The sequence below is a fragment of the Nelumbo nucifera genome, chromosome 3, assembly GCF_055504915.1.
Source record: "Nelumbo nucifera cultivar China Antique chromosome 3, China Antique-T2T, whole genome shotgun sequence".
Classification (NCBI taxonomy): Eukaryota; Viridiplantae; Streptophyta; class Magnoliopsida; order Proteales; family Nelumbonaceae; genus Nelumbo; species Nelumbo nucifera.
Genome location: NC_142651.1, coordinates 91,991,833 through 92,063,921, shown reverse-complemented (window position 1 = coordinate 92,063,921; position 72,089 = coordinate 91,991,833). Strand labels below are relative to the sequence as shown.

Below are 72,089 nucleotides of genomic sequence, written 5' to 3'. Positions count from 1 at the left end.
TGCAAGAAAATAAGGATAGGAGAGGGTTATTTGTATGGGATTGATGTGATCTCTACTTATATGTGACAAGTCAAGGTAGGGAATTCTTTTTGAATGCAAAATTTACACTGTTAATAAGTGCAAATGAAACAAAAAAGTCCAAATTTTATATCAAGTAAGCGTACAAATTATAGTTACAAACAAACAAATGCAAAACTGAATGATTGCAAAATTGGTATATGTTCGTTCAATTTTGCACTGCAACCAAATGCAGCCTTTCAGCAAGTGAATCGTCAAATGGTTGAATGGAAAGACTGTGGTACCCATGACCATGAAACCTAGTGCTGAAAACCATCAGCTACAAAATTGGCATGAATTTCTTCCTTACAAAATATGAACACTTCAATTCTTCTACCTTTGAATTTATCATGGTTTACTATTATTGCAATGTAATTGTTTATATGAATAATTTTCATGATATGAGGATGGAATATAATCTTCTATCATATTTTTTATTTCCTCTATTCTCTCTCCTTTTATTTTCAGCTATTTTGTAAGCAAATATAATCATAAACATTCAAAGCAGCAGCATGGAAATTCTAGATCCACACCCACTATATACTGATAGTCCATAGATTTATTTATCTATGTACATGAGTCAAAGTAGTCACATACTGATACATTAGGTGTAATTGATGATCACATGTTATCTTGTTGTTGTTTTAGTAAGTTGTTGGGCTCAATTCATCAGGGCATTCTCCTGTGGGAATGCCTAGGGACAGTGATGGTGAGAACACCATTGGAGACATCTGTGTGAATGTCATCCCCCTTAGCATCCTCTGCAAGTGGGATTTGCTTCCAGAACTGCCCATACGACCAATGCACCTCTCCTTTTTCCTTGTCATATTTTTTCTCCTCACCTTTGATTCTTAGAATATGTTTTTCAACTTCTACTTTGACGTCCTCTTTTTTCATACCTGAGATGAAGAGAAATAAATAAATAAATAACAAAGATTATAAGCAAATCATGGACCCAAGTTGTGCAGAATAAGAAACAGAGTGGATTAGCTTTGTTAGACGATAAAACTCTATTCAAAGACCTCACCTAATAGTCTTAAGTTTTTAGGATGAATGAATTCTTGACATGATATTAGAATCTATTTGAGAATCTATTTGACCAAGTTGTCTAGTGTTCAATCCTTGTCATCCCTAATTAGGGCTTTAACTTGGGTCAGGTTAGGTTGGGTTAAGGCCAACCCTAGTTCAACCTTAAATTCTAAAACCCCAAACCGACCTTCAACCCAAACTATCCAACTCTAACCCTAATCCTAACTAAATTCCTTCAACCCTAACCCAACCCAAAGCCAACTTTGAGTTGAACTGAACTTGGGTTGGGCCCAACCCAACCTTCTTCCCATCCCTTTGAATCTAGTAAAACTTCTTAACCTTAGATCTTAACTCAATTTTCATTACATATATTAATCCTATATTTTTGTTTGTTGACGCTTTTTATTGGTTCTAAAGTATAAAAAAAAAATGTTTGAAATAAGTATAATTTATTATGATGACTTATAATGAATCTTTTATGGACAACAAACTATGAGTGGCAAATAATAGAAAGGAAATAAATAAAGAATAAAATATTAAAAACATAAAATATATTATCAAGGTTTTAGTATTTCCAATTAGAATTAAGTGAATTGATTATCTTAAATGAAATAATATACTATAGAGTCAGATTTGAGTTGAGTCAGATTGCTGAGGGGTCAACCCTAACTCAACCCAAAATAAAATTAGGTTCATAATTTTCAACCCTAACCCCTAACCCGAGCATCAACCCGAATTAGGGTTGAGTTCGAACTAATCTGACCCAAGTTGTAGCTTTATCCCCAATATAATCAACTTGACCACGAGGCTGAGTGGATTGACTTATTACTATCTCTATCGAGTGCATTAATATATCAACCCCAATACTTAACATGATATAACAAGCCAAGCCCATGTGTTCATGAGAAAAATACTTAGATCCGTTTGGTTCATAGTTGAAATTAGAATGAGAATGAAAACCTTCAAAATCAAAATCAGAATGGTCTATTCATACATGAATTAAAATAGAAATTAAAATCAGTTAAAATAGGATTTCATTCCCAAGGAGGGGAGTGAATGGCCATTCCCTCAAACGGAGAAATGCCATTCCATCACCTTGAATGAGAATGTGATTTTAATGGCCCATTCGGATTCCAAATTCAAACCCCTATTCCAGGATAATGGTGAAACCGGCCCAAGCTGTAGCTGTACAAACTGCAAATTGGGCCACAGTGACACTTGTGAAAGTAGCATTAAACTCTTCAACCCATCTATAATTTAATGACCCACGTACCCGATCCAATCACTTTTTTAACTCATCTAAACCCACCCACCCATGTTTGGGTTAAAAACCCATTATTGTCGAGTTAATTAGGCGTGTGGAGGGGTTGGGTTATGTTATCATGTTATGTGTACCAATCGAGTGTCCTCCAAATTTCCAATATTCTTTCTTCCATCTCACATCTCTATGCCCCATTTCTCTATCATTGCAATCTTTTCTCTCTCCTATTCCCGTCAATTTGTGCTGTGTGTCTGTCTACTGGTAAGTACTTGAGTTAGGTTGGTTTCATATATCCATGCTGTCCATATGGATCATTGATGCTTGTGGGTGGTTAATACTTAGTAGGTGGGCTGGTTTTGGATTTTACGTCCAAAACAGTCCAATCCACCGAATTGTCAGAGTCAGACTCATCTGTGAAGCGTGGTTTAAGAGCCAGCCCTAAACCTCTAGCTAACGTGGGCCTGATCTGAACTCAGATGGGAATACCTACCGCTACCAGTTTTTACTTTTCAGAAGTGATCAGAACTATTGTGATCAACAGAGATAGAGTTGCTTACCAGGAATTTGTAGAGTATAAATATAGGCGTTGGAAGTCTCTTTGCATTGAACTAGGATCTCAGTTTCCGTTGCTTGATTCATGTAAATGTTCCCCATATCCCCATTGCCGTATTGAGGCTTATACGGATACATGAACGCCTCCCACGGATTTCCTCCGCCCGGAAAAAGAGATGCCGCCGGGACTAGGAGAGCAACCCCCACCACCGCCATACACATCCACAACACCACCTTCATCTCTCCGGCCGGTCAACCGAAACACAAGATACTGATACTTCGACGAACAAAACTAGAAACAGAGAGGATGAAAGCAAGAGCTTAATTCGAATTCAAGTGACTGAATTTGGTTGGTGATGGGCTAGATGCTTATTTATATAACGCAGGAGTCAGGAGAGGTGCTCTTAAAGGCGGTGAAACTAAGGGCGCACTAACTTCAGTGGATTCTTTGTTTTCGGTAGTGGCGTTAACGTGGCACCCCGTGATTGGGTATTAGCTTGATCGTAGCTTGGCTACTTCTTTTTGTGCTGTTGATTTTGACTTCGATACGCCAGAAGTCCGAGAATCGATGTGCCACGTTGACTTCGTTCCCCCAAGTGGCGACCTACCCACTCTTATCCGCCACGTTGGCGACTCTTGTCGTTGAGGCCAGTTTTGGGTGCGTCACGTGGAGGTCAGTTAATGGTGCACACTTGGCAAATCGAGCAGGTTGGACTGGCTTTATGATCAACTCAGGCTCGATCCTAAAATTTGTTGAAGTTCCTGAATTTGAATTTGTTTCACACGATGTTTTCTGGAAATTGAACTTTCTCTTAGTTGTATGTTTATCCTCTATTTTTGTATCAAACCAAATGCAATTTCACGGAAAAGCTCAATACAAATGGATGACCTGATCCGGTGCGTACTTATCTTCAAAAAGCCAACACAGTTACAGCTCAAAGCTTAACCCCTTAACGAATGGTTGAATTGAATGACTTATTGCTTTGTCTTTTGATAAATGAATGGTTATATAATGAAATGTTTTGGCTTAACACATTCTTATGAGTAAGACTTTACAATGGGCGTAAGAGATGATACTCTTTTTATTTTGGGAAAATCTATGATGCAGAAGAGATATGGTTTGAAAAGAGTTTGATCAATCAAAATCCACCCATGAATTTTGATAAATAACACCTTATTCGCTATTATTTTTATGATTTCAATTTATTGGTCAGTTGTTTTTCAGATATCATATCTGTTTCATATCATAATCAAACCCTTTTATTTTTTGATTTTTTGATACTAGAAAGGTAGAATAAGAGAGAATGTCCTTGATCTGCAATGTAAGAGACAATATTCTTAGTAGGACATGAAATTTTAGGGTTTCATATGTGTGGATTTGCTGATCTGCATAATGAAGGAGATCGAGACTGCAATTTTCATAAGAGCAAAAGACAAAAGGAAAAATCTACTCCTGAATCGCTTGAAAAGAGTGGCTGGGATCGGAGTCAACGAACAAAGCATCGCCGATAATGAAAATCTCCTATGAATCAAGGTCGAAAGATGAGACCCGATTGGATTCTTTACCAATCTCCGGTGCTTTGCTTCAGTATGCCTTTGTCTCCCTTGACATGTCAGTGGTCCTGAGTTCCCTCACTTTTTGCTTGTGTGTTACCATCTTTGTCAAAGGCCTTCGGTATGCCTTTGACTCTTTTCTACCTCTTAGGTTGTGTTTGGTTTGAAGGAAAATGTAGGCAAAGGTATTTGTAAAGGTTTCCCTACCTTTTCCTTCCTTTCCCTACATTTTCCTTCAAACCAAATATAGCCTAAGGTTATGTTTGGTTTGAAGGAAAAGGTAGGGAAACCTATAAAAGATTTGTAAAGGTTTCCTTACATTTTCCCTCCTTTCCCTACTTTTTCCTTCAAACCAAACATAGCCTTAGTGTGTAAGTTTTCCTTTCCTTTTGCTTGTGTGTTACCATCTTCTTCATTTCCTGCCTCTTGCCTTGTTTTGTGTACTTGGCTTCTTTTGTTCTAATCCTCCTCTCTGTACCCCTCTTGCATTTCTCCCCTTTTCATAAGTTCTTGTTCTCTTCTTCCCTCTCCAGTTGTTTTTTTTTTTAGTTTTTCCATTGCCTCTCCCTTTGCTCCTTCTCCTTCTATATCCGCCTTCCCCCTTCTTATATATCTCCCCCCTTTATCCAATGGAGAAAGGATTAAATGGCATTTTGGAAGAAGACCCCAACCTGGAGTCTTGTAAAAAAATCCCTTTGCTTTGTAAGGTTTTAAGCTCAAAAAAGATATATCATACGAGGCTTAAGAACATTATCGTGCAAACTTGGGACCCAAATAAGCCTTTCAAGATCATTGATCCTCCGGATGATGGGTTTCTTATCCTGTTTAAGAAAGTTGGGGACAAAGAGGCCTTCATCAGGAAAGGACCGTGGTCTCACCATGATGCAAAAGTACGAGGGGGAATTTGGGACCCATGAGATCGCTCTAAACAGATGCAAGATATGGGGTGCAAATCCACAGGCTACCACTAACTCAACGGAAGGAATCAATGGCTTGTAAGCTTGAATTGACAATCGGCGAAGTCATTAAGGTGCGATCTAATTAGAACTCCCAAGGAAGGCAAAACTTCATGCGGGTGAGAGTTCAGATTGATATTGATAAGCCAATTAAAAATGGTCACCAACTAATCTAGAAAAACCTTGATTTTCTTTGGATTGAATTCTGCTATGAAAGATATGGAAGAAATCAATATCTTTGGATTGAAATCAATATTTTCTTTGGATTGAATTCTTCTCTACTTTGGGCCCATTGATATCTCAAATGCAAGAAATCTCTTTTCATTTTCAAATCAAGTGCCAAGGCCACTATCAATATCTTTGTGCTGACGGTCAAGGACCACTTAACCGATGGGCTTGAGCCCAGTCAAAACACCAAAGGTTTTTATAATAAAAAAAGATAAAAGGCCCATGGAGCTAGACTATGAGACCCCAAGCCCCTGTGAAATACTGAAAGGAGATGATAGTTCTTAGTCACCATGCTGCAATGTAAACCCAAGCCTCCAAGAGAAAATCAAGAAACTTTGATGAAGGATGTCGGGAAGAGTGTTCTCCTTTTGGTTTATGATAATACATCGGATGCCTAAGTTAGCAACTAAGGTTGCCGGGAATAATGAATCTGGTTTGTTGGAATTGCCAGGGGTTGGGTCGACCCATTAGTGTTTCTTTGTGAGACTAAAGTTAGCTCTCAGAGACTACAAAGGCTTCTGTAGACTAAGGTTGTATTTGTTTGCTGTGTAAACCTCATCGATGTAAAACTTCATTGATGGAGTTTCACACCTAAGGCTGCATTTGGAAACGATGCAAATAAGTGTGAAATATGTAGAGTATAAAATGGTTCATATAAATTGCATAATTGGGTTAGTTTTACACTGACAAATTTACTTTCTTACCAAACAAACTTTAAAGGCTTTTATAATATGTTTGTCGTAGAACCCATTGGCATTGCTAGAGGTCTGATTATAGCTTAGGAGAATGGAATATTAGTTCAGATCATTTCTTCTTCCCAAAGAATCATTGATGCAATCATTATTTTATCAAGCTTGAATTGATACTTGGAGATGCACCTTTTTGTATGGTGACCTAGAGTGAATGAATAGAATGATGGTGTGGGATTCATTTTTGAAAATCTCTTAGAATATCAATCACCCCTCGATCATTTGTGGTGATTTCAATGCCATATCTAGCCCATCTAAAAATGATGGTGGAGACATATCTTACTCTTGTAAAATGAGAGATTTCAACAATTTAAATAATGAATGTGCCTTGGTGGATATTGGAGCAGCCAGATCCCCTTTCACTTGGTTAAACTGTCGTAGTTCTGGCCATCTAGCTAAAGAACAAATAGATAAAATGATAGCCTCAATCCAGTGGCGTCAAAAGCACCTAGAAGCCTTTGTCTTTAATGAAAACGCTTATGGTTTTGACCATGGGCCCATTATCTTGCATACCTTTCCCAAGGTGTGGCAGGGATATCACCCTTTTCATTTTCAAACCATGTGGTTAGATCACCCCAACTGTGAAAGTTTGGTATTAGATGTTTGAAACAACTATCTAGAAGACATGTCTTAGTACAGGACAATCAGCCTCACTAGTGTGGCCTATTGATTGTTTGCTAAATGCTTGGTGAACAGATTGAAAGAGTTTCTCCCCCAGATGAAGTGCACCTTCAACATCAACTCCGACAAGTTCCTAGGTTTCATGGTCACATAGAGGGGGATCGGATCAAATCCAAAAAAGATACAGGTAATCTTGGACACGTAGTCGTTGTAGACGCGTAAAGAAGTGTAGTGCCTTATAGGACGAGTGGCAGCACTAAGAAGATTCATGTCGAAGTCCATGGATTATTGCTTGCCATTCTTCAAGGTGCTCAAAAAGGTGAAGGACTTCTAGTGGACCAAGGAGTATGAACAATCCTTCTAGGAGATGAAGCGATATCTGAGCTCACTACCCCTACTAACGAAGCCAAACCCTAGTGGTCAACTTCTGCTTTACTTGTCTGCCAGGAATGATGTGGTCAGTTTGGTTCTAGTAAAGGAGGAGAGCCAAACTCAAAGGACAATCTACTACACTAGCAAGGTCCTCATGGTCACAAAGACGCGGTACTTGAATGTCGAAAAGATCACCTTGGTCCTTGTCACCTCGACAAGGAAGCTCAGGCCTTACTTTTAGGCACACATCGTCTGGGTACTGGCCGACTAGCCATTGAAGCAAGTGTTGTAGATGCCATATACGCTAGGGAAGTTGATCAGGTGGAGCATGGAACTAAGTGAGTTTGGCATCGACTATGCACCTCGGCCCGCTATCAAAGCTTAGGCCTTGGTTGACTTCTTGGCCGAATGCACATTTTCAGTTTAGGACCCAGCCAAGGAACCCCTAGCTTGGACCCTCCGTTTAGATGGTTTGTCCAATCGACAAGGGAGTGGTGCCAGTTTCATACTCCTCAGACTAGATGACACTATTATTGAGTACATCATGAGGTTTGAGTTCAAAGCATCGAACAACGAATCAGAATACAAGGCCTTGATAGTCGGACTTTGATTTGCATTGTATGTTGGAGTAAAGCGAGTGGAAGCCTTTGGCGACTCCTAGCTCGTGGTCAACTAGGTTACTAGATAGTTCAAGGCACGGGAACCCACCATGGTGAGCTATTTCGCTATATAGTAGATGTCCGGAGCCGAGAATGTTCGAGTCGGTGCCTTGTCAAAGCTAGTAAGCTCACTACGGACCGACCGCGGGACTACAGTCAAGATGGATACCTTAGCACAACCCAACATCTCAGAAGCAAATCTAATGATCCTCCTAATGTAACAAGAGACATCGTGGATGGGCCCGATCACGTAGTGCCTACTAGACGATAAATTGCCCAAAGACCACATTGAAGAGAAAAGGTTCGCCCACAGATTAGCCTGGTGCTATCTCATTCGGGGTCAGCTCTACCACAGATCATACACTCTCCCCTACCTGAAGTGTCTTCCCCCAAGTCAGGCTAACTATGTTCTTAGGGAAATACACAAAGGTATTTGCGGAGACCACCCCGATGCATGGACCCTAGAGCACAAGGCACTTTGACAAAGTTACTTTTGACCCACCACGAAGAAGGATGCAACCCATCTCGTCTAGCAGTGTGACCGTTTCCAAAGACACTCCAACTTGCACCACCAGGCACCAGCTGATAGCCCCTCTTAAGCCGATTCCTAGCCTGTGGCCCTTTGCTTAGTGGGGTATGGACATCCTTAGGGCCTTTCCTACCATGGCTGGCCAAGAAATTCCTCCTCGTTGTAGTAGACTACTTCACCAAATGGATCGAGGCCGAGCACTGACACGCATAATGATACATAATGTTTAGGGCTTCCTCTAGAGGAACGTCATCTGCCATTTCAGCATCCCCAAGGTGCTCATCACAGACAATGGCTCCCAATTCATCGATTGAAAGTTCAAGGTCTTTTACACCGATCTCGTGATAAACCATCACACAACGACATTTCACCAATCCCAAAGCAATGGATAAGTAGAGGTGACTAACCAAATCAGATTGGGTCCCTTACACTCTGAATGGAGCTCTACAATGATGAGACGAATAACAAAGATCTAGGAGGCAATCTATATTTGGTGGAAGAAGCAAGAGACCGAGCACATGTTAGGATGGTGGCACTACAATAGAAGATGACTAAGTACTATGATGTCAAGGTTCATCATAGGGAGTTCAAGACAGGCGACCTCATCCTCTGCAAAGTTATTGTGCTCGAGCCCAGAAAGGGTAGCTTGGTCTAAATTGGGAAGGCCAATGCAAAGTGACTTGGGTACTCAGATCGAAGACAGTCGACTAGGCTGATGATTGAGCACATCGACTGCAGTTGACACACGATTAGCATGAAAGAAAAAGGAACAAAGGAAAACAGAAAGAAGTTGAGCTTATTTCCATGATCTTATGGATGGCTGAACTCTCCAAGAAGCTGTTGGTGTGGTTACCGGCCTCCTTCCTAATACCAAGGAGCATCACGCCTCGGGCAAGCTGCTCTGCCACCCCTGTGGTCTTGAGGGTGTCGTCCGGTTGGACCAACCACTATGGCACATAGACGTCAGCCATTTTTCCGCCCTCGGCCGAAATGTTCACCGAAGCATCTCCCCTCTATGACGAAGATTACTCGAGCTGAGGAGTGGCCTCCTTAGAATCAACCACCACTACCTCCTCCATCAACCTCAGCCTCTTCACTTGTCAAGGTGTGTTGTCTATTGAATAGTGCTTGGGTCCGTAGCCACAATGACGAACCCAAGGCCCTTGCCACCTGGGCCTTCCTCATGGCCGTGGCCTGCACGCATCAAACTTTGTCCTTAGTACCAACTATATTGGAATCTACCCAAATCATCACGTCAGTTAAAACTAATCAAAGTAAAACAGAAAGAGGCTCACTGGATTAAGATTGGTCGGTTGGTAACACATTAACCCAGCAAGGGTTAACATCCGGGACGATGTGTACCCACACTCTCCTCCATATGACAACCACCTCCTCCGATAGATTAGCCTGGGAAAGCCCTTATCCTTAGTCCTTGGTGTGGATAGGGTATGGGGGAGCAACCAACCTCTTTGGTGCTTAACAAAGAAGAAGCCCTTTTTCTAGTGGTAGAGGGAGCCCTGATGAACACCTTGGTGTTCAGCCTACCTGACAAGTAATAGTAACCTTGCTTGTGCTTATTCAGGTGGAGGAAGTACCTAAACATTGGAGGGTAATCCCGATTTGTTTGAGAGTGCAGTAGCATAGCAGTTCGACCAAGTACCAAAATGAGTTTGACATTAAATGAATGGGCTGGACTTGATACCACCTCAATACAACCACTACCCTGGGATCTATAGGGAACCTAAGGTCAGAAGCTAGGCCGAAGTGGTCCTCTCACCTATCCCCGAATATCTCAACTTGAAGTCTTCCAGTATGTGATACACTTCCTAGATTCGGGCCATATCAGCCGAAGAAAGGCTACATGGAGCTGAGGCGAACCACTCCCTGAATCTCCTCTCAAGGGTTTTCCCTTTCGACTACACATCAACTTCGGCAGCCTCGTTAGCCCCGACCTCCTGAGCATCAACTCCCTGAATCACTGTATTGCTTCCTTCATCAACTTCGACCGTGTTGGCATCGGTCTCTAGTGTCCTAACCTCGATTTCTTCTCGCCGAGGACTACCCTTCTTCTCACTCGCCCGTGGTGTACCTAGTAAAAAGAGAAGAAAGGGAAGACATGTGGAAGAAATATTATTGAGGAAAAAAGGAGCTTGGGACATTTGAAACACCAAGCAAGGAAACAACATGAGATTTCAGTCGAACTCCAACGCGTAGACACTCTGCAAATGACAAAGCGAAATGGCTCACCTACCCCCTTTTATAAAGGCAGCCAACGGTCCAAATCAAACCAAATCAACGACACCGATTTAGCACCGTACTTCACAAGCATGTAACCTTGGGAATATGAAACGATGCATCTGTTAACCTGTAACAGAGATGGTATGAGCGTTGAGTCACCCGATCTGCCCAATGAACCAATCTAACCCTGGACCGACAGTTCAAAGAAACTAGAGTTCCTCAATCGAGGACCTTAGAGTTCTTCCACCCAACCATGGCTGAGCATCACACTCCTTATCTTTGGAACTGGGGGAGTGGTGTTCGGGTGGTATTCGAGCTGGCTGAGGAAGCCACATGGCGGATTCCGTGGCCGCTCTCTTTGGACCACATCAGTGTCATCGTCTGGAACTGCACGAAGAAAGAGCATGATCAGAAGGAGTGTTTCACACTAACAAGGAAATGAATTCCGTTGAGGAAAGATGAACCCTCTGAAGACCTCGACGAATAATCTCATCCGGACAACCTTGGAAGCCCAATCTGATCAGGACATGGATGCTTGGCTATAAATAGGCATTCCCAAATTGAGGTAAAGGACTTCTAGCTCTCTACTCATTTTTCAACACCCTTTCACATCACCTCCTCGGCTTAGAACCATCATCATTCTAATTTGCTCATCCCGACTAACTCCATTACCTTTTTGACTTGAGTGTCGGAGTGCATATATGGGGAAGAACATACTCCTCAAGCCTCTAACTCTTCTTGTGGTTGTAGATCTCGATATATGGTTTATTCCTTCCACTTTGACCTCGCCCAATTGATAGGATCATCTGATTATACCCTCTATTCGTAACACCTCGAATTAGATAGCATTAACCGAATAAATGCCATTTACGTGGATAAATAACTTACCAAAAAGTGAAAAGGACCTTAACCTTAGACTAAAAGACTTCCTTATTGGCGATTACATTATGTTCGATTTGACCAACTTATATTTCTCTCTTATTTTCTATGAAACCATAAATCAGCCCTATGGATGTAAATCTAGGTTAATTACCTATTCATCATTTTGGAACCAAGACACTGACGAACTATACACTTGGGTTTAATGGAAAGCAGTAGCTTCGGAGAAACTTCTCAGCCTGCTAGCAACCTTAGAAACAACAAGCTAGATTTGGGTTTCCTTTTAATTTAAAAGTTACAAATTGTACACAAAAGAAAAGGAATTAATTCTGCTGGCAAATTACAAAGGATTAATAGTTTGAGTTTATATATATATATATATATTTGCTCCAAACATTGCATAGAGGTTGAGAAGGGAACAAGTGAGGTTCTTTCGCCCTACAAACCATGCTACCACCTAGAAAATTCCAAATTCTTGGGCCTTTTATGCTTCACCTCTAAGCAACCTCCCTCGAATCCCCCCTTTCTCTCTCCTGCAATGCCCTCTCTCTCTAGAAATATTTAATTTGTAATTAATTTTGATCAAAATTACAACTATTCAAAGATATAAAGAATTGTTTTGCATTTGGATGTGAGCCATATATTAAAAAAGTCAAAACTTTATCTCCCATTATTGTTCTTGGTATCTTCTTGAACTGTTTGAACAACAATTAATTCAGCTCAATTGAATTAAAATTCACAATGATGCATTGAAATTCTCCCCCCTACAAAGTTGTTTTTTCCTCTAAACTTCCATGTTTGGGGGTGTAGGACCAATGGAGGGAAGAATAGTTTGGTTGGTATCAAAAGGGCTCCACATGTTCCCTCTCTCCATACAGGATAAGCTTCAGCACTGAAGTCTTGATCACTTGGAAGGAAGCTTCAGGCTTTCATACTAGGTATGAGGACTTGGTTTATCATGTAGGTCCCATATTTGATGCACAATCTGCATTGGCCACATCTCTCCGTGTGGGCCATCTATAGAATATACAGTCCCAATGACAGACATATAAGACCAGGTTATTTGAAACACTTACCATTTGAATTTTAAAGCTGGGGCCTTGCAAAGTTGCTTCTTATATAGGCTGTGTTTGGTTATAATGCAAATTTATTTGCATTAATGCAAAATTATAGAGTGCAAATGATTTCAATGTAAATTATGATTTATTTTTATTTTAAAATTTACCTTATTTTGTTTTGATTGCAGTGCAAATAAAGTAAAATTAGACTTGAAGCAGAATATAGTAAAACCCAAAACAAAATTAAAGCAGAATTTACGTTATTTTCATTTGCACTCCCAAGCATTTGTATTAGTGCAAATAAAATTGCATTGTAGCAGTTTGAAAGGATCAAAGGACTACAAATACAAATATGTAAAGTGCAAAAGGCAAAATCTTATATTTTGTACTATTATATATATATTTATATTGTATATATCTGTATTTGTACTCCTAAACATAACCTTAGGAATTTGGACCGACTAACCATTTCTAGTCTAATGAGGCTATATTACACAATGGAAGATGCAATTTGGTCAATACAACTACACAAGGAGTATATTTTACTTAAAGTTTGCCAGTCTTTTAGATCTTTTATTTTTGGTCAAGAGATGACTTTTCTGAAATTGCCTTAAACCTCCCATAACTTTGACCTGTCCTTAAGCCTCTTTTGACTTTTAGGGATAGAGGGACTTATAATCTTACAGAAACCACTAATGTCATAGGTTCAAACATATTATAATGCCAATTCTCCTTATAAAAAATCATCAAATGTTTGATGATTGAAATATCCTTAAAAACTTTTTACCAAAAAAATATATCCTTAAACCTCTCTTTACCTAAAAACGGGTTTGTTTATGTGATAAAAATAAAATAATAAATCATATTTACTTGTATTAATAGTTCAAGGGTAAAGTTGAGGGGAGGTTTAAGGCATTTTCAGAAAACCCAAGGGAGGTTTAAGGGATTTACCTTTTAATTATCATTATTCTTATTAAGATCTCTTATGAAGATATTTTGAACTTTTAAGTCTACGTAGGGGTAGGTCTGAAGCAAATCAGTCGTGATCTGTTTGAGCTCAACTTGTGAAAAACTTAGGGTCCGTTTGGTTTGTAGTTGGAATCCGAATGATCCATTCTCATAATCTGTTTGCTTTAAATAGGAATGAGAATGTGAATTAAAATCATTAGGAATGAGATTTCATTCCTAAGGGAAGGGTAGGGAATATCCATTCCCTCAAATGGAAGAATGCCATTTCGGCAGGAATGGGAAAGGGATTTCGATTCCACCCAACCAAACAATTAGAATCGAAATAGCCCATTCCGATTCCGATTCCAGACCTCTATTCTTTCAAACCAAACGGACCATTAATTTAATTGGTTTGTCAACACGAGTTTTGAGTTGAATTTGAGCCCTAGGCTTGATTGAATATATTATTTAATTTTTAATTATATATATGTAAATAAGAAAGCTTGCGGGCTGATCATTGTGGAGCTCAGGCTTAACCAAGCTTGAAAATTTGAGGTTTTGAGTTGAGCAAAATTTTGTTTTTAGCTTGAATTGAGTTCAAGTTTGAACTCAAGCCTTATTTGCAGCGCTATCCAGATTGTCTTTTAAAGCTAGTGTTGTTTAAAGATCCCATGTATTTTATGACTGGCGTGAGGCGTTATTATTGGTTCCACAGCTGGTTAAAATAATTATTACATTTAGTTAATTCAATATCAGTTATAACATATTTTAAAGTTTGTGTCCGGGGTAAGTTTGACATTAATATTTTCAAGCAATGTTTTCAAAACCGGATTGGAAAAATTGGGAATCGATCACCTGATCGGTTCCATTTTACCCCAAAATTGCTTTTTGATAAAAAACCGTTGATTTGATTAGTAAACCACTGATGCGGACGGTCGAACCATCGATCTGAACAATGATTTTTGATTGTTTTTGTTTTTTATTATTTTTTGTCAGAATGGGCCATCCATTTAGACCAAACGGTTAAACTGTTCAACTAAAAAACCAGACCTTCGAATGATTCCTTGTCTAATCTGATTTTAAAAACCTTGTTTCCAATAATTAGAAAACCCTAAACTTGCATATACGATAAGTTTAAACTCAATAACTAGGAAACACTTAACATGTATGTCGGGTAGTTTTAAAGTCGATATTCCCAAGAACAAAGCAAGTAAGCAACCTAAACATGCATCTGGGGTAATTAGTTTAGTGACCGGTAAACGGTATACGCATCTGGGCAGGTCCAACAACATTGGACTGCATTTGTCTTTCACATTCTTTTTCTAGCTGTCAATGGATCGGGTCAATATTTTATCTTGTACCCATATTATTTATATTCTTGTAGCCAGTCAGCGGTTCGACCACCCAGTTCGAATGGATCAGTCCATGACGATTAAAATAAAAATCACATGGGTCAGTGGATTGCTAAATTGCTGACTAATTCAAAGGCTTTTGGAGAAATAATGGTTTGGGGCTAAAACGAAATATGACTAATTCAAAGGAACCTTAACTGGTTCCTAGTTGTTGAACTCCCAACCCTAATCCTAACCCAAACCCAATATGATAATTTTGGATTGGATTGGGATCAAGTTTAGTGTATTAATTAATGGTCTTATTCTTTAGGCTCACCCTGTATTTGTACTCCTTCCAAACTGTGCCTTAACAATCTTTCAATATTATATCCATGTATTAAGGCCCTGTTTGGATTGGATTGTGATCAAGTTTGGTGTATTAATTAATGTCCTTATTCCTTACGCTCAGCTTGTATTTGTACTCCTTTTAAACTGTGTCTTAACAATCCTTCAATAGTAGATATGTATATTAAAGCCCTGTTTGGTTTACGAGAATAGGAGTTTGGAATTGAAATGGACTATTCCAATTCCAACTGTTTGGTTGTATGGAATTAGAATTTCATTCCCATTTCAGCTGGAATGATATTCTCTTCTTTGAGAAAATGACCATTCCCTGCTCCTTCTTAAGAATACAATCCCATTTTTACTGTTTTCAATTCCCATTCCCTTTCAAGCATTCCGATTCTAATTCCAACTTTAAACCAAACAAACCCTAATTAATGTCCTTATACCGACCATTTGAGTGTTCCCACTTACGAGGGCCTAGTAAGCGTGTTTTGATAAGCTTTCAAAGAAGCTCCCTTAGAATATTTCTTGCTTTTTAAAAAACACACGCTTTGCGTAAGAACTTTAATCTTTTGGCCTTGTCTATTGTTAAAGTAGAATTTTGGCCCATAACCCATCATATGGTGGGCCCTATATAGTCTAGCAAAAAAGATATATATATATAAGAAAAAGGTGGATCCTGATCAAATAAATCTACAAAAAGATGGCAAAATGTGGGCTCAGACAGGGTTTTGGGCCTTATGTATCCGGACCCAATCTTCTCAAGAAGTCCACTACTACAATTCTTTTCCACCGAACATTTGCATGAAGGAGACAGCTGGCATCAAGTTACTGCTGTGCTCGGCTGTGATCCTTGAAACATGGAGCCTTTGGCTTTGCTCTACAGTGAAAAAAAGTGAAAAGAGAAAAGTAGCCACGTGGCAAGTGATGGCCGCCCAAACCCATTTGCGGAACATGCGCCTCGGACCAGATCCAAGATTTCGTCTTCCACCGGCCAGCCCAGCTAGCTGGCACCTGGCAGCCGTGTTGCACCTTTTGCTCGGAAAGCTGATACCGTTACGCTCCGAGTGTGAACCGTACCGTGAACGTTAGTTGGAATTTAGAAAGCGGTTAACTGACGTCGGCTCGTTGCTGCTTCCGCGCTTTCCGAAAGCCCACCTTCCACGCCCGCCAAGGCGCCAACCCAACCACCTCGCGGCCACGTGCCAGAAAATGATTGTGCTTTTTTTCGAAAAACTACACCGTGTTTTCTAGGAAGACGGATCTGTCCCAAGAGGCCAAGACCCTCCCATATGGAGGACGTCACCGTCATTACGACGAATCAAATTAATTAAAAATTTCGTCTTTTGTTTTATTAATTATCTTTTAAATAATTTTCAAACTGCAGACCTCGACGAAGTGCGCTTGAGACTCTTCTTTCTTATCTGTATTCTTGTATCCAGACTGTGGCGTTGAAATTCGATTGCTTCTCCTTTCTACTCTTCTCTGTTCTGATTCTTGTGACCTGTCTTTGATTCTCTGATCTTCTGGCTCTGTGTTAAACCCTGCAGTTCTTAGAAAAGTCAAGGTTTTAGGGTTCTCTGAAATCTTTCAAATTCAGAGCGGGTTCTGTTGTTTGGGGTTTAGTTTGTGAAATTTGGAGTTCTTGCTTGTAAATTTTGAAGGTTTAAGAGGGTTGGATTTCTTTTGGATTCTTGGCGTTGGATTGTTTGAAAATGGAAGCAATGATGCAGGGGAGGTTTACTCTGGGCAAGCAGTCATCACTTAAGCCACCGGAGCGCGATGATGAATCGGTGGTGGTTGACGAGCAAGAGATTCCGGAAGCTATTGATGATACTATTCGGCTTATGTATTTGGCTAACGAAGGAGACCTTGAAGGGATTGAGGAGCTTTTGAATTCAGGGACCAATGTGAATTTCAAGGACATTGATGGACGGACGGCGCTGCATATTGCCGCTTGTCAGTGGCGGACTGATGTTGTTGAATTGTTGCTACGAAGAGGCGCCGAGGTGGATCGCAAGGATCGATGGGGTAGTACGGTATGTTCATTGCTTTGGACTAAGATGGATTCTGTTTTTTTTTTCTAGGTTAATTGTGCTAATTCATGTTTTCGAATTTATGGACTGAGAAAATGGAGGTATTATCTTGATTTTCTGTTTCTCATTCACTTGTTTATTGTATCTTATTGAACACGTATTTCCTTTTTTCCTTGAATTAATTTTTGTTTTATTGAAATATGTTGCGACCAATATGCTGATGCATTGCGGTAACGAATCAATGAAAAGAATTCGTGTTTAAAAAAAAGAAATAAATGCTGATGTACCTGGAAGTTTCTTTTTCTTGAGTTTATGAAAATGAAATTTAATACGAACTTTCCCCAAGAATGGCATTGTATTTTGCAAGTTTGAATGGGAATGGGTAATGTCAATTATGCTTTCTTGTTCATGTTGGGTGCAGCAAAGAAAGCATCTTTTGTTTGTCTCGATGCAACAATTTGCATTAAAAACTAAAATGACATTGGGCAAATTGGTACTTTTGTAACTGCTAGAGCTGAGTTTCACATGGCTGATACCGGGGTTTGTGCTTTACTAAGCATCACCTTGATTTTGGAACCAAATAGAATTGCATTTCTTTTGGTAAAAGTCATTCGTGTTCCTTTCATCCTCTTTCTTTCATATTCTCTATATTCATTTCCAATTGCCCCCTTTGCAATACCGCAGAGGAAAGTGCAGATCATCTCTTTCTGCATTGCCCAGTGAGCAGACTTATTTGGAACCATTTGCTGGTTAACCTGCATCTAACTGGTTTTTTGTAGTATTTCTTGGGCTTCCTAAGCAGCTGGTACATTGAAGACCTTTCTAGCAATGATAAAATCATTTGGGACATGCTGCCCATGGATATAATTTGGACTATATGGAAGGAGAGGAACATCAGAATTTTTGAAGGCAAATCCTCACAAATAGATGAAGTTATACACAACATATTAGCTAAAATTTTCCCTTGTTCTAAGGCAGCTAATCTATCAACTGATGCCTACTTTTTGTAATTATTCTTATTATAGTTCTCTTGGGCAAATCTCATCCCATGTACAACTACTCAAGTTATACAATTAATTCATTATACTTTACCTTTTCAAAAAAAAAAAAAAAAGAAAAAGAAAACTGTAAATCAATATCATTATGCTCCTTTTGTGTGATACTTCAAACCTGACTAACCATCACAGTCAGTACGAAAGACCCTGCAGACTCCAATGAAGATTGATTACTTTTAAGAAGTTTCAATTGTGTAAGAATTATTTTTAGCAAAGCTGATAAAAAAAGAATTATTTTTAGCAAATCTGATAAAAAAAGAATTCTTTTTGGCAAATGATATATCCTTAAAGATGAAGTTACAAAACCAGTTTTTTGATTTTTCCAGTGTCTTTTGTTTTTCATTGACATCTATATAAGTGTTATTCCATCTCAAAGACTGAATCATCTTATGGAGCTGGCTGTACCTGCCAAATGATTTAGTGCTTCCTCAATTGCCATCTAGATGACTGAATCATCTTATTAAATCTCTAAGGACTTGCACAATAATTTAGAGTTCCTCAAACAGCCTCTTGCAGATGCAATATATTACAAAAACCATGATGTGATCAAACTTTTGGAGAAACATGGTGCAAAGCCTCTGGTATGTGTTACATATTAGATCATCCTTTGTATTGGAATGAAATTGGTGGTCCATATTGTAACTATTCTTTTCTGATTTAATAACTTCAGATGGCCCCTATGCATGTCCACAATGCCCGTGAAGTTCCAGAATACGAGATTGATCCTAAAGAGCTTGATTTTACTAATAGTGTTGAAATAACCAAGGTACTTGGACCTATTCTCTCTTTGTTGATTATTTAATTCTTTTCATTATCTTTTTTGAACCTGGTTGAGAATCTACTTGTATTTGTAATATCTGCATGAAATGGTCTGTTGCCATGAAATGGCTTCTATATTTAAAAGGGACGATGTCAATATTCTCCACTCCATCTAGTTGATCTTCTTCTTTAAAAGCCTTTCTGCTTTGATCACGAGATTCTGAATCCTAAGTTTTCAAAAGATGGAGGGAAAGGGTTCTTTGTTATCCCAGTGGGGAAACGGTTCTCTTTAATTGGCCTTTGTGATTCTATGCGAACCATTGTAAACTTAATTTCTTGCTAAGTAATAAAAAGGTATGTTCAGCATTAGGAGTTGCTATTTTCGCCTTCAAATAACTCATGCTTTACATGGATACCAAGTTATTCTAAGTTGCTATTGCAAATAATGAGAAAGAAGAAAGAAGAGAAGAGAGAAGATTAGAGATTATTGGTCTAACAGTATCACATGCAGTTTGTCTCTCTCTGATGAGAGTAGTTTTTTACATAAAATTTAAACTATACAAAATTACAAGAAAACCCTATAGCTTCTCTTGAACAAGGCAACTTGAAGATTCCAGCATTACAGCAAGAGCTCTTACACCACACCTACAAGGATCCAGTCAGTTTGATTTCACTCACAGAGGCACTTTTGGCTCTTACCCATGGCAAGCAACTCTTCAACTTATTACATGGTGGCTGTGCAGCTCTTTCCCAAGACATGACCAATCATCAAGTCCACCTTGGTAAATACCCCAGTAATAATGAAATACTACCAACTTAACAAAGACCTAACAAAAACATGACAGTATGAGGAACATTCTACTAGAAATATTAATATATCAAATACCTAATGACACATAAGTACAACTAAACAACATGACCCTTAAACATAAAAAGAGATTTTCTCTTCATAAAAGCTTGTAGCATTTCAAGCATTTTGAACAAGTGCAAGGCACAATGAATCTTGATGATGGAAATACACACACAATTCAACAATATGCACCATGATAGATCTTCAATAAAAAAGAATGTGCTAATGTTCTCAAAAGATACCACTCTCCCCGTCCTTTAATTTTCAGATCCCAATAGAACTTGAAACATGACTGTAATCAAAACTTTGTTTACAACCAAGATTTATAGAATCTCTCAGGGTGAAATCATCCTTGGTGCCAAAATAGATAGAGAAATAGGTGTTCATTCAATTGGTCACAGAAACCAGTACAACTTGAATTAAAAAACTCATAAGAAGAAGATCAACAAATCCTAAACACTAGTTTTATCCAGATAGGAAAGAAGCAGTCATACACAATATCAAAATCTTTGATTTTCTTGATTTTTCTTTGTCGTCAAGAAAAATCTGATGATGATGAAAATGTTAATAGTGATTATGCCTGTTAATCAGAATTACAGTTGTTAAGTTGTGAATAATGAGAAAGAAGAAAGAAGAAAAGAGTAGAGTTTATTAGTTTAACACATCACATTCCAATCTGTCTTTCTTTATAAGAAAGACTTTTATACAACATTAAACCATCCAAAGTTACAATAAAAGCCCCAATGAAGTTGATATTACATTAAAGTCCCTGACTATATATTTTTCTTCATAAAATAATCCTTATACAAACTGAATACTCCAACAGATTCTGTTAGCAAACAATTTGACCACATACTGGAGTTTCTGGATTGTGCATTCTACAAATGTCATCCCATTTTTGTTATCATTCATGTGGCTAGAAACTGCGTCGTTTTGACTCTTATTTCTGGATTTTAATTGTGTGATCAAGGTTACCTAGTTATTTATTCTCTTGCAAGTCTGTTCACCGAAATTTAATCAATTTGAATTTATATGATGATTCACCTGTACCAGTATTGTCATTAGTTGGGAACTTACTCTATCACATGAAATATATCATAGGGAACCTTCCGTATTGCATTATGGCGTGGAACACAAGTTGCAGTGAAGACACTTGGGGATGATGTCATTACTGATGAGGATAAAGTGTGGGTTGGTTATACACTACCAGTTGATTGGAAAGCTTTTTCCTTGCTATTTAGTATTAATGACATTGATGTCATTTTTATTTAATCTTTCTTCTAGTTTTGTCATTTTCATATCTATGGATTTTACAGGACGGCATTTAGGGATGAGCTTGCATTGCTCCAAAAGATACGACATCCAAATGTGGTCCAGTTCTTGGGTGCTGTAACCCAGAGTAGTCCAATGATGATTGTCACTGAATATTTACCCAAGGTTTTCCACTTTCTTTGTGTTATTGGCTTATTGCCAACTGGTCTTTTGTACAGCACATGTTCTTCTATCTTAACAACTAATTGTTCTGCATTGCCTCTTTAACCACATGTGAAGGTTTCAATATGACATCCTTTTTTGTTTGGTACAACTATCACATTTATTGTTCATATTTAACTTCTATTTCAAAACTTCATTCTTGTAAGTCACACAGTACAAGTGATTCACATAAGTTCAACTATTACTTCTTTTTTGATGAGTAAATGGTAAAATTTATTCAACTAAATAGGGGCAAACCCTGCATGCAACTATCACAAGGTCATGACACATGGCCCATCTTTAATACCATAGCGTAGATGGAGGGTGGTAGTTCTAGCTTGGCCAGCATGGCCCAATTGTTTAGTGCCCAATACTTCTAGGCCGGGCCCAGCCTGGAATTTTTTATGTCTGGTATAGATATTATTATATATTATAATTATTTAGTATGTACTATAAATGATATGATACATGTTATATATCATAATGTGAGGGTGGGCCTTGGTGCAATGGTTGGGTTGCTCCACTCGACCTAGGTGACCAGGGTTCAAATCTTGGAAACAGTGTCTGTATGTGCAGGGGTAAGGCTGTGTACATCTGTCCCTCTCCAGACCCCACATTGGCAGGAGCCTCATGCACTGGGCTGTCCTTTTTTTGTTATATATCATAATGTGATATAAACAAGGACATTTTCAATGTTTTGTGTCTTATAAATTCATAAGTATTCATGCCTGGGGTGCAGCATGGGCCAGGACGAGGCCTTGGTTAAGCTCCTTATCTTAGGTACTAAGCCTGACCCATGATCACACCTACTCGTGTGTGTGTGTGTAAATTTGCAGGATGGAAGAATAATCACTCCTATTATCTTCTCATTGTTAATTCATTCCTCATTGGCATCAAAAAAATGAAAAGCTTTGCATTTAAGTTGTTATTTAATTTTGTTGCGCTCATTTCTGTAAAATCTTGGGCTGGCATATCTGGGGTCTTGGGAGGGGTAGACTGGATATGGTCTTACCTTTGGTATTTTTTGCACAAAGTGGCCACTCACAGACCGAGTGATCAAGATTTGGTAATGGCCTTTTTGTTGGTGCATATTGAGATGCAATTTGGAGATTGAAGTTTTCTCACATGTGTGGATGTAATTATGGAAATTGTAAAAAATCTAAAAGTTCTTTTCTTTGAAAACCAGACAGGACATTGAACTGCATAGGGGCTTGATTTTGGTTCTTCCTAGTTTGACTGAAAACGATCTGAAATGTCTAAATCATTGACTGGATTAGGGGTTGGCTCCAGTTTAGCCTGGTTCAATTGAACAATGTAGTCTGATTTCTAGAATGTTGGTTGTAATATAATACAACTCTCTTTGTATGGTGCAGGGAGATTTTCGTGCATATTTGAAAAGAAAAGGAGCACTGAAGCCAATGACAGCAATCAAATTTGCACTTGATATTGCAAGGTTTGTTCACTGGTTTATATGCTGGATTTTCCTCAGTCGTATAGCATTGCCCATACTTAAGAAGTGAAGTGGTCTAGATACAAAAAATGACCATTGGTTAAATGCAGAGCCAACCAGCTTAGAACTGAAGAGTTCCATGTTAACCTGGGTTTGATTTACACACATATACCTGCATATACTGTATACTGGATGTAGGTGTATAAATATTATATATCAATGTGTCTTTATAGTGTTGAATATTGTCATCACTGTTGCTTTTATAATACACAAGGGGCGTGTCTTCACAAGCACCATAGCAGAGGGGAGATCTTGGGCAGGCAAGGCTGACTCTACCCGTGGGATGAGTGGAGTACTGCACGACTTAGAGGCTGAGAAAGTCGGGTTGTGATATTAGGCTGTGTTTGGTTTTCCTTTTAGTGGTTACAAAAAGGAGAAATTTGCTTTGGGGTTGTTTGATGAGAGCAATCTTATCTTTCTTTTTCCAAGATAGAAAGGAGGAGGTTGATTGATATTGTTCGATTTTCAGCAATGCTCCTCACTTTCATTCAATCTCTAGAGAAGCTCTGTTCAGTAGTCGATAGCAACTTAAGGAAGAAAAGAGAAGCAACAAAGCTATAATCTTTGGTATGGAGGATCTTTAAAATGAAAAAAAGTATATTAATTAGTAAGTGGATTTGATTGACTCCACAAAATACAAAAACTTCAGCTGATTATGAGTGATTTCTGATGACTAAGAATTGGCATGGAATGCAGTGACAGTAGGGCTTATCCAGTTATCCAAATGAATATGATGATTCAGTTTGACTGGGTTTTACAGTCATGTTCTTTTAAGTTCTAATGGTGTGGATTGTGAAATTGATTGTGTTGGCATGTTGAATATAATTATTTTGTCTTAGATTGTTTACTATCACTTTTTTTTTGAACCATGGGTTGTAGGACTCATAGATTTGGAACCTGATGATGATTTCATATTCTAGACCCCACCCATTAAATGTTTCTTCTTGTCATGGTCTCTGCTAACAAATTGGTTTTCCTTGTGATAATGTCTTGGCTAATTTTTTAGGGGAATGAATTACTTGCATGAGCATAAACCAGAAGCAATTATTCACCGAGATCTTGAACCTTCGTAAGTTCTCATATAACATTGTTTTCTTTCCACCCTTCCCCCTTTGGTGCAGAGAACCAATTCTTTCCTTTTTTTTGAAGTAGTTATTATCTACCTGGATGGTCTGAAACTGTTAGAACTTTCTTGTGTTGCTTTCGAGTAAGATAACAGAAATATACTTCGGGATGATTCTGGACATCTAAAAGTTGCAGACTTTGGAGTTAGTAAGTTACTGCAAGTTGCGAATACAGTTAAAGAAGATAGACCTCTAACATGTCAAGACACATCATGTAAGTTTGTTGATTTATGACATAATTTATAGCATTGGTTCTTTTTTGAAAAAATTCCTCATTTAAGGGTTTATGGATAGTTCAAAATGAAAGAAAGGTCTACAATTAACTCAATTAATACATGGCATATATATGAGGAAGATGCTTCATGAAAGACTCGTGTTAATGATTCTATTAACTTAGTGTTTTTCCAGACTCATGGAGAAACTATTTATCTTCTAAATTCTAATGCTGGAATACCTATCATTTGAATATTCAGACAGTTGGTCTCTCTCTTTCTCCTTTTCGTCCTAAATGTTGACTCAAGGCATCATTTATGAATTGCATCTAAATCCCAAATAAATGGTATCATTGTTAGTCAATATCATATTGGAGACACTACAGGTTGTGACAGCTTTGAGTTGAAAAGAGTGTGCTGAATTGGACTTTGGGGGGGGGGTGATGTTGAAGTAATAATTCCTTTGGATATCTCCTGTATAGATTCTGGAGTAGTTGAGGAGAAGGGTCAACTGTTAGACCTGAGTTCTCATCTTCAAAGATAACTTTAATGGTAAAGGGAAGGAAGGCAATTCTTCAGGTGAAGGTTTATGTTTCAGAACAAATCTGTACTGGTTTCAACCCTAGATTAGCAGAGAATAAAGACAAAAGAAAGAGAGAGAAGAGAGAAAGAAGAGAAGGAGGAGAAAACTGGTTCGATCTAGAGAAGTAAGCTTATTCTCTAGTCAGCCAGATTGTATTTATATGTTTGTAATTGAGTACATAAAGACTTTTATGCCCCTAATTAAGTATGGGACATATAACATAAACTTGAACATAATAGACATTACATCACACTAATAATATATACTGAAATGACAAAACTACCCTTGTATAGTTGACTAATACTCCCCCTCAAGCTGGTGAGTATATATCATATAGTCCTAGCTTGTCACAAATGTAATCCACTCTTCCCTGACCCTTAGTGAACAGGTTTGCCCATTGGTTTCTTGTGTTTACAAATGCAATACTTATTACTCCACTAAGCACCTTCTCTCTCACAAAGCGACAATCAATTTCTATGTATTTTGTTCTTTCATGGAAAAATGGATTAATGAAATGTGGAGTGCAGCATGGTTGTCACAATAAAGTTTCATGGGGTGATTAGTTGTATACCCCATCCCTTGCTACCACAGTCTGCTTCTTACTCTTCCATGTCACCAAATTTCCTCCAAGAAAGGTACAGTACCCCGTAGTGGATCTCCTGTTAGATATTGAACCAGCCCAATCAGCATTTGTATATCCCTTTATCTCAAGATTTCCTCCACCCTTATATAACAAACCACGACCTGGAGCTCCCTTCAATTACCAGACAATCCTTATTCCTTAAAACTGCATCCCAATGTGGCACTCGAGGATTCTGCATGAACTGACTTACTACACTGACTGCAAAAGATATATCTGGCCGAGTAATGGTTAGATAATTCAACATTCCTACCAGCCTCTGGTACCTTCCTAGGTCCTTAAACTCCTCACCTGCATCAATACTCAATTTGACATTCGGTTCCATGGGTGTTTCAACTAGTTTGGCACCTAATAAACCTATCTCATCCAAATCAAGAACATACTTCTGTTGGCACAGATTGATACCATGCTTAAACCTTGCTACCTCTATCCCCAAGAAGTATTTTAACTTCCTAAGGTCCTTTGTTTGGAAGTGATATTGCAAGAATGTCTTCAACTTGTCAATTCCCAACCTATCACTACCTGTGATGTCAATGTCATCTACATATTACCACCAACAAAATCTTCCTAGCAGACGAATCATAGCTGAATACTGAATGATCAACCTAACACTGTCTCATGCCAAACTCTTTCACAACTTCACTAAATCTACCAAACCATGCACGTGGAGTCTGTTTAAGTTCATAAATAGCCTTCTTGAGTTTGCACACCTTTCCATCCTCCCCTGAGCAACAAACCCTGGTGGTTGCTCCATGTAAACCTCCTCAAGAAGGTCACAATGTAAAAATGCATTCTTGATGTCAAGTTGGAATAGAGGTCAATTATACATAGCAGCTAATGAAATCAAAACACAAACTGAACTAATCTTAGCCACAAGAGAGAAGGTCTCTGTGTAGTCAATGCCATATAGTTGTGAATACCCTTTTGCCACCAACCAAGTCTTGAACCGCTCAACACTACCATCTGGGAGATACTTGACAGTGTACACCCACTTACAACCCATAACATGTTTTCCAGGAGGAAGAGTGGTGAGATCCTACATATGATTATGAGCCAAAGCAGAGAGTTCTTCATCCATTGCTTGGCACCACCGTAGGGAGGTAAGGGCTTCTTGGACATTCTTAGGAACAAAAACGAAAGATAACAAAGAAACAAATTGTTGATAGGAGGCAGAAAGGTGAGATATTGAAACATAATTGGAAATGGGATGAAGTGTGCAACTACATTTACCTTTCCCCAAAGCAATGGGAAGGTCAAGGTTGAAGGGAGGGGGTGAAACTGGTGCTGAAACAATTGTTGTATCTATTTACAATGAAGAGACTGAAGGAGGAGCTGATGCCTGTTGATGCGTATACACTTGTCTGATAGGTGGTCATTCAGCAAGGAACTGCACTGGAGACGACGAATGAGACACAACTAGAACTGAAATTGGAACAAGAGGGATGTGATCTGCAATTGGAGCTAGAAGTGGAGGCAGAGAAAAAGAGGAGACATCCGACGCCGAAAAAACTAGAACAAACTCAAAGAACATAACATCAACACAAACAAAAGAACACTGAGAACTAGGGTTATAACATTTATACACCTACATGTGAACTAGTGTGTACAAAGTGGTCACCCCATGAAACTTTATTGTGACAACCAAGCTGCAGCCCACATTTCATCTAATCCATTTTTCCATGAAAGTACAAAGTACATAGAAGTTGACTATCGTTTTGTGAGAGAGAAGGTGCTCAGTGGAGTAATAAGTACTGCATTTGTAAACACAGGAAACCAATGGGCAGATCTGTTCACTAAGGGGTTGAGTCGGGGAAGAATGGATTACATTTGTGACAAGCTGGGACCATATGATATATACTCACTAGCTTGAGGGGGAGTGTTATAGTCGACTATATAGGGGTAGTTTTGTCTTTTCAGTATATTATTAGTGTGATGTAATGTTTATTATGTTCAAGTTTATATTATATGTTCCATACTTAGGCCTGAAGCCTGGCCCGTGAACAGGTCTAATTTCTATAGCCAAATAGGATATGTTTTGAATAAGGCCTCTAAGATCTCTTGTAGAAGGTCCAGTAAGGTTTTGTTCATGGGAGCTTGTCCATTATTGCTTTAAAGCTAAATCCAGATGTGGATCATGGAAGGGCTTGGTTAAATGAGGGTGAGGTCATCTTGGAATTTTTAAAGGCATCTTGAGTGGTTGTTAAAGTTACTAAGAAATTAGAGATTTTCCTCCCCCTCCCCCTACTCTGGCTAGCATCTAAAGTAAAGACTTACTACTTGCTAGGAAGAAAAGGTACAACAGGGGGTCATATTTGTCAAGGTTTGTAGCAATTCTAGTTGTCAGTGGAGAAATAAGTTGCCCAATCACATAGGTGATGGAATTTTACAAAGAAAAACCTAAATCATAGGCTAATTTCTGAGTTTTATATCCCATCCAAGCATGCCTACAAATTGAGAAGCTGCAAATTTCTTTACTAAATGATATTGGCTTTATATCAAACATGGAAAATCATCATATCCAAAAGATACTGAGGGATGGAGGCAATTGAGTCCTTGTTCTATTTATTGTATGGCTTGTTCTTTTATTCTTTTTGTATTCTTTACTTCTAGCTGACCCCATGGAGTTGGGACAAGGATTATATGATGATAATGTTTTCTTTTCTTCTATTTCATTGAAGCTCTTGTATTTGTAGTGAAATCCTAAAATAAAACATAAGTAACATATATATGGTAAACCTCTGGGGTATACCGTTTTTTCCTTAACTCCATCCATTATGATGTGGGAAGGGTTGACAAAATCCGCTTTTGGGAAGACCTTTGGATAGGGGAAACACCATTAAAACATCAACTTCCTGATCTTTTTGTCTTTTCTAACCTTAAGGTTGAAACTGTATCTAGAATGGGAACACCTCCTCCTGGTTTTCATTAGAACCTTAGTTTTAGAAGAGTTCCAAGGGAATGTGAGTGTACTTCCTTCATTGACCTAGTTGACATTTTGGAAGTAGTTTTTTCTAGACCCAAACCTTGAAGATTCTAGAATTTGGCTCATCCCCCTAGATGCACTCTTTACTTTCTCCTCCTTTTTCAAACATATTGTCTCACATAATTCTCAAGGGGTGGACTTCTCGGTGAAAGAAAATTGGAGTAAGCCTATCCCACAAAAAACTTGAGCTTTCCACTGAGAAATCTTCCTTGGAAAGGAAAATACATGTGATTTGCTACAAAGAAGAAGACCCTTTTCTTGCCTTTCTCCTCATATGTTGCTTCTTATGTAGGGGTAGAATTTGGGAGAGCAATATCATACGTGTTATGCCATTCGATATGTGATTGAGTGTGTGAGGTCCATTAAACAGTATCATACGTGTTATGCCATTCGAGCGTGTGACTCATACGACTCGAAAACGGAACTGTTCTGGCCACTGATTTTCGGGTAGGTGGTTCGACCGTCTAGTTCAAACAGACGGCCCATTCTAACAACAAAAAAATTACAAGCAAAAAATTACAGAACCATTATGGCCATCAGTTTTCAGGTCGATGGTTTGATCGTCCAGTTCGAACGAATGACCTGTTCTGACAACAAAAATTACAGGCAAAAAATCGAGTGTGTGAGGTTCATTAAGCAGTATCATACGTGTTATGTCATTCGAGCGTTTGACTCATACGAGCCAAAAACGGAACTGTTATGGCCACTGGTTTTCAGGTCGACAATTTGACCGTCTGACTTGAATGGATGGCCCGTTTTGACAACAAAAATTAAAGAAATAAAAAAACGGCTAAAAACCATTTCAACGATTTTTGGACAAGGATCGGGATTGGGGTAAACGGAATCGATTGCCTGGACGGTTCCCAATTAAAAAAATAAAAAAACGGAACCATTGAGTCTGTGAGGTCCATTAAGTAGTATCATACGCGTTATGTCATTCGAGCGTGTGACTCATATGATCTGAAAACGAAACCATTCTGGCCACTGGTTTTCGGGTCAACGGTTCGACCATCCAATTCGAATGGATGGTCGTTCTGACAACACAAATTTTAAAAATAAAAAACCGACCAAAACCATTGAACAGGTCAACGGGTCGACGGTTCGACTGCCCAGGTCACTGGGTCGTTGACCGATTCAACGGTTTTTGGCTAGGGACCGGGATTGGGGTAAAACGGAATTGGTTGCTTGGATGGTTCTTGGGTCGAAATGTCCGTCCGTTCGAGTCAACGGTGGTTCGAAAACCATGCTTTTTATGCTTTTGGATTTTCACTATTCAAAGGTTTCTTCTACTATGGGCTTTATTCGAGTGCGTGCGGTATGTTCCTTTTTTTCATTTTCTGTTTTTGTGTTTTTTTTGTGTGTTTGGTCTTCTTCTTCAAGATCCTCTAAAACGGTCTAGGGTTTACCACCATTTTATTTCTTCCCTTTTGTTTTTTCTTTGGGTTTTCTTGTGCAATGTTATTTTTTTTTTAATTTTCTTACAAGACAATTTGCTTTGTCTCTTCCTTTGATTGCATGCATGTTTAATTCCGCCTCAAAGCGGAACTTTGGACTCGATTTTCTGATTTTTTTTCCTTGGTTTTTTCAGTTTAGTGGATTTATTGCCATTTTTTTTTTTGTGTTTAAGGTCACTTTGGATTTATCTTTCAAGGTTTTGGAATCCCTTGCAATGTCCACCATTCCCATGAATATAACTTCAAAGTTATTTCATCTAATTATTGACATCTAGAAAAAAAATGACCCAGAAACGGAACCGTTCTGGCCACTGGTTTCCAGCTCGACGGTTCAACCGTTCGGTTCGAACAGATGGCTTGTTCTAACATCAAAAATCAAAAAATAAAAAATAATTAAAAATAAGAATGGCCAAAAACCATTGAATGGGTCGATGGTTCGACTGCCCGGGTCAACGGATCATTTGACTGATTCAATGATTTTTGGCCACGGACTGGGTTTGGGTAAAACGGAACGAGTTGCCTAGACAGTTCCCAGGCCGAACGGTCCTACCATCTGGGTCAACTAGGAGTTTTCGATGTGAAACAAAGGACAACTATGAAGTAGAACTCAGAACTATCACTGTATGATCGTGTTCTTTTATATGAAATGCTTTGCTGAAGCAATATTTAAAAAACGAGCACACGATGATCTCTTTTAAGTCTTTATATGAGTTTCAAGAGTTAAGTACTTATAATTGCAAGTTTCTTATTAAGAAACCATTGTCTTTTTTAATGCAGCAAACAACAATGTTACAATTCCATTCCAGCCTCTGCTTCTGTTATTACGAATGAAGAAATTCTAACAATACCATTATGCAATTCAGCCCATAAAGATGAACTTACATAGGATTAAATTGAGAGATCAACATTAATTGATGGTTGGATGAGAAGAATATTAAAACTAATTAATTGGCACATGATATCATAACAACCTTGAGAATGCAACTCACGAGTATGGTTGTATCTCTTTATCACATTATTTTCTCTTCATGCAAGCCCCCAAGTAGGGGTGTCCATGAAAAACAGAAAAATCGAACTGAACCAAGAAAACCAAACCACAAAATGCAGTTAACTGAACTGATCGGTTCAGTTTTGGTTTGGAATTTTTGAAAAACCGAAGGACCGGTTCAGTTTTCGGTTAACCTACAAAAAAACCGGCGGTTAACTGAACCGATCGGTATATATATTTTTAATATGTCACATATTTTCTATATATTATATATAAACATATATAATTGTTTGAATGGCATAACACGTGTGATTTGCTGCAAAAAATAATTGTTTGAATAAGAAATAAATACTCATTTAAAAATTATAAAAATATTTCATTAAATAATTATTAATGAAATTCTTCTATCCACATTTTAGAAAACAAATAAATCCTCTCCCAACTTATAACTTTGTTTGGAAAAGGGATAGACTACATGTGATATAAAAACTTTTAGGGGGTGTTCTTTTCTTTGGATTTTGAAAGGAGGGTTATGGTTAAAATGGTCATTTCCTTTTTTGAAAAAAATTTCCTAGGTTCATGTCCCCTCACATTTTCTACGTACTTTAGGAGGTCAATAGTCATTCCCTAATAAAAATAGTGTAGGAGGGTTGAATATGTAAAATAATTAAAACTATAGGGACGTTTTCGTAAAACGCAAATGGATATGTATTTGTAAAATGTGGAGCTGGATAGCCAAAGTTTTATCAAATGTTTTTATTTTCTCCGTAAATTTAGGACCTCCGTGATGGATACGTCGTCATTTTCAAGGAACATATGAGGCTGTGGATATCTTCAATCCAAACTTCTTGAGGCAACCAAAGAATAGAGGGAGAGCAATGTGGAGAGATACTAAGGTAGCAATTACTTGGGTGGAGTGGGGAGAGAGGAATAACAAAATATTTACTGGAAAGAGTAGGACTTTGGAGGAGGTAATAGACAGCATAAAAGTGAAGGTTGAACTATGGGTAAAGACCTTGGACTGCTTTCAGAATTTTTCAATCACTGACATCTTAAGGGCATGAAATGAGGTAGCAGTCCTCTAGAGAATAAGAAAGAATAAGAGTGGAGTGGAAACCCCCAGGAGGCAGCAAAGTAAAATTGAACTTTGATGGGAGCTCCTTGGTAACCCGGGTATGGCAGGAATAGGTGGTACAATCAGAAATTCGGAGAGCAGGTTCTTGGCTTTGTATTCAGGGCCAATTGGTACTGCAAACTCTATGAAGGATGAATTGTTGGCATTGTTGCATGGTTTTCGGTTGGCAAAGCAACTGGGTTTTAGACAGGTGGAGGTGGAAGGGGACTCAAAAGTAATTACCTCATGAGTGAGTTGAAATAGACATATCCCATGGACTCTCAAACATGTTTTGAGGGAAGTGGGAATGATTGGAAAGGATTTAAATGCTGAATTCAAGTGGGTAAGGAGTGCAAATGGCTTAGTTGACTCCCTTGCTAAACGAGGAGCTGCAATGCAGCAATTGTATTGGGCTTCTTTGCAAACTAGCTTTTGATATTTGGGATGACATTCTTGTCATCAAGTTGTACTGTTCTTACATATAACTAATTTAATAAAACGAATTTTTTCTGATAAAAAAAAACATATATGGTATATGGTGGGATGTAAGAACTTATCTATGGTAATTGAATTGCAACAAGGTACCCACCTTGTTTTAGTCAGCTAGGTGGTCATCTTTTCACCTGGATGGATGGCTTCTTAAATTCATGGCTTTTAGGCTAGACGTGGAGATGCTTTAATTGGGAGGGTGGGGGCTCTGGTAAGGTGGATGTGGCTGTTGTTGAAGTTGGTGTAGCAGCCATTTTGAAGGCTATGTTGGTTCAGTCTAAAGGTCTGGGAAGGACTTAATCTTCTGATATACTATATACTAGATGGAAATAATGCTTGGATAATAGTATTTTCAGTTAATTAGAATCTTCACCTCTTAAGGAAGTAAGAATGACCTTTCAAACCTTTAGGCATGACCAAATGAACAGTATCATGGACATGCATTTCATTTCTCAAGCATTTTCTCTAATACTAATTTTCTTAATTTGAGAGCTTTCTTTTTCTGAAATCTGAAGAATTTCTCTCTAATGAATAGGCCGGTATGTGGCTCCAGAAGTTTTTAGAAATGAAGAATATGACACGAAGGTGGATGTCTTTTCATTTGCATTAATTCTACAAGAGGTAAGAGTTCCTCCTTTTCTTCTTTTCCTAGCAAGGATTACATTTCTTTTACAAATATGTTTCTAATGAATTCCTATAATATGCAATTTGTTTATATATTATAGCCTCTCTTTTCTATTAGTTCATTTCTACTTTTATGTCTATAATTAAAGCTAGTCAACTAAGGGATCTTTGTGTTTTGTAAGCCATAATGTTGGGACAAGCGGCAACATTGAACCAAGGCCGGTGTATGGGAATAGCCAGCCCAAACTCAAGACCTACAAAAGAAGGAAACCACGTCAGCTCTCAGGTCCAACTAATGACAGGTTGGCATAACCGAATGCAACAAGAAGTGGGAATTAACTTCCAAGATTGTAACAGATTGTACCAACCCCATGTATAAATACAATCGGAGGAAGTAATAGAGACAATCATTCAAACAAACCCTATCTCCCTTTCTCACTCCCGCTCTTTCTCTCTCTCTCTTTCTATTCTCAAGAGGTGGTTCCTCAGTAGAACCCTGTGTTAGGCAGTTCCTAACAAATTGGTATCAGAGCCTAATGCCGAACACAAGAGCAACTTCGATGGACACCAGGGTTGACCAAGTTGAACTAGAACTCCATCGAGTATCTAGAGACATTCGAGAATTGGACACACTAGCAGATTTGGTAAGGAAGCTCGATCAGACAGAAGGTGAGGGAAACAAGGATGCGATCCCAACGAAGGAGGAAAGCATGGCAGCAACCGACGGAGCGGTTCATGGCCAGAAAGAAACACCAAAATCACATTTCCAATCTGTTTTCAGCAAGAAGGAGAGAGACGTGAGAGCCAAGAGAATCACTACTGGCGGCACCAGCATTGTTATTTATATGTTAGGGTGACCAAGACAACATAAAAAAGAGGAAAGACAAAAATGCCCTTCTATGGCATATAGTACAGATTTCATCACTCCCCCTCAAGTTGGGGCATAGATGTCAATCATCCCCAACTTGTCACAAAGATCATAATGTCGTAGTGAGCATAATCCTTTAGTAAGAACATCTACAAGTTGTTCATCAGGCCTAATGTAGGGAGTGAACAGTTGCTCCTTCTCAATTTTCTCTTTAATGAAATGTTTGTCCACCTCAATATGCTTGGTTTTATCATGGAGAACTGGGTTAGCTGCGATGTTGATGGCAGCTTTGTTATCACAATAGAGTGACATAGGATCATCAAAAGGAAATCCTAATTCACTTAATAGGTTCTTGATCCCCAATAACTCTGACATAGCCCTGTATTTTGCCTCTGCACTTGACCTGGCCACCACACTCTGTTTTTTGCTTCTCCAAGCCACAAGGTTTCCACCAACAAAGGTACAATATCCACTGGTGGATTTTCTGTTATCCACTGAGCCGGCCCAATATGCATCTGTGTACACCTCTACTCTCATGTGCCCATGCTTCTTAAAGAGTAAACCTGTCCCTGGAAATTTCTTCAAGTACCTAAGAACTCTGTATGCTGCCTCTAGGTGTGCCTCCTTGGGTGCATGCATGAACTGACTGAGGACATCCACAGCATATGCTATGTTAGGCCTAGTCATGGATAGGTAGAGAAGCTTGCCTACAAGTCTTTGGTACTGCCTTGGATCTTTCAAGAATTCACCACAACAATCCCCAAGTTTGTGATTTACATCTATAGGTGTGTCAGCTGGTTTAGCTCCTAGCTTCCCTGTATCCTTTAGGAGATCTAGGGTGTACTTCCTTTGGGAAATGAAAATGCCTTGTTGAGAGAAAGCAACCTCAATACCAAGGAAGTAGCGCAAGTGCCCCAGGTTACCTCAAATTGTGTAGCAAGGAATTTTTTTAATCTCTGAATCTCTAAGACCCAGTCTCTAGTGATGACAAAATCATCTACATAGACAATCAAGGCTGTTGTTTTTCCTTGTTCCCTCACCCTTTGTTGTGAAACTAACTTTTTATATGCTTTAGTATCCTTTTCACTTTCCCACTCAATGTTCTGGTAATAGTCAAGTTCTTTCCAAACTAAAGTGAGGGCAGAATAATATGTCGATAGGTTCCTTTCTCCCTGCTTACATGTCGAAGATTCCGCTTGTAGCTGGTAAATTCTAGCATAATGCCTCTGCTCTAAGTAAGTTGCTTGTGCTTGGCCCCATATTTCTTTTGCTGTCTCGGCCCACATAAAATTCTGTTTGACAGATGGTAATATGGATGTCAAAAGCCAGGACATAATCATGCAATTTTCTTGGTCCCACTTATCGTATTCTGCAGTACCAGCCCTAGGTTCCTTTATTTTCCCATTAATATATCCTGCCTTACCCCTGGCTGTGATATACAGCCGCATCTCCTTAGACCAAGCCAGGTAATTTCTACCATCCAACGGGGTGATAGTCATTGGGAAATTCATGGAGTCATGACCACTACTCATTCCACTGTGATTCATGGTGGTTCCCGAAGTTGCAGAATCTTCAGAGTTCATGATTTCAGTCTATACACACCCACAAGAGAAGACACAGCCCCCACTCTGAGTAAATAACAATCAAAACCCAACTTCTGCTGTGTTACTGGTCACCTGAACACTCTCACAGGTGTAACAGATCCCCCAAGGCCAATATTAGCCACAAACATCAGTAAACAGCTGCTGTACCAGTCAGCCGAACCAGGTCACTCATGACCTACAGATTTCTTCACAAGAAAAAAGGGTTTTCTGGATCATCCGACCCACAAAGGGATTAAACCCACCTTATATCATTCGGTCAAGGCAAAAAAAAACCTTAACCTGTTCTTGGTATCAACACCAAGAACCAAACAAAAAAAAAATTACAAAGTGTCCCTGATCAGTCCGAGAGAATTCTGGGTTTTCCAGTAACAAAGTAGGGAACAACAAAGGGAAAAAAAAGAACAGCCGACCTCTTAGGAAGATTCAGCCAATCATCAACTCCTGGAATCCCTTCAGTCGAGTTTTATCCCAGAACAGACGAAGGAGATGCAGCCGAACAGTTCTCAGGTCCAGAACATCAGTATGCTTCCTTTGTTCTCAGTCCAGAAATCACAGAACAATCAGCCGATGCAGTTGAGGAGATTTTACAGAGCACCAACCTGCTCTTATACCATGTTTTCAGCAAGAAGAAGAGAGACATGAGAGCTAAAAGAATCAGTGCTGGCAGCACCAGCATTGTTATTTATATGTTAGGGCGACCAAGACAAATAAAAAAGAGGAAGCGGCAAAAATTCCCTTCTGCGGCATATGGTACAGATTTCATCACAATCTTTTCCGGCAGCGACCCTGTTCCCGGGATCTACAGGTTAGAGAAATTCTTTGAATTCAAAAAAACCCCTAGCCAAGATCTAGTCTTGTTAGCGGCAATCCACTTGGAGACACCATCCTTTGGTACCAATGGTTTTGATGGTGACGCCCACGATTAATTAGCCTGGATGGATTTCGCGGAAGCACTCTGCATCTGGTTTGGGGAATCAGGCTACTGAAATTATAATGAAAGTCTTGCCAAACTCCGGCAGTCCGGGAGTGTTCGCGACTACTAGACGGAGTTTGTGCGCCTAGCTATACGAGCACACGATTGGCCAGAGCATGCGCTGGTCGGAGCCTTCGTCGGAGGGCTCAAGGAAGACATCAGACTGGAAGTAAGGGCACTCCAACCAGACACGATCATGGATTCTGTCGCCATGGCTAAGATCCAAGAAGAATGGCTAAACAGAGCAAGGAAACTCAGCCGGCCTTGGTTACCACAAAGATCGGCCAACTTTCCAAGGCCTGACAAACACAGGAGCAAGGGATTTGGCCCAGGAAAGGAAGACAACATTCTGGGTAAGCCCAGAATTATGATCACTGGCCCATCAATTCTCTTCAAGAAGCTATTGTGGGCCGAAATGCAAGCCCGCAGAGAAAAGGGTCTCTGCTACAATTGTGAAGAATGAATTGGGCCGTGCCACCGATGTAAAACAATGCAGATCTACACCCTCCAAGATGACTCCGAAGACAGAACTGAAAGTGGGATACATCCCAACAAATTGCAAGGATTCAATTGGGCTGAAGAACAGCAACTGGCACCGGAGATGTCGCTCCAGGCCCTTACCGGGCTCAACTCCCCACAAACTATGAGGGTTTCAGGCCGAATCAAAGGATGCCAGGTGTCCATACTGATCGATAGTGGAAGCACCTTGAATTTCATAACGGAAGTGTTTGCCCAACAACTGGGGCTGCCAATCCAACCCACAACAACACTCATGGTCCAAGTAGCAAATGGGACATCTCTCCCTAGTGAAGGCATCTGTACAAGCATTGAACTTACAATCCAAGGGCAGCCATTTGTGGTGGACTTATACCTATTTGAGCTCAGTGGAGCCGATATAGTATTGGGAATACAATGGCTGAGACAATTGGGGCCGGTTCTATGTGATTGGCTCCAGTTGTCAATGGAGTTCATGACAAATGGGTTCAAGATCCGCCTCCAAGGTATACCAGCCAGAGGCCCAAGCCCAATCAGCCTCTCGTCCCTCCTGAAACAAGCTTAGGAACCCACTCAAACCATCCTCTGGGAACTGCAACCACACAAAAAGAATAGCAGTGGCAGCTGAAAGCACTCCTCCAGCAATATGCAGCAGTATTTTAGGAGCCGACAAATCTACCGCCTTCACGGGAACATGACCACTGTATTCCATTACTTCTGGGAGCGGCCCCCATAAATGTAAGACCCTACCGTTATCCTCAATTTCAGAAAAAAGAAATTGAGAAACAAATTGAGCTATTAGAAAAACAATTCATCCAACCAAGTCATAGCCCATTTTCTTAGCCAGTCTTGGTCAAAAAGAAAGATGGGACATGGCGTTTCTGCATTGATTATAGAGCACTTAATAACATCACCATCAAGGATCGGTTCCATATCCCGGTGATTGATGAGTTCTTGGATGAACTCAAGGAAGGCCAAGTTTTTTCCAAACTAGATTTACGGGCCGACTATCATCAGATTAGAGTGCACATGGATGACATATACAAGAATGCATTTTGCACGCATGGTGGACATTATGAATTCTAGGTCATGCCCTTTGGGCTCACAAATGCCCCGACAAAATTCTAGTCCCCCATGAATGATTTATTCCGTCTATACTTATGTCGGTTTATACTGGTTTTCTTTGATGATATCTTAGTCTACAGCCCCACATGGGCCCAACACATGGAAGATCTAGAAGTCACCTTGAAGGTTCTCTTGCAAAATCAATTATATGAGAAAGCATCCAAGTGTGCTTTTGGACAATCCCAAGTACACTACCTTGGCCACGTGGTAGGAGTGGCAGTGGCAGACCCCAAGAAAGTAGCAAGCATCCAGCAGTGCCCACACCTACAAGTGTGAAGGAACTACGAGCCTTCTTGGGCTTGATAGGATACTATCGCTGCTTCATTAGCAACTATGGCCTCATTGCTAGCCCATTAACACATCTACTAAGCAAGAATGCATTCACAAGGACCCTAGAAGCCCAACGGGCCTTTGAAAATCTCAAAACGGCCTTGTCTTCACCATCGGCATTAACACTACCGGACTTTAACAAAACATTTGTTATAAAGTGCAATGCATTGGGTGTTAGACAGTGTATGTCTTTAGCTCCAATCAGAATGATATACCTTATGACATTTAATGTAAATGAATAAAGTACATATTTGATTCATGTTATTATGGTGTGTTTCTGTGTAATACCACTGGACACATATGAGACTCGTGTTAGTTTAGAATCTTCACAACCGTTGGATAGATTTGGGGAGATTTATCCTGCCAAGGCTGACACTGATGTGTTGCCAAGTTGGTTGGGGTGGCTTGTCTCAGCTGCTAGGGTGAGACCTGAGGTACATGCAGTGTGGGTTTTCTTGAAACCCTGAACCGGACCAGAATTCTAGTATTGCCCTGGACCTTGGAGATAGATGGGCAAAACTAGAATGTTACACCTGACCCCTAGAATCGATTATGATACTGCACTAGGTGTTGGATTGGGCTGTCTTTGATATGCCAATCAGTGAGATCCTTAGAGGGGGTCAAAACCTGGGTATGTTGGGACAGTCCGAGAATTCATCTGAGTGGGTGACAGGATCAGCCCCTTTGTCGGACAAAGTGAATGATCGGGGATGCACTCTCTCTAATGGAAACCAAAGCTGCCGGCAGCCGATTTCAATCGTTGAAATTTGTTTTGCAAAATATATTTATATAGAGATATACATATATATATTATGGTTTCAAATTGTTTGCAAAAGGTTTTAATTCCCGGGATCCATGTGAGTAGAGAGTGCAGCACTGTTCCTTGCAGCCAAGGGAGAGGTCCTCTCTTGTTGGGCAGTGTTTGATCATTATGGGCCGAGAGGTTAAGTGTAAGACCATTGAGGGTAATACCTGATGGGCTAATCTTGCATCTGCCCACAATCCTTGGGTTTTTATAAGGTGGCTTGACCCAGGGACCATTTAGTGTAAATGTTGGGCCCATTAAGAGCCCATGGTGATGGACTCAGGGGTTCACTGTTTCCTACAGTGAATTCGGCCATGCCTTGTAACAGAGGCTGGGCTGAACCCATGTGGATGATGTGTAGATCAATGTTTGGGTCCCACGCCATACAAGGATACCCAACTGGGCAGTAGTTTGGAGGATAAGAGAGCACATGGACTTAATGGGCCTAAAGCCCAATTTGAACCGGTTTAATATGATTAATTAAAGAGGGGCGGTTCTGGGATTTAGATCAGCAGATAGGATAGGGAGTTATCCCTATCCACTCAGAGAGTCCAGATCCAAATAAAGATTTGGATTAGGAAACTCCTAATGAGATTAAGAGGGCTGATCTTTATCTGCAGATAAGATAAGGGATTATCCTTATCTCTTAAAGAGAGTCCAGATCCAAATACAAGATTTGGATTAGGAAACTCTTGATGGGATTAGGAGAACCTCTCTTTAAGGCTATAAATAGAGGAGGAGGGCGAACCCCAATTCATCAAATCAGATTACTGATACAAGAGAGAAGACAACTGCAGTTGGACTGATGCCATCTTCTGCTCTTGCCTTCTCCTATTGCTGCCGCCATTACCAGTTCGATCTCCACCTATAGGAGTGATTAAGAAAGGTTCTTGATATCAGTTTTTGGAGAAAAACTGATCTGAAGTCGTGCTCATTCGCCCTCCATCGGATTCTTGGTGAAGAATCAGGTTCTTGCTGAAGAACCACCCTGTTGATTCTGCTCCACCCTACGCTGTGTCATCTTCAGTGGGAGCAGTCTTTGGTGATCTCCTTGGGCGTGAACACCTTCATTGGGAGTTACTACTACTCTGTATCAGGTATTTCCCTGTCCTACCTTTTGGTTTCAGATCTGGTCTAGTTTAGGGTTCAAGATTGATCCTTGAAAATGCAGTTTTCTAAAATAGGGAATGTGATTCCCACATGGGGGAGAGAAATTTTTGAAATTTTGCCCAACCTACCTATAGGGTTCGGCTATCCATATGATGGATCTCTCATCCCTTCATTGGGTCAAGGGGTTGGAACTGTATTAATGCAAGAAGGGAAACCCCTTGCCTTATTTAGTAAAGCACTTTCAGTTCAGCGAGGATCTAGCTCAATGTACACAAGGGAGCTGATAGCTTGGCAGTCTTACATCGGTGTTCCTATCCACTGGGGCGCAAGTTTATAACCAGAAATGATCATCAAAGCCTCAAATTCTTACTGGGATAGAGAATTCTATCACCAGATCAGCAACGTTGGGCCTCAAAGCTCATGGGGTTCGATTATTCAATTGAATATCGACCAGGAGCAACCAACAAGGCTGCTGATGCATTGTCAAGATACCCAGAACTGCAACAGGTACAGGTCTCTCTTCAGCCCATAGCTGAAGGCAGCAACAAGACCCAAACTGCAACAGACAAAAAACCGCCTTTCACAGCAAGCTAAGCCTGATTGCATGGTCAAGGGGACCTTGCTTTATCATAAAAACAGGTTAGTACTACCAGCCAATTCAGCCCATATAGGCCGATTGTTAGATTACTTCCATGCGTCACCCATAGTGGGCCATTCAGGGGTGCTTTGCACAGACAAACGCGCTGCATCGCAATTCTACTGGAAAGGAATGATGAGAATGATCCGGAAGTACATTGCAAGCTTTATAGTTTGTCAACAATGTACATCGCAATCCTACTTAAGGGCAACCTTGTAAATTATATTACTTAAGCAAGTTTATTAAAAGGGATTAGTGGGAGAAAGAGGAGATTATCGAACTCCTTTCTTTCTCCTTTCTTCTCCAATCTTCCTTCTTCTTCCCTAATTTCTTTTGCTTTATTCTGAAATATTCTACTAATTTTATTGGTTTGAATCACATCTCTAGAGGTGTACGCCTCATATGCTTTTTTCATGAGGCGTGCTAGAGGCGTACATCTCATGCACATCTCATATGAAAAGACAAAAAAAAAAAAGAAAAGAAAAGAAAAGAAAGGAGAGGGAAAGAAAAAGAAAGAGAAGAGAAGAAAAAAAGAAGAGAAAAGGAAAGGGAAGGGAAGAAAAGATAAGGGGGAAGAAAGTGGGCTGCCCCCTTTCAACTAGTGCTATGCATCTTTGTTCTTCTTAATATAAAAGATTTTTATTAAAAAAAAGAAAAAATGAGATCCTCCCTTCTTCTTCTTCCTCCTCCCCTTCCTCCTGACCCTCCTCTTAAAGAGGCTTACACCTTGTGTTCGGGAGGCTTATGCCTCTTACGTTTTGAACTATGCCTCACGCCTCTAGGTAGTGGAATGCCTCATGTCATTCTTCCGTGTTTTAAAACATTGGTATATATAAAGAGACTTAGTTGGGGACAACTTTACAGAAAACAATAACCAAAATGACCAAAACATGTTCTCCACAACCCCCAAAATAATCTTTGTAATCAATAGTGTGCCTGAGAAGGATTTCCTTGGAACTTGTTGGTCTTGTAAGGAGAGCAAGGTCTGAAACTTGAAATCCTTTGCACCAAGTTGTTGTAAAACATTTTAGTTGGTAAAACCAAGGATAAGAGTATCGATATTGAGTATCGTATCGAACAACTTAGATGCAAATACATATATGCTTTAGGAAAGCATGGGTATGGATGAAAAATATGGAAACTTTTAGATACACTAGGGAAACACATACAAATTCCGTAGTATATTAATAACACTAAATTTAAAATCAAATAGCCACAAATAATGTATAAATACATAGGATTATATTTTAATGATGTATATGAAAAAAAAACATATTACAATTAATATAACAGGATGCATAAATATCATGCAATTTATTGATAATGCATCAATCAAGAGTCCAAGACACATAACATATGCACATATTATATTTTAATTATTGTATCAATTATTTTCTATTTTACTAATTTTTACCTTTTAAAATTAACAGAAAAGTCGACCAGATATTAAATTCTCAAATGCAAACTAAAATATCAATTAATAATTTATAAAAATCTATAATCTCAATTTAAAATATATCAAATCTGTTAAAATTTCTAAGATACATATCACATGCAAATTGTTAATTACTAAAATGATTATTACATTATTAATATTTTTTATATTTTTCTAAAATTAAAACCATTTTTTTTGGTATAAATGTTGATTAGTAGATTTGATAGGTTCTATTATATTATATTCCCAAATATTTTGTAAACATTTTTTATTTTTGTAAATAGTTATTATGTTGTTATTTAATTTAATGTAAATTAAAATATTAATTAATAATTTAAATATTATTAAACAGAGAAGAGAGCGGCTGAAGAGAGAAGGAAGAAGAGAGAGGAGAGAAGAGAGTTGAGAGCCAAAAAATTGAGTTGGCGGCACCAGCTCTCATATTTATATTAGGGCAATCATAATATAATCTGAAAATTACAATAGTATCCATATGGTGCTAATAGTGACATAAAGCATACATAAACAACCTTTTAACAAATATATATATAGTTGAAAAACAGCCCACTTGATGTATGGAATTGTTTGAGATTAGATGCAAACCAGAAAATGAACAAACAAGAGAAGAAGAGAAGAGAGAGCTGGCGGCAATGAGTGTTAGAGAGTAAGAGGTTCGAACATAACCTTTATTAATAAGTTAATCTTTGACAAATTACAGAGAGGCCCTTGAGTGAGCAGGAAAATACAAAAAACAGAATATTACAGAGTATGGGCCCAGAATAAGGCCCACAATAGAGAGAAACATAACATAACATGAAATGACTGTCTATGGGCCATTCGGCCCATCTTCTCTACACTCCCCCTCAAGCTGAGCATAGATGTTAATCATGCCCAGCTTGCCAGTGTCATGTTGAAGCCTTGCCTTGGAAATGCCCTTGGTGAGAAAATCTGCCAGTTGTCCTTCAGAAGTAATGAATGGAAGACACACTTCACCGGAGGAGACTCTTTCACGAATAAAGTGTCTATCAACCTCAATATGTTTGGTTCTATCATGTTGTATCGGGTTGTGAGCAATGTTGATGGCAGCCTGATTATCACAGTACAACATCATGGGTTTGTCATGATCTACCCCAAGTTCTTCCATTAAGGACCTTAGCCACAACAATTCCGAGACTCCATGTGCCATGGCTCTATATTTTGCTTCTGCGGAGGATCGAGCCACAACTGTTTGTTTCTTACTCCTCCAAGAGACAACATTACCAGCCACCAGACTGCAACACCCTGAAGTAGATCTTCTATCATCAATATTTCCAGCCCAATCAGCATCAGTATAGGCTTCAAGTTTCAGATGACCATGTTTGGCAAATAGAATTCCTTTTCCTGGAGAGCCTTTCAGATAGCACAAAATCCGTTCTGCTGCTGCCATATGGGTATCTCTAGGAGCATGCATGAACTGGCTAATGCAACTGACAGCATACGCAATATCTGGCCTAGTCATGCACAGGTACAAAAGCTTCCCAAGAAGTCTCTGAAAGACCCCTTTGTCTTCCAACAAAGTTCCATCCGAAGCTGAAAGTTTGTGACTCATATCAATAGGAGTTGCAGCTGGTCTTGCACCCAATTTTCCAGTTTCAAACAACAAATCAAGGACATATTTCCTCTGGGAAATAAGAATCCCATCCCTGGATCTGGCAACTTCTATGCCAAGGAAATATCTCAACTCCCCCAGATCCTTAATCTCAAATTCTGTACGGAGGAAAGACTTAAGGCCCAGAATGCCTGAGGCATCATCACCAGTCACTATAATGTCATCAACATACACAATGAGATACACTGCTAGAGACCCACTTTTCTTCACAAAAAGAGTATGATCTGACTGTGTCTGAACATAGCTGAATTTAACAAGTGCAGCTCTAAATCTCTCAAACCAGGCTCTAGGAGATTGTTTGAGGCCATAAAGAGATTTCTTCAGTTTACATACCTTTCCTTGCATATCTTTCCCATACATTCCTAGAGGAAGACACATGTAGACCTCCTCATGTAAGTCACCATTCAGAAATGCATTCTTTACATCTAACTGATAGAGAGGCCAATCAAAGTGAGCTGCCAGAGATAAAAGAACCCTCATAGATGTCATCTTAGCAACAGGGGCAAAAGTCTCCAGATAGTCAATCCCATATGTCTGTGTGTAGCCCTTTGCAACAAGTCTGGCCTTGTACCTCTCAATAGTCCCATCTGCCCTGTATTTAATGGTAAAAACCCACTTGCATCCAACTGGATCCTTCCCTTCAGGCAAATCCACCACCTCCCAAGTACCATTTTCATGTAGAGCATCCATTTCAGCCTGCATGGCATCTCTCCATTCTGGAATCCCAAGAGCTTCTGATACAGACCTAGGAATGGGGTTAGAAGCAACTGAAGAGAGGTAGGCACAATATGAAGGGGAAAGTAGGTCATAAGAAAGGTGTTTGGAAATGCAGTGTGCAGTACACTTCCGCTTTCCTTTCCTAACAGCAATGGGGACATCAAGATCTGGGAAGGGGGATTCCAAGGGAGCTGAAGCAATACCTGTTATTTCATCTATGATTGGGAGGGTATGAGCCTCATCTGTTGTAAGGGAAACCACTTGCTCATTCCTGGATCTCTGCCTTTGATACACTTTGGGATTATGGGTAGGACGAGGAGGTAAAGAAATAGGAGCACTAGGACAAGAGGAATGGAGTGGCTGATCCTCCTTTGATTCATTTTGTGAGGATACAGATTTGTCAAGAGACTGAACTGGGACAGGAAGGGGAAGAGCAAAAACTTGTGACAGACTCTCCCCCTGTTGACAATGTCCTTCCTGAGAGGAACCATAAAAAGGAGAAAGTTCATCAAAGGTAACATCCATAGAGACATGTCTGGTGCCAGTCTTTGGATCAAAACAACAATAACCCTTTTGTGTGGGGGAGTAACTGAGGAAGATGCATTTGTGGGCTTTTGGTTCAAACTTGTGTCTCTGCACACTTGGAATGTGAACATAACAGGTACAACCAAACACACGAAGAGGAATTGGGAAGAGATCCTTATCTGGATGAAGAAGACTGAAGGGGGATTTAAACCCTAAAACCCTGGATGGCATACGGTTTATGAGATAGGTAGCAGTAAGTACAACATCACCCCAAAATCTTGTGGGAACATGTGAGGCAAATAAAAGGCTCCTTGCAACTTCAACAATATGTCTATTTTTTCTCTCAGCAACTCCATTTTGTTCAGGGGTTCTAACACAGGAGCTTTGGTGAATAACCCCCATGTCAGAGAGATACAAGGATAAGCTCTTCTCAAAATACTCTTTTGCATTGTCAGATCTGAAAACCTTAATTCTGGTACCAAATTGAGTCAAAACAAGCTCATGAAATTGCCTCACAAGTCTCGGGACTTCGTCTCGGGATTTCATTAAGTATATCCAAGTGAATCTAGAAAAGTCATCAATAAACAGGATAAAGTATTTGTAGCCCCCCATAGAGGATAAGTGGTAAGGCCCCCACACATCAGAGTGTACAATATGAAAAAGAAAAGAGGATCTTTTATTGCTCACAGGGTAATTTTTTCTACAATGCTTTGACAACTGACATGACTCACAATTGAGACTGGACACACTGACTCCCTTAAACAGTTTAGGAAGCAAATGACTTAAAGCAGAAAAGGGTAAATGACCCAACCGACAATGACTCAACATAATTTGACTGGCAGACTCTGAAGAAGTAGAACCAAAAGCAGCATTCTTGGGATGATCAAAGCATTGGCCAGGGGTGTCGAGCAAGTATATTCCATTCACTTCATGGCCACTCCCAATCACCTTCCGAGACTTCAGGTCCTGAAACACACAGTGAGAAGGGAAAAAGGTTACACAACAATTCAATGACTTGGTCAAGCTACTTACAGATAACAAGTTGGTATTTAACTTAGGTACATGAAGAGTGGAAGATAAAAGTAAAGAGTCTGTAGGCTTGACAGTTCCCTTGCCAGAAATGGGGGCAAGAGAACCATCAGCTAAGGTGATTTTGTCACGACTAGGAAGCAAATCATATGACACAAACAAAGTGGAAAGGTTGGTCATGTGATCAGAAGCACCTGAGTCAATGATCCAAGGGGTCTTGGGATTACCTGAGGTAGATGCATGGTTAGCAGAAGCCCTTATACCTGAGTGAGCAAATGCAGTGGTGGTTGGACTTCCAGAAGGGTTGGATGATGAAGTTAAACCTTCAAGCTGGCTGATCATCCTTCCAAACTTCTCATAATCAGCTTTCATGGCTGCCAATTGTGCACTTGCAGACTCAAACTTTGTATCTGTACTTGTGGCTATATGTGCACTTCCTGTCTTTCTACTGTCATTCTTCTTCTGGAATCGGATAGGGACAAGACTGGGATGTAATTTCCAGCACTTGTCCTTAGTGTGTTTCGGCTTCTTGCAATATTCACACACCACCTCCTTCTTTCCTGTGCCACTGGGGGCTCCTGTAACCCCTTTGGGTTTGATTCCCATATTTGCAAAATGATCATTGATACTGACCCCTTGAACCTGCACTTGCCTCTTGCTTTCCTCACTGTTGACCAAAGCATATGCTTGAGACAATGAAACATCTTCTTTGGACAAGATGTTTTGCTTTGTAATGTCATATTCAGAATTCAGCCCTGTCAAGAACTCAAAGACCCTATTCCTTTCAACCAATTTCCTATATGTTTCAGCATCCTTAGGGGTATCCCATGTCACGGCCTCTATCAAATCAATCTCTTGCCATATAGATTTTAGGGCTGAGAAGTATGCTGCAAGTGACTTCTCCCCCTGTCTTAGATTCTTCACATCACTTCTCAGTTTGTAAGCTCTGGCAACATTCAACTTCTGGGAGTAAGTTTCTGCAACACTATCCCATATTTCTTTAGCCGAGTTCATCCACAAGTAATGTTGGCTAATCTGTGGCTGCATTGAGTTCACAAGCCACCCAATCACTGTGTAATTCTCCTGCACCCATTTCTCATAAGAGGGATCCTCCTCTGGGGGAGCTTTCTTGCTCCCAGAGATAAACCCCCACTTTCCTCTACTGCAAATATGAATTTTTACGGATTGTGACCAGGCCAAATAATTGGTTCCATCCAATTTAACTGTAGTTACAGCCAACAAGGAATCAGTTGTAGTTCCCAAATTATGTCCATATTCAGCAGTGCTCTTGTTCTCAATTTCTGAGAAGTCCATTATGTAAGAACTTCAATTAGGGTTTCGGCAGGCCTTTAAAAGTGATCTGATTTCAAGGAACTCAGATTGAGTTGAAACAATAGCAAACACAACAACACACAAACTCAGTTCAGAACTGACAGCCGTGAGAACCAAGTTCGGTGGCAGCACTTTCAAAGAGGAGAAACCCTGATTCAGCCTTCAAGGAACAATCAGTAGGCCTCCAAACAATATGTATTCTTGGTTCCCAACAATAATTTCCCAAGGAGAACAAAGAAAACAGTCCACAGTACCTAAGAGGACTTTTTACAAACACTATGTATGCAACAGTTAACACTTCACTGTTAACAAGCAGAAATCACTTCAAGAACACTTTGTCTAAGTCCAAGAAGCAGCTGAACTAAGTAGAGGCTTGTACCACTTAATTTAGATCAGTTTTTTTAGCAGTTTGGAAGCCCAATAACAGCCGAACCACACTTCCAGAATAACCCAGAAATCAGTCCAGCAACAGTGGGCCGAATGGAGGTGTTTTGAATGCTTTAACAGTCCTCCCAGATAACAAAAAAATAACTCAGCAAAGAACTGAGAAAAGACTTACAGCAAGAGAGTCTCTGGTTTCAACTATAAACCAGGCCGAACACTTGTTCTCTGAGATAATTTCGAAAGTCCTTTTCTCTGATTTCAAATCAGGCCAAACAACTTGCTCTCTGATTCTTCCTGGTCACCGAACCCTTCTCCAAGTGTATAGAAACTTGGGCACCCTCCAATGACCTCCAAGAACTAGGCGGATGACTGTAAACTTTCAGCCCTAGAACCTCCTCATGTAGTTGGCTGAACTAGAACCACTTGATGTATGGAACTGTTTGAGATTAGATGCAAACCAGAAAATGAACAAACAAGAGAAGAAGAGAAGAGAGAGCTGGCGGCAATGAGTGTTAGAGAGTAAGAGGTTCGAACATAACCTCTCTAACACTCTAAACATCTTATTAATAAGTTAATCTTTGACAAATTACAGAGAGGCCCTTGAGTGAGCAGGAAAATACAAAAAACAGAATATTACAGAGTATGAGCCCAGAATAAGGCCCACAATAGAGAGAAACATAACATAACATGAAATGACTGTCTATGGGCCATTCGGCCCATCTTCTCTACATATATATATTAATTTTAAGTACTAAAATAATTATTCTATTGTTAATATTTTATTTGCATAAATTTCTTGTGATTAATCTCATCTTTTGATTTTAATGTGGATTTGATAGATTATTTATTCCATTAGTTTATAAAATATTAATTTGAATATTACTCTTTTTAGTTTTTAGTTAGAATTATTAAACATAAATTGTATTATTTATTTGGATTACATGTAGATACTATATTTAATAAAAGTTGTTTCATTTCATTTATTAACACAAGAATCGAGTTGGCCCAATGGTTTAAGAGTTGATTCAATACATAGATGTATGGCACGTTGGGCAATTTAGGGTCAAATCAATCCAACCTCAATTTTTTACTTTTTCAAGGGTTCCACTATGATATGGAAAGGATATGATATTACCAATCAACCACTATCATAAATGTAGTAGCCAATCAGGTGATATTTATCAAAATTCATGGGTGGATTTTGATTGGTCAAAGCTCTTCCCATACCATATCTTTTCCACATCATAGATTTTCCCATATTTAAATGATTAAATCCTTGGGTAAAACTAACTGCACTAGAAACTGAAGCTGTTAAAGCCAAGCATTTTCCTACCTATCTGTGGGCCCTTTGATCTTGTGTATCCGGGAGACAACCTCAAACTGTTACATAATGCCAAATACCTATCATGATAAAACCATCAAAATGAGCCCCATGAGAATTGTTGTGGATAATCATTCTTCTAGTGACTTTTAATTTGAAACTTCTAAAGGACCCAGAACATTGACTCTTTGCAATGTTGTTATGATTGGTAGTCATCGAATTCCATACTTGTATTTCTATCTGGTGACCTCTCATCCCAACAAAAAAGGAAAAAAGAAAGCCCAGACACAAGATGAAGAAAAGCCCAGGTGTTCAGTTAGTTAAATCTTATTTGCTTTGTTTCTTACAACAAATTATTGTAAAAACTACTAATCTTCATAAATTTTAATCTACTGCTATGTTCACATTTTTATTGTTACAACATTGAATAAGTTATGAAGTTCCATGTCTTCAACACAACTCTCTGTATGCTATATTGCTATGCACCAAACTAATAATTTCTCTTATGTTCTCTACTTTATAGATGATAGAAGGTCGCCCACCTTTTTCAGAAAAATATGAAGATGAAGTTCCCAAGTCATATGTTGCAAAAGAACGCCCACCTTTTAGAGCTCCAGCAAAGCATTATCCGCATGGATTAAAAGAGTAAGTATTTCAATGGTGTCAGTTTTAACATCCATTGAATATTTGGAATGCTGTAACTTGAACAATGGTGTATATTTGTGCTGCAATTGGCACTCCCTAGCTCATGAGCTCTTGCTATGCTGTAATTTGTTCTTATTTTCACCATGCCACCATTCTAAGTTGCTTATCTACTTGACATAAATAGTGTTAAAAATTAGCTTTCTTGCTCAAAATTGAACAGAATGCAAATATTATCTCTGTTCTTTATGGAAATACGAGGAGTGTGTAACATAAAGTACATTGAAAACCAAAATAGACAATGATAAGCTCAGGCACTAATTTGGGGGGGGGGGGATCAGAAGAGAAGAAAGAAGGGTTGCTCATGCCTGTAATATAACTTTTACAACATCTATGATTTTAAGCTAATGCTTAAATGGGATTAGTCCTTGAAAGGAAAATTGATGAGTAATGTTTGTATGAGGATTTTTCTCTTTAAGGTAAACTTTTTGCTAGTTATATTCCCTTAATATCATGAGCAAGGCATCTGTCTTAAAGATATCATTGCTATTTTCTCTCATTCAGGTAAAGGAGATTCTTTGCATCCAATAATCCAAATGCTTGCTGTTCAATTCATCTTGGTCTCGTTTGTTAATACTATTGAGTGCTTTAGTTCTTTTCTCATGTTTAGCGCCTCATATTAGGTAGCATGTAGCATGACAGGGCAATTTTAATTGCTGAAGCTATGTTATTATGCTTTTCATAGGTTAATCGAGGAATGCTGGAGTGAGAAGCCATCACAGAGACCAACATTCAAAACAATAATTGGCAGGCTGGATGAGATTAATAACCGTCTTTCTCACAAAAGGCGTTGGAAGGTCTGTAATATATTTGATGCACTAAAATTGAGAAAGAAAAAGTGATCATTCTCCATTTGTGTATATGATAGTAATGGTGTAATAATGGAGGAGTATTGCCTAGCACTTTGCAAAGAATACCCATGCTCATCATTCTGGACTCTTGCAATTATTAGATTGTGTCATGCCTTGCATGTAATCCACAAATCACTGGCTTCCTTACTTTTAAACAGTTTGTAGAAGTGTATGGTTGGAAAATTGGCTGAGTTATGATGTGGTGCATAGTTTGATGGAGATTATCATGCCTATGGACTGCGGGTTGATAGGACTGTAACGTATGATGATCGTTAAGCTTCTGTATATTCTTGTATTATGTACAGGTTAGACCACTGAAGTGCTTCCAGAACCTTGAGGCAATATGGAAGAAAGATCCTTATAATCCGAGCAGCCGTTCGTGTGAATCTAGAAATGGATGAATGAATTCCAACTGTTACGGTTGGAAATTACATCAAGAGAGTTTTTTTTTTTTTTTTCCTTTTTTTTTAGCTTTTGTTTCCTGCATGGTGGCGATTTAAGTAGATGTCAGGCATATTGCTTTAAACAAATGGTCCACTGTTGAGTAAGTGGAACATTTGTTCAATTGTTGGCTCTCCCTTTGAATTTTCCGGGCTGAGAGCAACAGTTTGCATACATGTCATTGAAATACTGTGATTGTTGTTCATTTAAGCTGATGATGTATAAGAAGAACAATTTATGCATTTTAAGGATTTCTTTGGTGAGTTAATATGGGAAAAAGTACTCGGTTTTCTTGTCATCTATAGGGATGGGGAGTGACTTAGATCAGGGAATGCAGAGAGGATCAAGAGCCATCGATGAATTGGTTATCGTGGAGAGTGGTTGGATGAGTTTTGCTTTCATGGGTTTTCTATGGCCTTTTTAGCTGTCAAGATGCCTCAAGAGCTCTTTCTTCTACCGGTTAGTCTTCATTGAATCATTGCAGGATCCCCGAAAAATGAAGTGGTAATAGTCGTTTGGAAGTGACTTTTGGGCATTTTTTTGGTTGCGCATGCACTCCAAGCAGGGTACAAAAGGAAATGTCAATTATAGTCTGATTACGGGTGTGGCTGTAAGGATTTGGGTCTGGGTTAAGTTCGCGCGTTTGATGGCATTTCCAGTCCGAATTAATAGAGTATTGCAAATTCACACCTTACATAAATGCACTGATGATAAAGATGAAAGCTTGAATATTGACAAAATATAATCGCTTATTTGTTTTTGAGAAAATGATGATGAACAGAGTAGTAAATTTTATCAAGGAAAGAAAAAAAAAAAATGAAAGAATGAGTGAACATCCAATAAGTATCATCAGAAAGTTCGAATCTTGATCTCTTTTCCTTCATCCGTGGTGAAAGAGAAGGTCACAGGCTTGCGCTTGCTGGTACTCCACTCGTAGAATTCTGAACTCACGTACTTGAACCTAAAACCACAATCCCGGCACACAATAGAGAAGACACCGTTGTTGGCCTTTTCATGACTCACTGGCTTACTGCAACAAGGGCACGGCTTGATCTCCACCGTGGAAGCTGCACTCGTCGTCGTCGGAAAACTAGAACCAGAAGCCTCAGCCGCTGCAGATGGAGTTGAACGTGCATGGGCGTAGGTACCCGATCGAAGATCGTACTTGCGCCTCTTGGTGGGTTGGGATAGGACGCTCCACGCTTCAGAGATAAGCTTGAAGGCGCCCTCAGCAGCAACAGAGCTGTTCTTGTCGGGGTGAACCATGAGAGACATCCTCTTGTATTGCCTCTTGATGGTCTCGGTGTCCGCAGATGCAGAATCGGCGATGTTGAGAAGCGCGTACCAATCCATGTCGCCGTTTCTTTTCCTCTTCTTTGTAGCAACCAGATGGACGTTGTAAGCAGCGAGCAACTGATCAATGGCCTCCGGATGGGGGTGAAGCTGTTTGGCGGCGTTGGCGTGCTTGATCGCGCCTTCTACGTCCTGGGCCTTGAACCTTTCTTCCGCAGCGTCTAGGGCACATCGCACAGCCGGTGCAACCATGGTGACCATTGCCGGATCCGGAGGAGGTGACAGAAAGCAAATCGGAACAAGTACCAGAGAGAGACTGCTGAAGACTGGTAGTGGTAAATTATCTAACTGTCGGTTGCGGTTGCTTTGGCAGTTAGCCTTGAGACGATGATCTGATCTCAGGAGGAAAAGAGATCATATATATATAGGCTTCAACAGTACTCTTTTACGTACGCGGCTTAATTGCGCGTTGCACCGGAAGCTAGCCCTCTCCCCCTATAAACCACATCCTGCTCGTGAGTTTGGCATCAATTCACGGTCAGGATGCATTTTCCCTGTACTTTGGGCTTAGAAAATTCTGATCTAGGCTGATTGGTACTTTTCCCTAAAAGTTTTAAGACTCTAAGGATTCATACTCTCATAGGTGTAGGAGCATTTAACGGAGTAAGGATAGAAAGAAGCATCGGCACCTTCTCCACGTTGCATGATGACCCGTATTGAATACGGCACCTTCTCCAGCACCCATGGTTTCTTGGATCAGCACATAAAAATTCCATTTATTTGAATAAGAAGATTAAGTGATATTTGATTTGTAATTAAAAACATGAATTATTTCTTAATATATATATATATATATTTATTTATTTTGAATTAAAATACCCTAAAATTTATCTAGCCTCTAAGTCGGAGGCCTAGGCCTAGCCATGCTTTTGAAGGAAGAAGCAGCCCATGACAGATAAATTAAATCTTTTGGGTTGGGTTGAGAATTTTTTCAAATTTTAAATGGGCCAGAGCACTAAAGCAAGCCCAGTATAGTTTCAGTTTTCTATGCATAACTTTATAGTATAAAATAAATTGATTGTGTCAATATGTTTATAATTTCATTTCTTGAATCCCATAAGGCTAGGCTTTGTTTGGATTCCATGAAGTTCCCAAACTAACAATAACTAAAATTATTTTATTCAAACTAGCCATTAAGATTATTCTCACTCAGCAGTCCAAGCGTGGCCTGGCTATAGCCATCAAGGGCTTGGCCCTTGGGCATGGTCATCCCATACACTTCAGTTGTATCAATGTCTTCTGCTTTCAATCTCTCCGGCGGAATCCAGTCGAAGCAATGGAATAGCCATGAGGACGAAGGTGAGCCCCAGGGCACTTCCTCTTGCCACCACTGAATGGCAAAATCTTCAAGTCAATTCCATGACTTGAGATCGACTCCTCGGCTTCCATCTGCCGGCCGACAAATGCCTTTCCGGTCGGAATTCGTCCAAGTGCTCCTTCCCTTGTTCACCAGGCAAAGACAACAAGATATCAACAAAGTCCATCTCCCTGTCATCATCCTCTCCTTTCTTCTCCTTTTTCCTCTCTCTCCCTTTCCTATGTTCTTCATTAATTATTTTCATATGAAACCCATCCACTCTCTTCTCCACTTCCCTCATCTTCTTCTCACACCCAAAAGGGTCAAGCCACCTCCATATGGGCAAGTAATCACCCAAGTAAATCAACCCTAGAAGCCAAAACAGTTCATGAGTGATATGCATGAACTCCATTGCTTCCTGAGGACCGGCTGACTCAATGCCAAAATATTGTTTCCCTAGCAACTAGGGCTGTTCACGGGTTGGGTTGGGTCGGTTTACTGTGGCTTTTTCAATCGACCCGACCTGGTCGGGTTACCTGACATAGAAACCGAAACCGATCCAGTGTTAAGCAAAACCGATCTGGTCGGTTTGAGTCAGGTTGAGTCGGTTTCGGTTCTAAGTTTATCCCTGTGATAAAATCTTGCTAATTTTAAAAACAGTCATAAATTGAACATCATTTCAGCAATCTCCTATGATAAAATTTAAATGAAAAGTTAACCACAAAAGTTGTTCATTTAATCACTATTCACTAATCCAAAGTTTCTTGCAACCATTCAAAACTAGGTGGCCTAATGGGCTTTGGAACTTCATATTTGAACTAGGAACTAAGTCGGTTCAGTTCGAGTTGGATCGGTTTAGGAATTTGCACAACCCGAAACCGACCCGTGCTAATGAAAACCCGGCCGACTCGAGTTGGATCGATCCGGATTGATCGGTTTGGTCGGGTTGGGCCTTCTTATGAACAGCCCTACGTAGCAACATTATTGTCACATTGTTCATGGAAAAGCTCCCAAGACTTGTCTAAGTTAACGGGCTTCCCGGTTTGAGACCGATCATATACATCTTCAACGAGATGGTGAGCTTCGCGAGCACGATGATCCGCAAATGACTCGAGCCGCTTGATGCTCAGTAGGTGCTCCATGCATATTCTCCTCATTCTCTTCCACTGTGACCCTAATGGAGCCAATGCTACTTCACCACATTCATAAGCTAGGTTTACTGCCGCTAGCGTTCGAGGTCGAGAAGCAAATACTTCATTCATCCTGTCGGAGAAGTATTTCACGGATGATCTCGAGGTCATTCGTGGTGATAGCATCAACACTCCCAAGTCGAAGATAGTCCAATGGTCCATACTTGTCACAGAAGGAAGCAAGGTCCCTGTGTGGGAGGGGGCCCAATTGAAGAAGGTTGCCAAAGATAGGCCACCTTGGTGGGCCTGGAGGTAGCCTTCCCTTGCTCTGCAATGACTTCATCAGCCATAGCCTCAGGCAAACGATTGTGCCAAAGAGAAAGGCATAGACAAGAGTGGAGGCTAATGTGCCTAAATCCATCTGACCAACAAACAAACAATATTCATGGAGATTTTCTGCACTCTCAAGCTAATGAAAAATATCAATGGCTCTTATTTATTAGTGAGAATATCATAATCTGGGCATGTTTGAGCTTAATTATGCACCTTTTTAAGATAAAACAGTTCAGTAAAGATGTGGTTTAGGGGTTTACTAAACATCCATTAATTGGGGTTGACAGGTTACTTGGCCAAATAAATGGTTTTTTTAATACCGGGTTGGCTGGTGCAGATTGTGGTTGGTAGGGCATACTTGAAGTCATGGCTCTATTGTTACCTACTTCAAGGAAATGACAAATACATGGTTCCTCATGTGCTTGTAGCTAACAATATTTATACAAATTCATTTAAATTTGTCCCTCCTTTCATTTTTATTTTTCCTCACCCGGCCCGATCCTCGACCCGGGTCTGGTTCAATTTCCTGATTATCAATAGAGTTGGTTCTTGGTCTACATTTTAAGTTGAGGTTACAAATTTACAATAGGGTCAGGACTGGTTTTATACGTGCTGACCAGCACTTGACATAAATATCTCCCCAACATTTTCTGTATGTTTCCCATGGTTTAGTTATCATTTTTAGGGGATATATAAGAAATTTTGAAGAGAGAGAGAGAGCAAATCAATTAGCATTTTTTTTTTCTTTCAAAAATACCAAAGGCTTGTCAAACGTATTCAGCTTACCGGGTCAGACCTGATAAACTCAGGTAATAATAGGGTTTTCTAGGCTTAAAACTTACAAACATTCAAAGTCCAGGTTGGATCGGGTTTATATGCTTTTGGTTCAAGATCGGGTCCCCGATCCAGCCCAGACCTACCCTGTTGAATAACTATACTACCCCTGTTTGAAATAAGCGCTCTTTCAACAAATCTACCTATATTACTAATAAGAGAGTGAATAACCCCAATTTCTAGACTTTTCATTAGATATTTTTACTCCTTATCTAACTAGCATATAGCGGGCATATAAAGAGCATATATGTCCTTTATTCTCACTTCAAAAACTGTCCACTTATAACAGTTAAGAAATTACTCATTTATAACTATTTAAAAATTGTCCATGAATTATAAATAATTTTGCCTTGAAGATATTATTACGTATAAATACACATATATATTTACTATGTTTACTAGTACTTATAATTGCTTATTAGAATAAACACTTATATTTTTCAAATAAATACTCCCAAATTGTGCGTCGGATTAAGTTCAAGGATTCAAGTATTCAACAACCTGTTTGGGTTGGGCTAGTGTTATGACACCTAAACCCAACCAAGTCCAGCCCATTTTGAAACCTAATTTAAAGGGTTTCAACAGATTCAGACCTCACCCACCAAATAATTGGTACTGGTGGTGTGTACAAAAATGGGACTGTCTTCAGTTCTGCCGACACAGTTGTTACGGCTTGGGAGCAGCCATCACCTGCCATCTGTGAACGCGTTCCACCTAATGGAGGACCCACAAAATCAATGACCTTGTACCACCCCTCATATATTCATTGCTTCGTGAGCTTTCCAACAATTCTAACATTAAAATTTCCCCAGCTTCTGAATAATGACAACCAACATATGCAGACGGTATCATATTTTGATTTTGGGCCCATCTTGTGGGACCCCTCCAATGGACCTATACCCCACAAATCGGGCCGGAAAATGTCAGGTTTGTGGGTAAATGGATCTGAACAACAGTTCCTCCATCTGGGCTCACCTGTTTGCTTCATGAGATGAATAGAGACGTGGGTCTTGAATTTCGGGTCTGATCTGCCTCGTGGGGCATGACCCATCTTTACTGTGGCCTCACCAGTGAAGATCCACATGTCCTTCATCTCATGGAGAAGGACAGAGGATGCAGTAAATAATATGATCTCATATTCTAAACAGTGTTGACAGATTCGCGATGGATCGGACAGTCGGACTGTTAGGATCAGGAATCGGACAATTGAACCATTTAATGGACTGTTAAGGTCAGGAAGGGGACAATTTGAGTGAGTTGAATGGTTGAATCGGACAATTGAACCATTTAACTAGTGACCCAATAACCAGAAGAAAAAAAAAAAAAAAAAGTTTGTCTGGTCCATGTCTGATAAGGTGCACAATGGTGGGGAGTATTTGATTGGTTATAGGAAGTTGAAAAGAGAAAAGCTTACTAAATTCAATCCACCTTTCCTTATTCTTGGTAGTTTTTTTTTTTCTTCTAGCAAGTACTCATTGCAGTCACCCCATCCCTCCATTCATGGTTACTTTTTTTACTGGCTGATATGTGAATATGCATCATAAATGTTTGGCATTCATTGCATATATTAGTTAGGAGAATAACTCTTATTATTATCATCATCATCATTATTTAAATTTTATGAGAATAATAATAAGTTCCTTCATACATAGAAAATGAAGATAACTATTGCAAGTAAAAAGGCTAAAAGAATTAGAGAAATGTCGAAAAGGACATAGCTTGAAATAGTAAAAAAAATGTTTTAAGGTTTCATTATTTTACAATGAACATGACACTGAATAGAATGGAATGGTGAAACAGGATTCATGTAGTCGACCCCATTTCGCCAAGATAAGAGTTTATTTGGCTGAATATCTTGTACAAAGTTTAAACATTCTATGCATGGTTATATTTATGACCCCTTTTAACCTGCTCATCAGGTGAAGTGATATCTGCCATATAACTTGAATGTGCAGTCCATATCAGCTTTATAAGCTTTATACTCTTGCCAGTGTATCGGACCCATGCCAAGAAGAGTGTTTCTTTGTCACATGGCAAGAGGCCAAGATCAATAAATACTTTCTAACTACTACTACAAGCAAGATTGGTGGATTCACATAACCTCAGTGGTCCAAATCCCAAACTGGACTATTGAGGGGTCCTAGTGTCCTACATTTAGTGGGCTTTAGAAGAAAAGGTCCTCCACCTAAGCATACCCAGCATCTTTCAACATATCACATCTCTTGTCCAAGTTGACGAGTGTCTGGTCTGAGACCCATCAAACACTGAGCCCTGACTTTTCACTTGTGGCCAACATGTACGGGCTCATTAGTACTTGCAAAATGACACAGGAATTCCTATTCGGTTTTCACAAGATGGTGGTTGTATTAATATGATTTGTGTGGTTCAATGAACTTGACATTTGCCCACTTTCGTGAACATATGCCTCATCATCATCATGATCGGACAGTATTGTTTGAGCCTAGCTAGGTACCCATCGATCAGATTCTTCTGGTTATAGGCTTATATATATATATATATTGCTTGTCTTCTTTCTATTGTTCTATGTGGGTGAGTTTCATGTTTACTTGGGGGGAGAAGTATTGGGGCAAACAACAGTAGCTCCATCCAACTTCAATACAAGAAGTGGAAGCTTGTTTCTCAATGCTTTAGAGTCTTTTCCAAAAAGTGGGATGCAGTGGTAAGTCTATCTTTTTAAGACACTTTCGTCCATCCTTTTTAATTTAACAATAGTCTAGTTGATTTTCTTCAACTTCTTAGTGGGATATCTCGCTTCATCATATTTTGATTCTTCCTCTAATTTTATTATTATTATTATTTTTTTTTTTAAGCCAAAAGGTCAAAACTTCATTGTGGTAGTACTCAGATTATAACCAAGGATCAAAGTTTTGCAACGTATCGGTGTTTGTGTTTTGGAGTTTAACCCTTAAGAGGTAGACGGGCGTATACCGACCCATGAACGCACTAAGAAAATTTATAAAGTGTGTTGTTCCAAAACCCAATACGTCAAACTCTATTGATATTTAGGCTCTGTTTGGGAAGAGTTGGGATGGCAATGGGGTGGGTTCGAAGAGAGTTTTGTAAATTTTAGACCTTATCTATCTATCTAGATCTCCTAATCTATATCCTCCTCAAAACCCGTAGTTACTTGGGCTTTTAAAATCCAAACCCTCCCTACACATGAAAATATCAAACCCTATTCTCCCGGCATTTAAGGGTGGAGAAGGTTGGGTCTAGAACCCACGTCTAGTTTCCTATTATTTCTTATTATATATAAGCAATTAACAGGTAAAATAACATGAACAAGCATAAAAATTTCCACTTATTTGATTAAAGCATATATATATATATATATATATATATATATATATGGTCAATTATCCTTCATGTAAAATTTAAAATATTATTAAATTCAATACGTAATACATAATTTCACATGTATTTCAACAATATGTGGGTTGGAGAGGGTTGGGTCTAGCCTAATACCATTTCTTTTGACAAGTAAAGGAAATTTTTGTTAAAAATGAAAAAAGGAGATACAAGGGAACATCCGAGCAAAGTTCAAAGTATCGACACAGGTCGATACATCTATCAGTGCTTTTTTTCTGTTTTATTTATTATTTCTTTTCAAAACTGGTTCAAAGGGATCAGTTTAAGTCCCGGCTACCCTCTAAATCATGGTCTGACCCAATACAACCCCTGTAAGGGCGTATCGGGAAACCATCGACATGATACCTATTGGTCAATACATGTTGATACTTTGAACTTTGCATCCGAGACATAGTCCGAGAGACTAAGCAACAAAGAAACCAACAAAAACCTTAGGACGAGAAAGAGTTATTCCGGCCTATGAACACAAACACTGAAAACTTCAACATTCTAAGCCAAGCAAATTCCTTTCACAACCAAAAAGAACCACACACAGAGAAGCCCCCTTCCAAACCCCAGCCTTCCACAGACTAATTCTACTCCCTTCTATACAACCAAAACAGCTTAAATGACCTCCAAATCTAAAAGCATCATTGGCATCAAGAAAAACATTGCTTTCCCACCTATCCTCTTCCTCACTTCCTTGTTGCTCTTTTTCCCTTTCTTTCTATGATTTTAGCTCAAAGCTTCTCTTACTTGATTCTCTCCTTCCAAAAAACAAAGGCCACACGACTTTGCCACTTGGATTTCCTGTTCGATGAGATTCTCCCCTCTACATCATCCCTAGGGAATAGTGCAAAGGTCGGTTCAAGGCATGTACGTACTCTGGTTTTTGCATTCATCAAAAAAATGGGTGCAAAATTTGCACTCAAAGTTTATCACTGTAGAAAGAAAAAAGGTAGATTTAATTTTGGAATTCATGTTTACATATTCATTACAACTAAAAATGGTGTGGTAAAAAAGCAAATTTATCCATGCAAAACTAAACCGACTTATCAGCCTAGGACTGACTGGTTGGTGTGTTCTAACGTTGATATGGAATGAAATCCCAAAACTAAAATTTTGAGAAAAAAGGGGTCAAGGGAAAGTTATTAACGGTGCATGGCACGGAAAAAAAAAAAACCGACATTGTATTGTATTTACATGTGGTTATAAATTTACAACAACGAAACCAACAAACCTTGATTAGAAAAATTTTACAAATTTACAACAACGAGACCGGCAACCCTCGATTACAAATTTACAACAACGAAACCAACAAAATAAGGCTGTGCTTGGTTGCAGTGCAATTTTATTTGCACTAGTATAAATGCTTGAGAGTGCAAATGAAAAAAATGTAAATTCTTCTTTAATTTTGTTTTGGGTTTTACTTTATTCTGTTTCGTATCTTAATTTACTTCATTTATATTACAGTCAAATAAAATAAGATAAAATTTGAAATTTACACTTAAATCATTTGTATTGCCATGAATTTGCATCAGTGCAAATTTATTTGCATTGCAACCAAACACAGCCTAAAAAACATGCAACCTAACAAGCTCGGAAACTATTGAGCTAACCAGCAAAATCAGACTCAATGACTAAACTGAGCACCAGGAACGAACATGAGGCAAGACCTCCGCAAACGGCGCCAAAAGTCAAGAACTGCCAGCGACGATGGACAAAAGCCTTCAATTCAGTTCCACAGAGAAATCGATGCCAGCGAAACTCCCTGAACAACGAAGTGAATTAAACATGGACAACTCCAACCCTACTAGACCACAAAAGCAGAACAAGATGCCACAGACACCACAAGAACTCAAACATAAAATAAAACAGGACAAGATGAGATGAATTGAGCAGAGCTTTGAAGAGACGTAAAGTCAGAGGCCTGCCAATTCCCTAACAATTCCACCCCAGAATCTGCATTGGAGAAGAACCACAAAGGATCCAAAGGGGTAGTTTTTCACCCTCTGATTTCACTTTCTACTCTAGTTTTGATTAATTTGGTGGATAAAATTGTAAGGAGTGGTCATGATCGATCGAGTTTGATGTTTTGATCTTTTCCCTGTACGTCCTCACTACAGATAGAATAATTCTGGCGTCGTGGATGCAATATTTTCAACAAAATAGGCCATGCAAATGAACACTTAACAAAGATCTAAAATACCTAAAAATTTGATTCTTTTTTTTAACCTCATACTACATTTTGTTCTTGTCAATGTACATGGACAAGAACAAAATAGATCGTAGCAAAACCCTACTATATATATTATCTTTCTGGGGCGCCTGGCCGATGTTTCATTTACAAACCAAATTCCCTTGGCTGATTCAAGAATACGTACGAAAGCATGAACAGTGTCTTCTAGATGAGTCCTACATGTGGCGACAATAAATGGGTTAAAGATATTCTTCTTTTAATTTCTTGGCTTTCTGGGTACATGAATGGGTTGCAGATATTCTACATTGACAGACAGAAATCCCTAAATTCAATTGCTCCATTACGTTCTCTTGTGGGAATAAGAAACTCCAGAATCTTTTCGATACGTTGAATGGGAGAGAATCTTGATAAACTCGACCATTGAGAGTAGATTGAATAACTTTTTTTATTTACTTCTGTACTATTTTGCCCATGAAACCGCTCTCTTGTTGTCATGAAACGATCGATGCACCTGGTTTGGCACACAGGTTCTAATGAGATTTGCTTTCTCTTTAAGTCTCTGTGCACCGTTAGAGACACAGAGGAACACGCTATCTTCAAGCTTCCACGTACAACTGCAAAATTTCCGTGGGTTCTGGGATTTATGCAGTCTCTCTCGATCGACTGTTGAATACTGGAGTCGGTATACACTTACACCCTTCCCCATGGCTAAGAACCAGATGGGATGAAAACTGATGATTTAAGACCATTACACCCTTTCTGCACTACGGGATTGCAGCAGGCCAGAAACTTGGTTCCTATTGCATCTGCTATTGGTTGCGATTCATCTACTAATTGCTGAGTTTCGAAGAAGCGATTCTATTTTGTTTCGTACGTGAAATAACCAGACGCTTACTACTAGTTGAATCGGAAGGAGGGTCTCATAAGTGGGAGATGGCTTGAATCTTAATGCTCAGAAATCACGGTGGACACTACATGTTAGGATTAATACTCGGGAGAAATATGTGAATTATAAAACAAATAATAAAAGCAAAAGCGAAAGGTAAAGATGACACCAGATTTACATGGTTCGTGGTTCGGTCAAAGTGACCTACATCCACAGGAGAGGGAGGAGAACTTGTTTTATTGATGCCCTTGATGAGAGTACTACAAACTGGTCACCTTAATAGTACCGAGATGCTTTTAACGAAGCCTTGACGCACTACTAAAAACACCGATCAATAAAAGGGACAATGTGTTTATCACTCAAAATTGTGGCTCTCTTAATTTTACTCTCTCTGTATAAGAGCTCTTTGATGCTCACCACCCCATTTGATCTCTCCCTGGAAGCTCCTTTTATAGAAAAGAAAATGGGAACGTGATTCCTAAATTTCAGCAAGATAAAAGGTGTGGAGCAATTAGTGGATTGTTGAATTACTGAGCCACACCAGTCGTCAACACTACATAGTTAATTTCTTTGTGTAAGTTAAGTTTGTCTCGTACTCTCTAGTCTCAACAGATTAGAAAGTCTATGAGAGAACACTTCAGGCAGTTGATCATCCATCATAACCCTAAATCACAGAGAATATCAAGAAGCACCAATTTCTGCTTGGCTAAGAGTGCCAAACCAAATTAAGGCACAAGAGATTTATAAAGCTAGCTCTATTTCTTTCAAAATTTACCATTGCATCTTTAGCCATTGACATGGGGACTGAAAAGGATGATATATATGACCTACGTATTATAGGGAGTACTTCACTTTTGCTTCTTTCCACCATGCACAACAAAATTCATCCATGTAGCCCACGATACAGAAGGAGCAAAACTTTTTCCACTAAGAGAATAGCTCTCCTTTCAATCTTTGGGCATTTCACATCTGTGTGGAATTGAACCTCTATTAAAAACAAAGCCAAATTATATATTCTGCCAAAGTTTATGGGTTAGGCCTGTTCATCTTGTAATGAAGATGACTCCAAATTTGGAGGTTTACAAGTTGGCCGGATGCTTAATTTATTATACTCTCTCTCCCCCAATGGTTGATTTACTCATAACCCTTTTGTTAATGAAGCTAGTGAAGATATGTGTATTGATCTAGCCCAGCCCATTATTAAGCCAAGGTCCTGTTTAGATGGGTACCTTTTGGTGTAGCTAGAAAGGTTTCAAAGCAATAAAAAGAAAAAAGGTAGGCAGATAATGCGTACCCACTATAGCCCGTGGGATAGATTGTTGTAATAGGGGATACATTCAAGGAAACTCTACAGAAGGGAGATGATACATGCATCGGGCTTGAAACCCATTTTTTCTACAGAGAATTACAATTTCAAGATTCTCCTTCAGTGGTACCTAAAAGATATATAATATGAGCAAAAGTCAGCTTACATGATGATTGCAACAATATTGCTTCCTTCCTGTGTTTATTTGGATGCATGGTAGCAGATACAATTAAAAAAGTCTATTGAAGCTTAAAAAGCACTCTAAGAATTATGTAATAGTCAATTGATTATTCTATTTATGGTGTAGGGATGTATTCTTAGATAGGCCCTAGCATAGTTGCAACCATTTTGTCAAATTTTAGAATAAAAAAGTAAATTTTATGGAAAAATTACCATCAAATCAAAAGGATGAGAAATTGATTTTGTAGAAGGAAGACTGAAATAATACAAATGATTTAATACAGATTTAAATCTAGGAAGACAACACACAAATACCGAATGCAAAACAAAGAATAAAAGAAGGAAAAAAAATTAAAATAGAGAACACAAACCAAGAATTAGGGGTGCATTTTTGCTGTGCATATATGGTTTCAGAAAACAAAACCTTACACAGTTTGGTCAAAACCCCTTAGTGTTTCTTTTTTTTTTTGTTTCATTTCCTTACAGCTAGGGTTTTCTTTCCCATCCCTATTATGAAGTCCAATCGGGTTCAACTACGATAACAGAAAGAAATGATATATACAGGAAAAATTTAGAGCCAATCAACCAAGTGTCATAAAAGATGTGACCAATCAGAAAGTGTTCATCAAAATTCACCCGGGTGCTTTGATTGGTCAAAGTTCTTCTGATACCATTTCTTTCCGGTACTGGGTATCGTTGATTTTCCCTTTGAGAAGATATGGCCAAAAGAGAAAGGATTCATGAGCCCTACCCCTGGCAGAGTTGAACCAAGATGATGGTTAATTGATATATAAAGTTTTTAACTGAAAAAACCTTCCTAATCTAATTGACACAAAAAAGAAAAACAAAAAACTCTTCAATTTTTTCAAGCCTATCCCCATATCTTTCACAATTTAAATTATCTAACAATAATACTAAAATTTAATAAAAAATTAAAATTAGGGATTTTATGACGTAGTTTAGGACTCTTAACAAATTGGCATGCCAAACTGATCCAAGGTACGTAATCCTTTGAAAAAAGAGGCTAGAATCCATGTCCCTGTTGTTTGGAAAATGGAAATCCATATCCCAATGCAATCGCCTGATCAGTTCTTGAGTTCAGATTCCATCACCAAAGAAAGTATGGTTGAGGTTTTGATAAGACAAATCCAACTAGTCTGTGACCTTTCACAGAAAACACAAACACAAAGCAGATTTTATAATGACTAATGAGTTCTTTCGATGACAGAGGGTTACAGATAAGCTTTCTTCTTAGGTAGAATACGTACTAGCTAGTCAAGGAGAAGAGTTTAATTTCTTTTCCTTTTCTTTCGTTGCATCAAGGACCAAAATTTCACGGGCTTCCATTGTTTAGTCACAGATCGATAACCATGTCAAGCTGATACTAGCTTGCATCCCATTTCTTATTCACCCCTTTTGTTTTCTCAACTTAATTATCACTTGGCCGAGTGCGTTAAGAGCAAGGTTCTAAATATCAATACATCTGATATGCCCGTAGGGATATATCAGTACTTTTTTTTTTTATTTCAAATCTAATTTAAAGGGGTCGGTTTAAGGTTCCTCCACCCCCTGAACCAGTCAAAACCTAGATACGCCCTCTGTAGGGACGTATCGGGGTGCTCCCAATACAATATATATCCACTGATACAGGTTGATACGTGTCAATTTTTTGAACCTTGCTTAAGAGGATGTGTTTTGGCAATTGGTAAACACGTTTATCAAAAGTTTATTTCCACACTATATAATGTCTATAGACTATAATCCACTATATAATGTGTATTTATATATGAACATAAATATAAGATAGCATTATTTCATTATACAATAATTGAAGAGGGAAATGCAGTTATATTGTTCTTTTTAGGGCTAAACTAATTAATACATTTCTATTTAGCTACCAAAGAAAATACATTTTTATTTACTGAAAGTTATAAAAAAGTCTAATGCCCAAACAGAATGCATGCATGCAAGATGTGTATATATACATGTTATTTGCAATTAATAAAATCTCTTTCTACTAGGTTATCAGGTATTAACTAGAGATAGACTTATTGCAAGTTGTCAAACTAAGGACCTTCGGAACTCCCTTTAGATGATTGCTTTCAACTTTGTTACTTATTGAACATGCTTCTACCAAAAAGAGTAAAAGAAAGACCTAAGTTAACTCTGCCATATTTATATCCTAGTTCTATATATAGTCATTAGTCAGAATCATATATGGCTGATGTCTTCTGCAAGCATCAACGATCTGGACCTTGGAAGTTTGATTTCAACCATTTTACCCCAGGGGAGTAGCTGCTTATGTGTCTATGGCTTGTGTCCGTGGAAAAATCTATATATGATACCGGAAAGATATGGTATGGAAGAGTTTTGACCAATCAAATCACCCGGTGAATTTTGATGAATACCTCCTGATTGGTCACCTCTTTTATGATTTTCAGTTAAGGCATTTGCTTTATCAAAAATCAGACTATTCATGATTTCAACAGTTTGATTTTGGCATTATTTTTTATTCCCCTTTTTTTTTTCAGGCTGCAATTTTTCTCTGTAGAATATAATCAGACCCAAATATTCCAGCTATAGTCCTTATTAATATGTTTTTTTTAGAGAACATCAATATGTTTTCATGTAAATGGAAATGATGTATATAACAAAATATAGAATAAAATCACATGGACTTAACCTTGTAAAAATTGTCATAAAACCCAGATTTAATAGGAATTTCATCAAATAAGGAAAGGTAAGGTAAACCATTTGGACGTGTTTCCTTAGAGACCTCTATGAGAAGATACTAACAATGCAGTTTTATATTGGAAGTAATGAGACCAGAATACTCCTTTCTGAATAGATTGAGAAACTAGCCCATACTTCTCTTATCTCTTTTTTTAATTTTTATGAAACAAATTAATAAATTAATTTATTGGAAAAAGTCGTGTAAACATATGCGATGCTATTTATTTCACATATTCAGAGGAAACTATTACTATATGTTCGGGTTATGGTTGAGTTGGCTCCGGATGCCATATGGCACCTCTGTGGCCGTTTTATCACCTCGGTCACATCAGTACCACGTCACTTTCACGGCCCGCCTTATCACTTTGACTACGTCAGCACCATGTCATGTGGATAAGTGCGACCGAGACAGGAAAATGTCATACGGATGAGGACTTTGTTGGGGATTGGGCCTTATCCTGAAGACCTCGGCAGACAACCTCATCTCGACAACCCCGCAACTTCATCCAATCAGAACTTGGATTTTCAACTATAAAAAGGTACCTCCCGCTCAAGGTAAGGGATCAAACTTTCTACTTCCATACCGTTACTCTGCTCGGACTAACACCATTCTTTAACTGCTTTGCCTAGTTAACAAGATTATTTGATTGTGACCTCGATTCAAAAACTACCTCGAATCGAGCAGCATCACTATACATGGCATTTTGTGACTTAATTTTCAGGGGAGAAAAACATAGCCCAAATAGTTTAGCTTCTCTTGATTGATATAATTCTTTTATTCAAGAGTATTAAATGGCGATTTTTCCTTTTGGCATGCTGATATCTGGCCTAGATAATCTACAATATGGGTACTATCAATGCCCAATGGTTGGTTCAAATTTCCAAAATATGTTAATACTTTTCCCCATATTAGAGATTTAATTATCTGTTTTTTTTTTAATAAATTAACCTACGTACCTTACATTCAGGTCTTCCTTTTGGCCTTTGACATCTTAATTAATTCATCAATTTTTCTTTGTAATACTTTTGAAAAGTTTTATTTTCTAGGTTTTGTTTCAACATTTTCCTCTTTCTATTTTCAACTTAATTAATTTATTAATTATTTCTGTTCATTTTACCTCAACATCTTCATCTTCTCTGTGGACACATTTCATTGAATAATTAGTTAATTCGATCGCTACTTATTTTACTCTTGTTTTGCATATTAATCATGGTTGATCTTATGGCTTCTGGCTTCTCCAGAATTTTGAAGATGGTTTCCATATATTGTATGAACCTGCTGATATATTAATTCTCGACATTTCCTTTCGGTTCCATGCAAATAAAACAAGAAAAATAATCCTGGTCGAATTTCTACTCAAGTTAAGATTATCTATCCCGCCGAATTAGGAGGCTCCCAGAACCCGAATAGCCATTAAAATCTGCCATTAATCCTCCCTCAACAGTTCAGGAATAATTAACTTGTTGTGCCACATCGTACTAGACAGATATTTTCAGAGGTTTGGACATGTCTTCCAGCTTACCACATGAGACATGCATAGAATTTATCGACTCTCGGGCAGATCGACGTTGATCCAGATCACAGTTGTAAAACATCTGTCATACGATGAGTGTGAACCCATCTGTGATATAACAAGTATGTGAACCAGGGAACAAACATGGAATTGAGTTGGGGACGCTTCATATATTTTGCTCATTCCTCATGAGTTCTATTAAGGATCTCTTTCTGTTTCAATCAAGAACAACTCAAATCACAAGATTGATATTGTTCATCGATCTTATACTCAACAGTCATGTATCGTTTGAATGAAATAAGGACATTACAGCGTTCAACTTGATAGTTAAGATCGAGAACCCAGAGTTGCAGACCAGAAGAGAATCGATGGACAGACAGTTCAAGAAGCCTCAGTTCACAAAAAAGAAAGGCAAAAGAGAATCATCGGAGACGGAGACACCGTCAACAACCATTTAGCCACTACATCTCTTCTTTTCTCGGAGATTTCTGTATCTCCCACAGCTCTTCTCCTTTTAACTCTATGGTCTTTATCCTTCGCAAGATATTACGTCAGACTGTCGGAAAAAAACCCATTAACCCATGAGAGAGAGAGAGAGAAGTAAATAAGGTTCAAACTTCAAAGCCGAATAAAAAGTAGAGCTAGAACATGCAAATTCATGCTGTGTGAAACTGAATAATGTTAACCAGTAGATCGTTGTTATATTGCTTTCTTCTTTTACAGGGAGAAGGGACAATGATAAAAGTAAAGTACACTGACGTCTTTTACAATCAAAATAAAAACAGTGCAGATGGCACTGGCTATACATTTTCCTATGTGGGTAGCTGCAGTGGGCAGTTGGCACTATCATGGGGGAGAGAAGCTTACCCAAGAGAAAAGACAAGGGGGTTTGGGGAAGAGATCTTGACAACCTTGGGAACAAATCTTACACTTGGCAGGCGTACGTCCTTCTTTTCCTAGTGGGGACTGGGGTGGGGAGGGTGGGGGGCTTGGAGGCTTGGAGGCTTTTTAATCAAAGCCCTAAACCTTTTGCCACGTGGCTAAATTAAGGGTTTTATTCTTTTTGGGTGGGGACTTTCTTTCTTTCTTTTGAAGCTTTCAGTGAACGATGGATATATAATAATATCCTTGGGAAAGGTCCCAGAAAAATTGTAACTTGTAAGACAATGCCAAGAGTACAATTAGCGTGCATGCAACCCCTAAATGGAGGAGATTTTCTTTTCTTTTTTCTTTTTTTTTTAAGGCCTAAACGGTGGAGGTGGAGTTTGAGGGTAATTTACTAATTTTAGATTCTTTCCCCCTCGAGATATTTTGGTAGAAAAATAGAAGAGGGAAAAACATTTTTGAGGGTACTTTCTTAAGGAATATCATAAAATTTCTTGAGAACTTTCCTCAACTTTCTGTGTCTATTTTATTTTCTATCAAATCAAACATAGCCGAAGGGTCTCTATCTCCTATAGACGGTCAAAATTGGCTCATTTACCCATGTGATTTATATACATAGAATAGGCTGTTTAGAGAAGAAATAATGCTTTTTTATGGTTATTTTTCTAGATAATCCCATAATAATGCCTAAATAACCTGTTTAGAACTTCATTCTTTGCCTTCCAAGAGAGGCCCCCAAGTTGATGGCACACCCGCCTGAGCAATTGAGAATTGGTGCAGAAGTTGGCCTCTTATGCCTTCTAGGATGCATTAATTGACCCAAACGATAGGCCCCCAGAAACAAGAGTATCATCTCAGCTTGGCAGTTAACACAGTCCGAGCTTGAGTTTAATGCTCAGAACAAAGTTTGGAATGGGCTTTAATTATCTTCTATTTTTTTTTTTTTTTGAAGCTTCTTAAGCAAATTTATTCAACTATACATCATAGAAGGATTACAGGATTACATCTCATTTCAGCACCAAACACCTAACAAAATCCGGGGTTAATTTGAAGACTAAGGTCTTGGAGCACCTGTACCTCATCAAAGCATATTGTTTTTGCCTCTGGGCATTAATTATCTTTGAGAGTAGTCAAGAAGAGGAAGAAATTAATCAAAAGGTATTGACTAGGTGGCTGATAACTACTTCTAAGATTAATACAAAAGGCTGGAAATTGGAATAACTAAAAAGGGGGACCATGTTAGAATTTGGACCAGTGAAACTTGATGAGTTGATATCAGTTAGGCAACAAAGAAAATGAAAGGATAGTCAAGTTTAAGAAATAATTAAAAGTCAAAATCTTACTCTTAGCTTGATGAAATATCTTCTTTTGGAGAAAAATTAACAATTTTTCCATTTACACTATTTAGCATCTTCTAAAAATGTTGTTAACTTGATCATATCATACGGTTTGTAAGAAACCATGAAATTAGGAAATCATCTCCAACATGTGGAGATGGCCAAGATCACTGTGGCATATCTAAAATTTATTTTTCAGTTAATTTATCTTTTGTAGTGAAAGAAATCTACCTAATACGGCATGGTAAAGATTCTATATATAGAGATAGAGTTTTTTTTTTTTTTTTTTAATTTTTTGAGATAGATAGAGATAGTTGCTTGATTTCCTAGGGCCTAATCTAGTGGTAAAGCCATACCTCCCCTCAAGCACTTTGAAGAATATTCAAGAATAACGTCATAGTTTAGTACCAACTTTTTGTCATGTCTTTACTTATCTCCCTTTCGTCGAAAGACTCAAAGAATGGCTACGCCTATGCCTTTCAATGGCTAGGGTTTTCAAGTAATGCCTGTGTCCGACCCCTTAATGCATGGGGGAGTCCGGATCTTCTGGAAATTAACAAGATGTGTAACCCTTTACTATTACACCAACTTTTTTATTCTTAATTTTTTAGGGTTTATTTTGAAGTTAAACGTGGAGGATTGATGTTAAACCAGTTGGGTCATTGATAGCTAGAATTAGATCAACCAGTAAGAAGACTACACAACCTCTTCTCTTTCTCCAGTAATCATGCAGAACCATAGTTCTCTTGTCTAGCAAAAAAAAAAAAAAAAGAAAAGATTTTCTCCCTCCTTGGTCTTTACATAAAGCACAATAACATCTTGTTTCTCAAACACAACTTTTTATTTTCTTTTTGCTGTTGGGAGTTGGAATATGGGAATACTATGGAAACCATCCGAAAGTTGAGGGGATTTTGCCAAGTGGCTAACCAAAAGAAATTAAATTTTGAATGGGAAACCTCTTCAGTCCATCTTACAAATAGTTCTAGTGTACTTGTCAACAGTGGCATGAATCAGGGAAGCAGTCTTGGCAATATTAAATGCAAGCTTTTGAGCTTGAGAATCTATTATTTTCTGTAGCATCCTACAATCCCAAATCCCAATAAATGCTTCATTGGAAAGATTTATCTTGATAGCAAAACA

General features: G+C 38.8%; 2 protein-coding genes and 1 pseudogene across 2 annotated transcripts; 1 reads left to right on the top strand and 2 right to left on the bottom strand.

Moving 5' to 3' along the window:
* Window positions 1-465: 465 nt before the first annotated feature.
* Window positions 466-3,264, bottom strand: LOC104608993 (22.7 kDa class IV heat shock protein-like). Its single transcript, XM_010275143.3, has 2 exons — window positions 2,905-3,264; window positions 466-956 (listed from the first exon to the last, which is right to left on the bottom strand). The coding sequence occupies exons 1-2, from the start codon at window positions 3,137-3,139 to the stop codon at window positions 727-729; spliced, it is 465 nt and encodes a 154-aa protein (XP_010273445.1). The 5' UTR covers window positions 3,140-3,264; the 3' UTR covers window positions 466-726.
* Window positions 3,265-16,625: 13,361 nt separating this feature from the next.
* LOC104608992 (serine/threonine-protein kinase 12-like) lies at window positions 16,626-51,871 on the top strand. The gene is made up of 12 exons (XM_010275141.3): window positions 16,626-17,405; window positions 18,964-19,038; window positions 19,128-19,223; window positions 21,168-21,253; window positions 21,383-21,503; window positions 22,913-22,992; window positions 24,056-24,118; window positions 24,269-24,387; window positions 33,172-33,257; window positions 50,122-50,243; window positions 50,986-51,097; window positions 51,457-51,871. The coding sequence occupies exons 1-12, from the start codon at window positions 17,082-17,084 to the stop codon at window positions 51,550-51,552; spliced, it is 1,380 nt and encodes a 459-aa protein (XP_010273443.1). The 5' UTR covers window positions 16,626-17,081; the 3' UTR covers window positions 51,553-51,871.
* Window positions 51,872-54,949: 3,078 nt separating this feature from the next.
* LOC104609034 (cytochrome P450 703A2 pseudogene) lies at window positions 54,950-55,910 on the bottom strand (annotated as a pseudogene).
* Between the last annotated feature and the right edge of the window lie 16,179 nt (window positions 55,911-72,089).

Coding starts and splice junctions, on each gene's coding strand:
- LOC104608993 (XM_010275143.3), bottom strand. CDS start 3,139: ATGAAGGTGGTGTTGTGGATGTGTATGGCGGTGGTGGGGGTTGCTCTC. Junction 957..2,904: donor TTATACTCTACAAATTCCTG/GTAAGCAACTCT, acceptor TCTTCATCTCAG/GTATGAAAAAAGAGGACGTC.
- LOC104608992 (XM_010275141.3), top strand. CDS start 17,082: ATGGAAGCAATGATGCAGGGGAGGTTTACTCTGGGCAAGCAGTCATCA. Junction 21,254..21,382: donor ATTACTGATGAGGATAAAGT/GTGGGTTGGTTA, acceptor TGGATTTTACAG/GACGGCATTTAGGGATGAGC. Junction 22,993..24,055: donor TTTGCACTTGATATTGCAAG/GTTTGTTCACTG, acceptor CTAATTTTTTAG/GGGAATGAATTACTTGCATG.